Below are 72,089 nucleotides of genomic sequence, written 5' to 3'. Positions count from 1 at the left end.
TTTTGCAGCCTTTGAAAGTACTGCTTGCTTGATCATAGTCGTATGTCTTTGAAACGTTAGTCCTCTGTCCAAAATCAGCCCGAGGTATTTGTAGAAGGTCTCGTGTCGAAGTGTGGAGCCGAGCATGGAAATTCCAGAGCAGTTCAAAGGCCTTTTTGTGAATGTAACGCAAGCACATTTGCTGCAATTAATGCCGATATTCCAATCCGTATCCCACTTCTCGAAGGTCGTCACATATTCCTGTAGGCCCCTGGTTGCATCACTTATGCTTGTACTCCTGACCATTACCGCGGTGTCAGCCGCGTAGGTTGCAATAAGAATGTTTTCGTCTTCAACTTCTGTACAGCACCAGGAATCCGACATATCAGAAGTATACAGCGAATAAAGAGTCGGGCCTAAAACACTGCCTTGGGGTACGCCTGCTGAGATTGTACGCGTAGACGATTTGTCGCCATCGACAACCACACTCAACTGTCTGTTCGATAGAAAGATTTTGCTAAGAAGAAATAGCTGTGGCGTCAAAAGGGTCTTAAGCTTACTTAGAAGACCATCATGCCAAACTCTATCAAAGTCTTGTTGTATATCCATGAATACAGCTGTTGTATACATCTTGTCCTCCATTGCCTCCAAAGCAAAGTTTGTTACTCGGTGTAGCTGTTCTGGAGTGCCATGACTTTTTCGGAAACCGAACTGCCACTTTGGAATAGCTTGGTTCACGCTTGGAAGTTTGAGAATGCGTTCTAGTATTATCCTTTCCACCATTTTCCCTAGTGCGGGTAGAATACTAATGGGTCTATATGCATCTACTTCAGTGGGTTGCTTTCCAGGCTTCGGAATCATCGTTATGATTGCTGATTTTCATTTGCTTGGAAAGTGTCCCAGCCTTAGAGCGCTATTGAACAATAGGACTAAGAAAAGTACAGCTTTGATGGGAAGAAGTTTGAGCGTCCTGTTATCTAGGAGGTCCTCACAAGGCGATTTTTTAGGTTTGAGCTTTTTGATTTGGGTTACTACCTCTTCCAAAGTAACAGGGTTGTGGGAAGGGCCATTTGAAAAGGTTGGTCCATGAGTGATTGCACCCTGTTTCGGTGTTCTGCCGGAGTAAGATTCAGTGGCTTAAATCTATCCTCTGCTGCTTGCAAAGATATCGGCCTTCTCCTGACTGGAGCCGCAACAACCACCAGCCGGATTTCTGATGGGAGCCTTTGGAATAACTTGTCTTTTAAGGTTATTCGTGATTTTCCACAGCGAGTTGTTAGTCGATGCATCAGGACTTGCATTTTCCAGCATTTGGTCAAAGTGGTCTTGTTTGTTTTTCACCAGAACTTTGTTAAGACGATTTGATAACCTTTTGTAAATGTTGTGGCCGCTGCGTCTCCTGTTCTGGAAAATTCTCGTCTAGCTCTTCGTTTGAGATGTATGAGAACTGAAGCATTTTGTGGAAGTACACTGCGTCTACTCTGGGTAGGAGAATTTCTACTTCCTGGTGTAGCACGTGTCGCAACCACGTGAATTTTGTCCATGAACATCACTATAGCATCTTCGATGTCTTCTGGATAATTTATGTCCATGTTTAGGTTAATGCGTCTGTCTAGGACATTCCTAAATGTTTCGACAGAGGAGCCGGGAGCTAGTAAGGATTTCTTTCTGGATTTATATTGGGGAGTGTGGCTTAATGTTGCTACTATAGGTAGGTGTTCAGAAGATAGATCGTATTTTGTTTCAATTGAAAATTTATTTATTGGCACCCCACTTACGATAAAAAAGTCCAAAGCTGTTGGCGTCAGTCTAGTGTTAGATGAGTAAAAGGTAGGTTCACCTGTAGCTAGAACTTCGCTAGAACTAGTTATGATGGCCTCTTGTAGTCGTTTTCCTCGACTGCATGCCCTTATGTTGCCCCACCATTGGTGCTTAGCATTGTAATCCCCTCCTGCTATACACTTGGTGCCCAATGTGATCATTAGCTGATCAAAGTCGGTTTTAGTCCAACGCTTATTTGGAGGAAGATACAGAGAAGCTTTTTTGATAATACCACCACTCGTTGGTACATCGAGACTGGGGACTTGTAAATCAGTGCGCACTGATGATTTATTTTGACTATTGCGAATATTGGCTTTGATGAAGATTGCAGAACCGTCTTTTGCGGTGTTACTTGGATGATTGGCATAATATTGTTCATAGCCAGGAGTGTATACTTTTAGTCCAGGGCGCATATGAGTTTCAGTAACTAGCATGATTTCTATAGAGTGGGCAATAAGAAAAAGTCGAAGTTCTTCATTCTTCTGTACTAACCCTCTTGCGTTCCATAATCCGATTTTTAAGTTTAAAACTATCATTTTTTAGAAATCAGAACGTGGACTAGGTCACGAAAAGCTTTGTTGGACTCAATTGTTTCCATGACTAATTTAAAAAGTTGATCCAATCTGGCGTTAATGTCCACGATTGCCTTCTCGAGAGTGGCAAGGTTCCTGTTAGAGTAGAACCGGTAGGATGCTCAACCGCAAAATTCCCGCAAACTGGGCTTAAGTGACAGCGATTACGGGTGTGTCCAAAATTTTGGCAATTGTAACATTGAGCTATGCCCTTGTTGTGAGTAGCCTTCTCCACTGTAACCCTGTGCCTTCCAATACGGCTAACTTTTAGAGACTCGGCCACATTTGGAGTCGGGTTAAGATTTACAAAGAACAGATTTTGTCGAGATTGTGCGATAATGGCTTCTTCGTCGTCATTTCCATCAGCCAAGATTATATTCCTGCCAGGCTTCCTTGGGGAGTAGATGTTCAAAGCCTTTGTCTGTGAAGCAGCACTCTATTTCTTCTCTTGGGACAGTTGAGTGTATGTTATTCACCACCAGCCTATATGGTTTTTTCCTCACGCAGTTGATGATGCTAAAACTGGCAATTCAGGGCAGTCAAGTTACGAACCACACTTCTGAATGACGTTGCATCTGCTGTGTAGATTCGAGAGATTCCTGATCTGGAGGTACGTATGTCGTATTTTTCTTCAGAGATTACCTGGTTGAGGGTGCTTTCTAGCTTACTGATACTGTTAACATTAGGCACACATATTGAAGGAGGTTTTGGAGCTGCCGTTTGACGCGGCTGGTAAGTATTTGAGTTGTCAGTGCTAAATTCAATTGATTCCTGATCAGTATCCATATCTTCGGTAAGGCTTATTTCTTCAGCTAAAGGTGCGAAACGGTGCACAGACTAGTTGATGGGAAGTTTGTTTTGTTTTTCCCATAGACGCACGGGAAATGGTTTCTTTATTTTTTTTCAATATTGTAGGATCTTTTCCAGAATCGGTAGGGTTCCGCTTCCTGCGTCTAGAAGGGGGGATGGTCTGAAACTAGCACAGTATAACCTGTGGACATAACTGAAGCAGTTCTTGTCGAAGCAGTACTTGTCGGAGCTCCCACAGTGTACGTTGATGTTGTTGAACAAACTAGAGAAGTGGTAACTGTATTAGTTACTGTTGAAGCAGAGCTGGTTTTACCAAGACTTCCTTGTGAAAGGCCATAAGAATCGTATTGCCTTGAGGCAATCATGGCTCGCATCTCTGCTGGAGTATGTCCAGCGATTTTCTTCATCTTCTCGAATCGGTTCAGCTCTTCCGAGAGCGGTGGACTAGAAGGTGTGTTTTTATCCTTTTAATAAATAACTAAATTTTCAACTCGGAAAAAATAGAAATCATTTTCTTATCTCACTCCGGCCTGTGCGTTAACAAGTGAGAGACAAGTCACCAGCCTAATGGGCAGGGTCGTTTTCAGTTTCGCTCTGGTGTTTACGGTTTTTGAGAAGTCCACAGAGAGATGGGCTCAATGGGTACAAATTGCAAGTTTAACGCACCTTATCCACTGTTGTTTGTTGTTGTCATATGCCGACTCTGCAAGGCAGAGTCAAAAGTTTAAAATGCACGCTGTTTTGCACAGCAACGACTGCAGGTTTGCGACTAAAGTTAAAGAGATTTATAATCTTATTTTCGAAATTTTTATTTGATTTTGATCACCGAACTTTACTGACGTATCGATCGTATCGATTATTAATTTTCTATAGTCTTTAACTGTTTTTGGTTGTGGTTGGCTATTGCTCCTACTTTTTAGCTATATTTGTTTGTATTCCATTATCGGATATAACGAATCCCAAAAACTTAACTTTGTTTTTTAAAAATTCGCATTAATCTAGTTGAAATTTTATATTAGCTGCATTTACAGTTGTAAAGGTTATGTGTTCGTCCCACCAAATTTATGATTTGTGTGATTGCCCGACCAAGGAAAAACGGAGGTTCTGATTAAAGTCGATTTATTGTAAAGTTTCAACGGCTGACTTCTCCGGCGATCACTTTGCTCCTGGGGCGTTTCTTCTGCGACGTCTTGCCTTCGTTGTCCTGTTCTTCCATGACAACGGACGACGTTTTGGCTTGAACGGGATGAGGATGGTATGGGGCAGAATGCATCGTCCAAGGGTTGAGGCAACGCTCGGCCTGGGACAACCTTTGCTGACCACTGACTCCACTGACACTTTTGAACACGCCAGGCCCTTGTCCCTCCACTCCAAGGATCACTCTCCACTTGCACTGCTCGTCCTTTCGTGTCCTGCCCGCCTCTCTCTGTCCGACACTTTCACAGTGTGCTCTTCACTTTCTTCTCTGCTCGTTCTAACTTACTGTCTCCTTCTCCGCACGTTTTAATTCACTGATTCCTTCCACGCACGATCTAGTTCACTAACTGCCCCGGGCTGCACTTGCACCGTCCCTTTATAGGCCACACGGATCACGATATTTCAAGTAACAAATAATGTACCGTTAGTTCACGGTGCGTCATCTTTGTGCATGTCCAAAGTCTGCACCGTTACCTTTCGACCTCCGTGCCCGTGGCCGTCTCGAGTCCCAGATCCAGCGCGGTACCGTTAGTTGGTCACCAAAATAGAAAAGACAGAATACGGAGAATTAATATTAGGAGAATTTAGAGACAAAATAGATATAGGACAAAATAGGACAAAAAGACTGGACATTAATTGGAGAGAGTAAAAAACAATTGGGTTAATATTAAACAAACATTAATTGATAATTTTGGGGAGTCAAGAAGTGAAGAAAATTTTTTCTATATCTATAAAATTGCTATGCCAAGAAATATCAGGTATACGGGTACGTTACAGCTATAACAATAAAAGTAATGGACCAACTTACGATGCAAGATAGCAAATAACAACAGTTATAACACAAACACATAACAACCAACCAATACAAGTTACAATAACAACCATAACACGAACCGACAAGAGCAAGGGAACAGTAACCGGGGAGGCCAGGAACAGAAAAATAACTATTAAAATTATGTCAGTAACAGCGGCAATGTTGTGAAAGACAGAGAGTTTTACAGAAATGGACACAGCAAAACATACAAATATTGAAAACAATGACAATAGAGTTAAACTCAACATAAGAACAGAATATCTTAACAAAGAAGAAAAACCTAAAAATTTGGAAGTTTGTAAACAACATAGAACACTATTTGATAACGACGCCGATCAATTGTCAGTAACAAAAGGAACAAAGTATAATATTAGACTATTAGACGAACAACCCATATGCCCAAGACCATTTAGGTACTCTATAAGGGAAAACGCAGAGATAAAAATAATAATAATAAGTTTTCGTGATATTAGATCAAGGTAAGATCAGAAATTGTCGCTCACCATGGAGTGCATCTGTTTGGTTGGCAGGCAAGAAAATCGCACCTGGATAAAGAAAATTAAGGTTAGTCGTATTTCAATAAAATTAATGAAAAAAAAGCAATTAAGGACAAACAACCAATAGCATTAATTGACGGACTCCACGCTGGACTTAAAAAGCGGGTATCATCAAATCGAAATGAACACAAAAGACAAAGAGAAAACAGCTTTTACGGTAGTATGGGGGCATTTCGAATTCTTGAGAATTTTTGCCATTCGGGTTAACAAATGCCCCCGCAACAATCCAAAGGTTCATTAACAACTTGTTAGGAGATTTAGTAGGAAAATATTTTTTAGTGTATATGGACGACATCATAATATACTCGGCGTCGTTTTAACAACACATACAAGATCTAAAGGTTGCACTCAAAAAACTTAAAATGTCTAATTTAAAAAAGAGATAGACTTTTTGAGACATATCGATCCGCCAGAAGGCAGAAAACCGAACCCCAAAAAGATAGAAGCCGAAACGAAATTTCCCTTACCCACGACAAGAACACACATAAAATATTTTATCGGGCTCCTAAGCTACTGTAGAAAATCTATTAAGGACTTAGCTAAGATAATTAAACAACTGACGAAACAACCAAAAGTAAAGAAAACCATACAGATTTAGGAAGACTATAAAAACGCTTAGGCTGACGTCAGAATGGGGGGGAAAATGCGATAATGCATGCATTTTTAAGCAATCGCTCGAAAGATGTTACAGTGAGAGCGAAGCGAGTTGCGAGCTGAAGCAAAAAAGCGAGAGCAAAGCGAGAGAGCAGTTTGCTTTATCAACTCGCTGAGAGCATACAATTGTTTTGTTGTATTCTGTGCTTTAATATTTATTATTATTATTAAGTGGATTTCTATGTGTACTGCGACCCAGTAGGATCTATTGTACTACCCCTTCATGACTCAAAGATCTCCCTGAAGTCCAATGCACTATATAAAAGCCAGAATTTTATTGGGGTTCAGGGCTGCAATTGTTTCCCGTGGGACTACATACATGCCCAGGAGTCTGTTCCTCCTGATGGAAAGCGCCGTGCAGTCACATATAATATGTGCAGAGCTCACCTCCTCCATGCAACAGAAGCGACAGAGTTCACTGTCTGCAATGCCAATCTTATGCAAATGACTGCGAAGTCGGCAGTGCCCCGTAAGAAGGCCAGTTAAAATGCGCACGGTGTTTTTCCCGTGTGTCATTAAGGTCTTGAATCTTTTGTGGTCATATTCACGAAGGAGAATCTTAGACTGCCTAAGTCCTGGTAGGTGTTCCCAGAAGGACAGACGTTTTTCTTCCTCTATTGACTTAAGTAAGCCCAGTACTCTGTGGTGACCAACACCACAGAATGGTTCGGGCCCAATTAGAGGGTTCTCTGCCCCTTTCCTGGCTAGGTTGTCCGCTAGCTCATTTCCCGGGATGTTGTTGTGTCCCGGGACCCACCTTATTGTGAGTTTGTTGACAGCTCCCAGTTTGTCTAGGGCTGTCCTCACTTCATTTACTAGCTTAGATGTTATCTTAGCTTTGCTGAGCGCCTTTATGGCTGCTTGACCATCAGACAGTATAGCAATGTCCATGCCACGATAGTTCCTTTGCAGATTAAACTCCGCACAGCGTCCAATAGCACAGACTTCAGCTTGAAAAATGCTGGTGTATCTGCCCATTGATTCGTGGTATTTTAACCTGGGGCCTACAACCCCCAGCCCACTTCCCTCTTCGGTGAGGGATCCGTCTGTATACCACTTTATTATTTGTGGTTTCATAGGGTGCACTTTCCCCAGGGTTGTCCAACTGTTCTTATTACTGAGATGAGTGCTGAAGTTCTGAGCGAACCTGTACTCAGCTTGCATCTCATCCCTTGGTTGTATCAGCAAAGGGATATCCCTTTTTAGGCTTTCAGCATCCTTTCTTGTAAGGTTGCAGTCATTTCCTGCTCCCTCAATTCTTATTAGGGTGGCTTTCCGTTTCATTTCAATGATGATATGAAGCGGTGTTACCTCTATTAGTACTTCTAGGGCTGCAGTGGGACAGGTGCGCATTGCTCCTGTCATGCATATGCAGGCCATTCTTTGGAGCTTATGAAGTTTCACCTTAGTGGTGCTAAGGTGTGCTCTATCACCCCAGGCTATTACTCCATAGGCTAGTATGGGTCTGACTACCATGAGGTACATCCATCTTATTATGCGTGGTGAGGTTCCCCCACGATTTTCCAGCAATTTTCCTACACGTGAAAAGTGCTCTGGTGCACTTATCAATTGTGTTATCGACATGAGTTTTGAAGCTAAGTTTGGAGTCGAGGGTTATCCCAAGATACTTAACTTCTTTGCTGGCCTCTATGCGACATTCTGACTAACCCTGTCATCATTGCCTTCATTCTCTGTAGCTTGTACCTATTTGTGAAAGGAACAATAACAGTTTTGCTAGGATTTAGGCTCAAGCCTACTTCCTTGCACCATTCGCTGGTCACGTTGAGGCCTAGTTGAATGATATCGCAGAGTGTTTCCTCATATTTACCTCTGGCTATAATGACAATATCGTCAGCATAGCCTTGGCAAAGTATACCTCTGCGGGTCAGTCTGTCCAGCAACACGTCTACCAGCAAGTCTACCAGCAAGCTCCACAAGAGAGGCGAGAGGACACCCCCTTGGGGGCATCCCCTTGTGGTAGATACTGTGGACGACTGTCCTCCTATAGTGGCCATGGCTCGCCTAGATGCCAGTAGTGATTTGATCCATCTGCTGGTTGTTGCATCTAGTCCCATCCCTTGAGATACTTGGGCCATCGAAGGGAGCATTCGGTGGCTTGCTCTTCTCCACCTTCTGCCTCTTAGGCGTTTCCGTCGGAGGCGTCAGGGTGGTGTTTGCCCGCTTCGAAGCAGAGTTGAGCTTTTGCTCTAGCGGCTGCGGTGTCTTGGCCAGAGACAAAGCTTCTGCGGGTGACTTGCCCTGCTGAAGGTAACGAAGATACCACTTCGTTCTGGCCCCGCTAAGCCCCTTACGGTTAGGGTCATGCCGGGCCCCAGGCTGACCAAGTTGCGGTAATAGGTTTTTAGCTTCCTTCTGCCTGTAATAAACTTTTCAACGAATCTAGTATACCCTTTTAATTTACGGGTAACGGGTATAATTAATAAGATAGCGATTACAGTTAGCCGAGTATGAGTACGACGACATCGTGTATAAAAAAGTAACATTGTATACAAAAAAGCTCATTCATTCATATTCATATTCATGACATACAGAATCGACAAGAGCAACAAATGGAGAAACCGCACAAAGTGCAGAGAACACAGGCAACAGAGAAACCAGGGAAAAACCTATGAATGATTTCAAAATATATACGAAACGACGAAAGACATCATTACTTCCTAAGCATAAAATAGACTATATCCAGAATAATAAATGATTGCGACGTATGTCACACAATGAAATATGATCGCAACCCACAAAAATTTAAAATTCAGCTACCAGAAATCCCAGTACTTCCGTAGATATTGGTCACATCGATCTGTATTTCATCAACAATAAAACCATGCTAACGATAATACCCATACTATTCAAATTGGGGGATTAAGTAGGGATTTCATTAATATCACAAAACAGATCAAACCTTGTATTTGTAATTTCGGAGCACCGAGGAAAATCATCTGCGACCAAGCTGTGCAGTTTAACTCTATTCTCTTCAAAGCAATTTAGCATTGACTTACATTTCACATCATTCCATCAATCGAGTAGCAACTCAAAAGTAGAATGCACTAAACGCTTACAGAAACCATTAGGATTATTTACAAAGTCAGGAAAGACCAAAAGTTAGAATGCAAACATGACGAAATTATTGCGTTTATAACATACAAGATTGTGCATTCCGCAAGAATATTAACGCCTTACGGATTATTCGCAGGAAGTACTATGAAAGGCGCTATTGTGAAGGGTGCTATTTTGATGTTTAAGAAAAGAAGAGCTTAGCTTCTGCTCTGTTCGAGGTTCTTTATTTGAATAATCAAAGTGTGCTGAAGTTGGGTTCAGCCAACCCACACATACATTGTTTATATCTATGTATTCTTACTTACATTTATATACATTTTTCTTACTTACATTTATACATATACAGAAGGCAGAAGGCATTGACCACTTGAGCTGCAAAGTGCATTCCTACGCTCCGCGATCGGCTTATGTATAAGCGTTAGATCGTATTACTGGGGCGCTGGGGTGCTTACGTAGTTTTTTGGTGGTCTTTTTGTATATTTGTATATTTATATTTATTATGACAAAGTGTCACAATGTATTGACGCTAAGTTATACCCAATCATTTATTGTATTGTTAGGGTAGATTAGTCCAATATGCTACAATACACACCTTTTTAATAGAACGATTCAATATTCAGACTAACTTGATTATTTACAAAAACTTAACGAATTTAAAACAAAATTATATACCCAATTACAGACACAAATGACAGCAAAGGCCAAAGAAAGAACACAAAAACTGAATGGAAAAGGAACAGACACAATACCGTTAACAGAAGAAGACATAGCATTTAGAAAGGAGAACCGAAGACATAAAATAACACCAAAATATTCAAAACACACAGATAGAGGAGATCACGGAATAACTTTTGAATAAAAGAAATAACAAAAATTCCATAAAGAAACAATTAAAGATAGGCAAACAGATTAGTAAATCGAAACAAAAAGATAATAATAAGTACAATCAAATGAAATGGCTATAAGTCACGCAGTCATTGCACTCAATTTCCATAAATTACACCAAAACAGAACACAACACAATACATATAATTAAGAATATACATAAGCCAATAAAAATCATTCATTCATTCATCGAGAGTAACAGTGTTTTTGATTAATAGTTTCGCAGTCAAGATATGTAATATGTTGAAACATTGTTACCCCCAAAGCCACGGTTGGTAACTCGGGCGTCCAGGTTTGTCCGTGCGAATAAGTTCAGGTTTGACAGGTCCAACTCGTTTTCCATTCTGCGAGTTCTCTTCATCTTAGCTGTCACCATTTTCTCTACCTATAAACTTGATCACAACGCTGTGATCATTCTTTATGCCGAAATTGTCTTGGTCGTATAAGCCCGAATAAGCCGGCCCGAATAAGCCGGGCGAACTGGGATAGACTTTGCCATCTGAGTTAACGTCGTTGCTGCAGTTGTCTCTCTCATCCTCCAGCTGGTCGCATGAAACACCACCGCGGTGCACAGCATTGTGGTGAACGCTACGAATCCAGCAACATATGCCATGTTATCAGCTCGCTTGTCTAAAAGTAAGTCGCTATTTTCGATAGCTGTGCTCTGGTCGTTAATAGGGCCATTTCGCGCGAAGGCGACGTGAACTGGCCGTGATCGTGCGATTTGATTCTGCAGGATTTTTTTTTGTGGGGTTTTCTTAAGTCGCAGGTCTATGCCAACAAGCCACAAAACACCGATGCCCTCGAAGTTAACATACGCCACGCCATCGATCAAATACAGCCTTATTTGTGAGCCAGAGTCATCGAAAATTTGACCTTTCGTGTATGCGCCACCAACCGAAGCCGTGGCGGTCATTTTAATTATGTCATATTCCATAAATAATGGGTCGATGGACCTTTCAAATAAAAAGAATATTTCGCAAATATCTCTCCTACATGTATTTTTTATATATTTCATTTCAAAGATCTAGCGACTCCAATTAAAACCCCTTTAGTTAGAAATTGCAGGTCAATTCTCGAAAGGCCAGTAAGACAGACATCCTAAGAAAGAGTGGATCGGGGACCCCATACCCTCTCAGGTGGGAGTAATGCTAATGAGAGTTTTTCCAAGACAAAAAATAATTCCTTACCTGCATTTGCAAGTTTTCGACATTCGCCATCGAACAGCTTGTGTCCTCAAAAACTATTTAGGATCTAAAACCGGTCTATCAACATATCATGATGACATATCATGAATGTCTGTCCAAATGCCAAAGCAATCTACTGCGATGCTGAAACATCGTTGAATGTTCTGTTTATTAAAGCGGGAAATGACAAAAATTTGTTTAACTTATCGATAAAAACGGCTGGGCAAATAATAAAATAAAAATATTCAAATAAATTTTTTCAAAGGTTTTGCAGTTTTTGGAGCTATTTGGGCATTCAAGTGAGGGTGTTTAAACCGTGTTTAAAATCAAATACAAAAAAAAAAGTACAACGCAAAATCTGTTTAAGAAGACAATAAAAATCATTTTAACCCAACCCCTTGTAGCTAAACGTATATATTTTCCGGATATCCTTGAGAGTATAGCATAAAGCGAAAATGTGTCGTAGTGGAGTCCAGACATAAGAGTTCATCAAATTATAGAGGAATAGATTTTACATTTCTTAAGATCGGGTCATATTTGTTGGATATGAAAAACTGATTTTTTGAAAGCACGACACAATGAACTTACAAGAAGAATACGTATCGGACTGCGAAAGCGATGAGGATTATTATGTCGATTTGTTGACTTCAGGCAAGGGTAGTGATGAGAGTGAAAGTGATATGTCGAACAAGTCTGAAAAATACCCAGTCCTAAAATCAAAGCATACTGCAAAGGCATTGCGGAAAACAAGGCATTCTGACGGAGATAATAAGGAATGCAGGTCTAAGGAGTGTGACGACCTTCATTCCGAAGAGGAGTCTGAAAAATCGCGGTCGGATGCTTTATGGGCCGATTTTCTTGGCGACATGGTTACTAAAAGCGTAATCAACAAAAAAACAGATTATACGGGGGGAAATGCGGCAAGTGCCACCAATACTTCGCATGAGACTTGTAATAAATATGATAAAAACGCTACGGCAATAATAAAAACTACACATCAATACGGTACCAAAAACACCACGCCATCTTCAGTTTCCAGACTCGGAAAAATTAAACGACTGTCCTCTGAAAAAGGTATCGGTACCATGATAAATAAATTTGAAAAGAAAAAGAAATTGACAGTGCTTGAAAGGTCACAATTGGATTGGAAAAACTTTAAACAAGACGAAGGCATAGACGAACTTCTGTGCTCGCATAACAAAGGCAAGGACGGGTGAGTTTGGAACAAGACTGTATTTAAATAGATAAACTTGAATTTATTACCCAACGATTTAGGTATTTGGACCGTCAAGACTTTTTGGAGAGAACCGATCTTCGGCAGTTTGAAATTGAAAAGAAGTTGCGTCTGTCTCGCAGGCCATACTAACGGCTTAACCAACGTCGACTTGTGTTTATAAACTGGCAAATTAAACGCTTTCGGAGCGCTCACTTCTTTAAATAACGAAAATACATTAAATTATGTTCAATAACAAAATAAAAAAATGGTTCTTTCACCAATTCAATCAAAATACGCCAATTATGACATTAACAGAAAATTTTTTTCTTGGACTATACTAGTACATCTTAGGAATTTTTAATGCCATATCAAATAGGTAAACCAACTAATATGTGTACACCTTCTTGTCGTTGTTTAATATTTCCTTTGGTAGGTTACAGATTTAGAACTTAAGTATTGATTTTTATAAGCTAAGAAATTATGATTTTGCCGTTTACTTATCGAGGCTACGTGAAATGTGTTGTTATTGATTATGGGCAAAGTTCCTAGCTAGATGTACCTGTTCGAAAATACTACAATATTACAAAAAAATAAAATAAAATTCTATAGTCGAGTTCCCCGACAATAAAATATCCGTTGCTCAGCTAGTGGAAAGTATACGCGGCTTTAGGGCGTTAGAGTGGGCGTTCCAAATTTTTTTTTGGTAAATCGATAGAAATTTACAAGACTAATACAATTATGAAAAAATATCCAACATTTTTACAAAAATGTGCGTGGCAAACATTTTTTTTGGAAGTCGATAGAAATTTACAAGACTCAAAACATTTTTTAAAAGATTGGGGCTGGCAGTTTTGGGCGGTTTCTGTGCGTGGAAGCATGGGTCAAACAACTTGCGCTGCGTCTATGTCTCTAGAATATGTACAGCTGCGGCTAAAATATAGCACTACCGCAGGTAGAAAGTTGATTTCCTAAAAAAATTATTGAATGTTTTTTTTTTAAGTCAGATTGCATGAATAATAAGTATTGTATAAGTAAGTATAAGTAAGATTGCCACGCAACCAAATATTAAGATTCTTTAAACATAGTTCGTGAGATATAATCCTCTTGTTGAACTCTTATTTTATTTTTTTATTTAGTTTTAGCAAACTACGAGAAACAGTGCTATTTTTGTTACCGCCTAAATTTAAAGGTTTTTTTTTGTTTTTCAAATTATTTTTAAAATATCCATTAGATCTGTTACTAGTTTCATTTCGATTGGAAATCATTGTAGTATTTAAGTTTAGTGCGTAAAATGATAATAAAAGTGTCAGAAAATACAGAAACGCTGGGACAAACACGATATGTGCTTATGGTGCTATTATTGTTACCGCAACTGTACATAGGTATGTCTAGAATATGTATATCTCAACCATCTAGCTTTTATAGTTCCTGAGATCGCGACCTTCTAGCTTTTTTATTGTTCCTGAGATCTCAACGTTCCTACGGACGGCGGGAAGACAGGGTCAGATCGACTAGGCTATTGATACAGAACAAGAATATATGTATATATTTTATATGGTCGGAAACGCTTACTTCTGCCTGTTACATACTTTTCAACGATTCTAGTATACCCTCATACTCTACGAGTAACGGGTAAAATAACTAACGTTTCTTTCATATTTTAGTATTATATCGGTTTTTACCTTTTCTGACATACTTTTAGCCATTCCATAAGTTATTTCAAAACTTATCTTTACATCTTTATAGTAATTATTCATATTATATAAAAGTTCTGTTTTACACTATTTCATATGGACAATATTCGTGAACTACTGACGGTGTTGTGTTGAAGAAATAAGTAACATATCGAATCCATATATCCCAATCATTTCTACAGAAATGTACCAGCATACACATAAATGTTCTGTGACTGCGTTCAATTGTACCTAAAGTCTGGTGGTGGTGTGCAGTTAAGGTAATGTTTGAAATTTTAATATACTTGCACAAATCGTTTATTATTGGAATTTTAGACTTGGTTCCCATGTCCGTAATGATTGTTATCATTGGGCCGTACTATAGTATACATTTATCGAAAATAAATTTAGCAACTGATTTTTCACTTTTGTTTGGTATGGGTACCGTAACCAAATACTTAGTTAACTCGCAAGTAATAGTGATAGCATATTCATTTCCATATTCTGTTCTAGGAAGTGGACCAATGGTATCTATCAGAAGTATTCCAAATGCTGTTGCTGGTGTTTCTGTAATAGTCATTCGCATTTTCGTATTCTTTAATATCTTTGCTTGTTGACATTTTAGATACGTCTTACATATTTAGTAATTGTTTTGGGAAGTAATACAAGTGTTATCTTTATCAGGATTCTAGAAATTCCTGGGAGGCCTTGTTCTGACGGATCATCATGATATTAAGAAAGAATTGCATTAATTTCAACCTCGTCATTTTTATCTATCTTTGTAACCTTTTTTAATAGCGCTAATTTCATTCGGTATTTTATTGCCCTTTTCTTTAAAATTCATAAGTTACAAATTCGAAGATTTGTCACTCGGCGGCAGTTGTGTTTGATTGATTTTAGTTATTCTTGATTCTTCATTATGCATTTGGGAGAACTGATCTGAATCGATTTCTTCATTACAATAGAACTTTGTCTTATCAAATTATTAATATCCTATAGCCTATTAATATCCTTAAGCTATGGGATAGTTATTCCCATTATTATTATAGTTATTTTTCCCCTTGAGGTACTCTAGGTACTCAAGACGCATTCTTGTTAATTTGGAACTATTATATATATATATATATATGTCGGGTTAAGAATATCAGGGGCCTCGCCGTCCGTCCGTCCATCCATATCAGCGTTGCTCATAACTCTTTTCACTATATAATTTTTATGCAGCTGTGCGCAGTCACGAGTCCACTTGCGTCTGCTTTGGCTTCTCCACGATTAATGCCCTCACTCCAGTTTCGTGCAGCCTGCTTTGTCTCTTCTCAATTTTTGGCATTCCCTTTTCATTATATAGTTTTCCCTTTCTAACCAAGCAGCGCAAGTGGCCACGTTCAGCAACAGCTCTATCGCTCTCGTTTTTGCAAAATCCTGTTCATAGATAATTCATCTATTCATCCTCACACATTGACAATAAATAGGAACACGCATAATAGCAAAGGGAACATGGAGAAGAAGTAAACGGCGACTACACGCATTCATTATTTTCGCCACGTGTTCATAAATAGGAACACGCATAAATAATTGCCGAATGTATAGCTGATAATCGTTGTGGACTTATTGTATTCGCCTTTTGTCAAGGCTCTCGAAGCGTATGCCACTGGTAGCAGTTGACCGTTATGGTCTTACTAGCATACTTACCAGCATTTGTGGTTATGCAAAAGTGTTTGCTGAAATCCGGGAACTGAAGAAGTGCTGGTTTCACTGAGATCCTTTTTAAATATTCGAATGCTACATTGCAATCACTGTCCATTCAAATGGAACATTCATTTTACAAAGCTTGCTTACGCCACTTAAGTACCTTTATTAATTTTTTTATAAATCTTCTGTAATAATTGCAAAATGCTACGAATATTTAGCTTTGTCGTCCGAATTTGCTGGCTGATTTTTGATTACCTCATTTTTAGAACCATTTGGTAATAGGCATTTATCAGTACATTTATGACCTAAATAAGTAACTTCCTTTATAAGGAAAGTACACTTTTTGGATGCAGTTTTAAGTTATGTTGTCTACATCATTTAAAGACATCGGTTAAATTCTCATGCATTTGCCTTTCCGAACAATCGACTACAACTAAATCATCCATATACAGAAACGCTTGCGAAGGCTGTAAGCCTGTGAATGCAATTGTCTTCAATCTCTGGAATGAGTTGGCTATTGTAACCGAAATGGTAATAACGCTTAGCGATACGAACCTGTCCAAGTTGAGAATGATGTTATATTTCTAGACCTTTCGACTAGTTCAATTTGATGAAATCCTGGCATTAGGTCTAGGCACGAGAAATATTTTTGCTCTTCCTAACTCATCAAGAATATCTTCTATTCTTGGAAGAGGGAATTTTTTTACTAAAAGTTTCTTGTTGATTTGACGATAGTCAACTACTAATCGCAATCTCTTTTCCGCCGAGTTAGACAGTGCACTATGGTCCAGAATTCGTTTTTTTTGGCATAAAGTCTAAATTTTTATGTCAATATATCGTCCTTAAGCAATTATTTTCTAATACGAAATTAATCCTATAAATAAAAACCAAAAACAAAATTGACCGAAAGCTTCACAAAATCGTTTTATGAGCTTTTAAAGGTGAAGTGTTAAACAGCTGATTGAGAGAATGCAATTCCAGCTAAATTATTTGCTTACTTTTGCACGTAGTACAATCGTTAATACGCATCCAAAAATTATAGTAAAATATGGAAAATAAATGCCAAGGTATGATGTTTTTAACTTATGTAGGTAATATATGTATAGTTGTACTGTTTTTATGTTGTGTGACATCCAATTTATGTGTATTTTAACAGAAAATTCTAACGTGTCCCCTGTGTTTCGTGGAGTATAACTAATTTTCTGACAATTTCTGACAAAAGTTAAAAACGTCAGTTTGTACCTTTAACTATTGTCTTTCACGGTAAAGTAATATCTTTTGCCCATTTTTGCTCGTTTTCTTAAAAATTTGATTTTATATAGGCAAGTTCGAGTTCAGACATAGCGACCTTCTGAACATTTGGAGGCGTAACAATAGGCAAATAAGTTATTTTTCAGATTACGTTTATTCCGCAATCAACAACAATAATCAGGAATCGAAAAAGACAGAAGAGATTGACAAAAAAATAGTACATTTTGAATTATTTATTAAAAAAAAACTGCCCGAGTGTAACAGACAACTAGACCGATTTATTTCCAAACATACCAAGTGGATGGCGTCTAAGATAAGAATTCTTGTTAGTGATTTTGAAAACTCCAAGACACCGAAGCAAATGGCCGAAACTTATCTTAGCAAAATGCAGGAGAAAGATTAAAAAGGAAACTGAAAATGCGAGTGAAGCCCGGAATAAGCTTTACAAAAGGGACCGACTATCACATGCAAGGAAAAATAGTTGGATCAATTGGATAAGTGATATTTTCCACAGAGCGATTGATTACTCGGACCCACTATTATCAACAATTAGTTTAAAAGAAAGAGAGAGAAAAAATAGGAAAAACCACTTCCGAAGGCAGTAATAAGTCTTTTGGAAATACAGTCTAATTTTAAACCTGATCCATGAGACAAAATATTGGATTCACATTCTGATTCTCATTCGAGTTCAGATTCGGAAATTTAAAATGTAGAACTAGAAAAAGAAAAGGGGGATTATTTTTAAAACAACAATATACACGACTTTAAAAAAAAAAAAATAAAATAATAAATCGTTGACTCCTGAGTCATACCAGTAGTTAATATGGGAGGCAAAAGAGGGCGTGGTCGCACAGACTCCAAATTTTGTGCGCAAACTATTTGTGATTTAACAACAAAATGTACAAAGTTCCAAGTCCGTATCTCAATTTTTAGACTTTATGCCAAAAAAATCGAATTCTGGACCACAGTGCAGTGATTGGATTATCAAAATCCAGACCATCATCTATGTATATAGGCTGCTTCAAGCGGCCTACGTGGGTTTTCGATATCCATTGCGCTGCAGTTTTCCCGCCCTGTTTTCTATTAAGCATCTTAGCCTTAATGACATCAGGCGATTCGCTTTTAATTGTTGCCTATCCTTTTGTTAGGTCTGTGAAACGCACAGCAGTGAGGCATCGAGTTAAATTTACATTCTTGCCGTTAAACTCAAGAATTTTGGAAGAAATTTGTCACACATATTCCCTTGTGGTTGCAGCTGATTCGGTCATTATGCACTTGTACAACTTATCGAAAATAGTTTTTATTGTTCCTAAAATTCATGTACGCTAATAAGCGTACGAAATTTGTTCAAGGTCTGTACTGATCTTAACAAAAACAATGGTTCCCTTCATTATGTGCTCTCCACTAGTTCCTTCATACCTCTTAATAAGTTTTTATTTTCCTTATTCGCTTTGTTTTTACTTAATTTCTTTGTGTTCGCTTTACGTTTTTATTTGGTTCGATTTAATAATTCATATTATATATTTTGAGGTATATTTGTTTTTTAATTTGTTTTTGTAATTAAAATTATAAAAATTTTGAAATTTAATTTTTAAATCTTATCGCCTGTTGTTGTTTTGGTAGAGTTTCGTGGAAACGAAGTAAGGATAATGAAATAATTAAGTGAAGTTGAAGAATAGAAGAAAAGAATCGAGAGGGCGACGCTTGAGTGAATTAGTCTAGTTTGAACGATCGAAGGGACAACACGCAGGCGACTTGCTGTGCTGGACAATATGGACGATGAAGTGAATGAAAAATCGCGCTCGGCTTCTCTGAAATATATATAGTGAAATGTTTTTATTTTATTCAGTCGAACTAATGTCCCGTTAGTTGACAAAGGACAACTATAAAAAACCAAAAAAAAAAAGGAAAAATCAAAAGAGATCTCAGCTTAAGACTAGATGTTAGTGACAAAAATCTATCTTAGACTGCCCTTTTGTTTGCATTATTTCTGCCCACTATTTATGACAACCCGATCGGACCTCACTCAGCTGCAGAGGCTGTTCGTGCCTCTGCCGCAGCGCTCGACAGAATTTTACCGCAATATTACAATTTCATCAGAATATGAAATCACAGAAGGAATTTTTGGAATGCGAAGCGTCGCGCTCCGACACGGCCTTCCTGACCTTTCACACGTCCTCGTGTGTCTAATCCACCAATCAAATCCAAGTCACACAACTTCGTCAACTTAACTCCAATTTATTTAACAAACTCAAATATCTTTCTCTCTTAAATTTATTAACTTATATTGCCGCTTACACAAACCTTAATTGACAATTCATCTCATGATTTATTCTTCTTTTACAGACTTAGTTACAAAGACATCTCCAATTTACATGTCAAAACTTCAAACCATTTACATTTTCCATAACTTTAATATCTTATATTAACATTGGCGTGTCTTATCTCACACCCAATCTCTTGACACCCGCGATAACACTTCTCGTCCCTGCGAGTTAGCTGTTATAGTGCAGTCATCATCTCTTGACCCCCGCTATAACACTTCTCGTCCCGCTATAACACTCCGCGTCCCTGCGAGTTAGCTTGTATAGTGCGGTCATTAATCTTTTCTTTTAACGCAAGCTCGTGCCATTCGCCAAATTTTTCCTTTCTTGGGACACAGATGCACTATCGCTAGTGCCATCTTTTAACTCTTCTCCCTCTTGGGAGTCATCATTACATTCTCCTGTCAATGGTCTGTCTGGTAGCGTTCTTAGCCATTCATGGGAATATTTATATGTTCGCTTATTAGCTAACGACTTCAACTCATATCTATGACCATCTAGTACATTAATCACTTGAAATGGGCCCTTAAATTTCGGGTCAAGCTTCGTTTGATGACGCTCCTCACTTTTTAGTAACACATGATCACCTACCTAACATTGAACTACTCTTGCTTTGCTCATTTGTTCTCTATCGACTTTTTTCCACATCGACTGGTAACAACCCAAAAGGGTTAGCTTCTTTTCCTATCAGCAATTCCAAAGCACTTGCTTTAGTGACTCGATTTGTCGTGCAATTCATGGCTAGTTGGATTTCTGCTAACGCATCTTACCATGATCGCTGACTCGTTTCCACAGCAGTAAGCATAGTCTTAAGAGTGCTCATCACCCTTGCAACCTGCCCATTTGCTCTGCTGGCACCTGTAGCTATTAAGTGCAACTCAATCCTGTTTGTTGAACAAAACTCTCGGAACTTGTTGCTGGCAAAACTTCTGCCTTGATCCGCTATAATACGACTGGAAACTCCAAAGAAAGACATACTTGACTTTATAGCGGTAATACAGTTTTCCGAGTCATCGGAATGCCGAGTCATGGTATGCCAATCTTGGGAGTTGGGTGCATTTCAATTTGTATTTTGCCTGATGGAGGCTTAGACAATTTGCATGTCATGCAATTTTCCACTAATCTTACATATTTGGTCATATGCTCAAACCAATATTTCTCGTAGACCTTGTCTAAAGTTTTCTGCCAGCCCAAATGCATTACAGCTTCGTGTACACGGTTTATAACAGACCACCTAAACGCTTTAAGTATTACTGGTAGGCAACGGGTCTTGCCATTACGCTGTATTTTGCGATACAGTAATCCAGTTCGGACCTCGTATGTATGTTTGTTATTCAATTGAGCAAAGATTTTTTTTATGCCCTCATCTCGTTGCTGTTCGGCTAATAGCCAATTATCTTTTATTCTCGCCAGATCAACCCGAACTTCGTCTAGTTTGCTTATGGAACTTGAAACTGTGGGGGAAATCGGATTTCGTGACAAAAAATCTACGTGAGCCATTTGGTTATTCTTACGATATTCTACACTAAAGTCAAATGCCTGTAAGTACGCCCACCAGCAATGTACTCTTGGGGTCAACTCAGCTTGTGTACGACTAGCTTTAAACGAATTGCAATCAGTATACACAACAAATTTTCTACCGTGCAAATAATGTCTAAAATGTCTTACTGCATTATAGACAGCTAGCGTCTCTAACTCATACGAGTGATACTTGGCTACTGATGTTGACGTGCATTTGCTATAATATTTGACTACTCTATGTATCCCTTCTATTTTATGCATGCATAGCATAGCGCCGTAGCCATCTGTACTGGCACCAGTATGCATTTCGATTGGAAGCTCAGGGTCGAGTATGGTCAATACAGGGTCCCATGTAAGCACTTTGATAATATTCTGTATCCTCTCGTGTTCCTCCTTCCAAGCAAAAGTATTTAGCTTAGAGGTTAACTGATGCAGTGACTTCATCTTCTCTGAGAATCGTGGAACAAATTGAAGTACGATGCCAGACCTATATACTACCTTAACTGCGTTGCCGAGGTTGGCTGAGATAAAACAGAAAGAGCTTCTATTTTACGAGGATTTGGTTTAATTTCTCCATCCTTGATGTAGCATAGGTACTCTATTCCTGTACAAAGAAAATTACATTTTTTTATATTGAACGAGAACCCTGCCTCTGATAACGCTTTTAGCACTGCATTCAACCTCTAATATGCTTTTTTTTGTATTCGCAATTACCAGCACATCGTCTATGTAAACAACTGCGTAGGAATAGGCTAAGTCCCCCAGGGCTCGAACAATAGCCCGTTGAAAAATAGACGATGCATTCTTTAGACCAAATGGCCAGAAATTCGTACTGACCCTCTGTAGTCACAAATGATGTTCTTTATATAGAATCTGGATGAACCGGTATTTGATAAAATCCGCTGGCCATGTCTAAAATAAAAAAATATTTGCCACCCCGTAAGCGTTCTATTTGATCCGAAATCAGCGGCAATGGAAACTTATCAGAGATCGTATCGATACACAACTTGTCACTACCGTCCTTCTTTTTGATTAATAACATTGGACTCGCAAATGGAGAACTACAGGGACGAAACTAACTGTTTTTTTTCTGCGCTGAGTCGATATGAGCGCCTTTTAACAGTTTTATTCTTATCAATGAAACGAATTTCCAATGCACCTGTAGTTACACGCTTATTTGATATCCCAATTACAAAATTATCGGCATACTTTTCCGATATATTTCTTAATTTACATTTATCATTATCACTTAATTCTGTATTGGTGTCGAAAAGTATTTCCAAACTGTTCTAAGGTGCATTATTTTTAGCGACATTAATAACTTTGGATTTGTAAATACTAAATTTATCAGATTCAATCAATACACCGAAACCAAGCTTTAATATACCTTGGCCAATCATTATGTCGTGCTTCAAATAGTTATCCACTACAACATGAAACAAAATTTCTAAATTAAATTGAGACATTTGGACTTTTGATAGTATTTGCAAGTGGCTCTTAACTACATTGTCACAAATTCCTCTTAAAATAACTAGATTATTAATTCTCTTGCCAGCCAATTTGTTACTTAATTTATCTTTTATCAAAGAACATTCGGCTCCCGAATCGAAAAATAATGGAAAGGGCTCACCCAATTGAAAGAACAATCCACTTGGCTCACTCAATTTGCACACGTCAACTCGCTTTTCGATGTATTTGTTGTTGCCTTTGGGACATACAGACGCCACATGTCCCATTTCGTTGCATTTAAAACACTTTATGTTTAAACGATCTTTTAACATGTCCTTTTGTGTTTGATGTACCTACCTTTCGAGCATGGCATTTGGCGAATTTGTGGCCAACTTTCTCACAAAAGTGGCTCTTGATCTGCGACTGCATTCTTGACTTCTTTTTTTCTGGGCCAGAATCATCTTGAAGGCGTAAGCTTGCAGCTCTTGCTTCAGCTCATTGCGCGTAGCCACACTAGTCGTAAGCACCCAAAGCAACAAATTATTATCGATTTGTGCCATGTGAGCCAATGCTACCGAAACCGCAATCTCTTCCAAATCCTTGGCCTTTCACTTAAACAGCAACAAGGTGACGATGCGACTTCCATACTGGGCAAAGCTCTCCAGGTTTTGGACGTCCGTTCAAAACGTTCATGAGGATGGCAGCCGACGTCTCAATCCCTACGAATCGCTGTATGATCAGTTCTTTAAACTGCGGCCACGTGATGCCAGCGAAGCATATCTGCGACAGCCATTGCGATGCACTGCCTTCTAATGCTTCGCTCAACGCTATTACGAGCGCACTGCCTACAAGCGCATTTTCTGCAAGGATTAAATCCACGGTGGTGGATGCAGATGGATCTGCTCCAGCGCTGTCAGCGCAGAATTTTGGCAGTGTGACGTGCAGGCACTTTTCATAAGACGCCGATGTTCTCGGTGCGTGCATGGTCCTTATTATTTCCATGAGGTTACGGTTTTGGGCCTCCAACGCTCATATCATATTCTCTAATGTCTTTACACTATGGCGTGCACTACATTGTCATCGCTCTCTAACACACTATTTATGACAACCCGATCGGACCTCACTCAGCTGCAGAGGCTGTTCGTGCTTCTGCCACAGCGCTCGACAGAATTTTAGCGCAATATTACAATTTCATCAGAATATGAAATCACAGAAGGAATTTCTGGAATGCGAAGCGTCGCGCTCCGTCATATATTGGGATATTGATTGTATACAATGAGTGGATGTGGACTGTGTGGTTTTTGCCACTCAGCATATTCTTATTTCTTTGGACAGTGCTCATTATGTGAATACGTCACTTCCCTTTCCTTCAAAAGGTTTCTTATGCTTGAGGTGGCTTTATAGGGTATAATGTAGGCAACTGGAAGAAAATTTTTGCTTAAGAAATCACTTCTGAGTTCCCTTAAGATGGTTTTGAGATGCTTTGCTGCTCGGTTCTACAAGATTCTGTCCCATGGATCCTGAGTTCAAATTGCTCTTCATAGAAGACAATTCTTAGTTCTGATTAGTTCTCTGGCCTCTCTTGTTAGTACAATGTTATAACTTCTGGGGCATGTCTCAGGCTCAGACGGTGTAGAAGCAGAAGCAGTCCTTTGTATATTTTGTGTTAGAATGTCTACTGCGTTCTCGATGTCTTCCTTAGAGCTCAGAACCGTATTTGTTTGTCTGAAAACAAAAAATTCAGAGCACCTCTGGCTGAAATGGCTTCTCCTTGTTCTCGATCCCTCGGTGTATTGTACGTATCATCCCATAGCCAATGTCGGGCGTTCCAGTCCCCACCAACTAGATACCCAAGTATGTATCTCCACAAGAGACAAGTATGTCACTGAAGTGCCTTTCTTCAATTATATTTGTTGGTGGACAGTATATTGCGCTAAATATCATGTCTCCTAGCCCAATGGAAACCTTAACTGAAGACATCTGAATAGAATAGTTCTCTTTTCAATACCTCTTAGTGGGAAATGACGAAGAGAGCTCCTCAGCAGTGTTGCTGCTCCTCCCTTCCGTGAAAATGGTTTGACGTTTTGTATGCGGGATAAGCTATACCCATGTATCTTAACTGTGTCCTCTCTGTTGAGCCTGATCTCGTTTAGGAGAAGAATTTCAACGCAGCTGTTGTGTGCGAAGAGCTCAACTTCTCTGGCTTTAACTGATTTGCCACATTCCAGATAAGAATCTTCAGAGGGTTTATTGCGATGGTAAAGCGTTAATATGGAGTTGGAGAGCCAATGTATCCCCAGCCCGTTGCTTCAGCATATTGGCCACTTCAAAAACCATATTTTCAAGCCATTCGAGTCGTTGACTATAGAGCTTCTTTTGTTGTTGTTGTTGTTGCTTCTGTTGCTGCTGTAGTAGCCACGATAGGAATTGCTGCCGTTGATGTCAATTCATAAATTGTTTCTGCTGCTGTGCCAATATTGACTGAACGTCAAGCGGGTGTTGCTTTTTAAGATTAATTCCCTTTAATTGTACATTATGTATACGAGGCTGGGCTGTTGTATTTCCATTTCTTGCAATAGCTGCGTATGACAAGCTCCCAGTATGGGCTTTGGGAGTGCTAGCTATTGCATGCTGCTTAGTTGCATGCCGCTGTTTTGCTGGTTGTTGCTGCTTTGTTGTACTTTTATCCAACCTGTCTTGCTGAGGTTGTTGCTTCTTTATAGTGCCCATTGATCGTCGAAGATACTCCTGGTACCACTGGCAGCCTATGAACTTTCCGTCTGATTTCCTCCACAGGGCACTATGGTCCAGAATTCATTTTTTTTTGCATAAAGTTTAATTTTTTTTGTCAATATATCGTCCTTTAGCAAATATTTTCTAAAAGAAAATTGATCATATAAATAAATCAAAAACAAAATTGACCGAAGGCTTCACTAAAGCTTTTTATGAGCTTTTAGGGGTACAATGTTAAACATCTGACTTAAAAGCCAAGGTATGTTGTTTTTAACGTATGTAGTTAATATATGTGTAGTTGTACTGTTTTTGTGTTGTGTAACATCCAATTTATGTGTATTTTAACAGAAAATTCTAAAGTGTCCCAAAGACACTAGAATATCAAGATGCGTAACGGCCATACATTGGTTTGTCAATATGCAGCCATTTTTTTGGCCAAAATTGCTCTCTGTCCGCTCGCTTACGCTGGGAGCGTAAGAAATCTAAAAATAGAATTTGCTTGCTTGTGTGAGCAAAAACAAAAGACGAGAACGTGTATATGTGTGCGTACTTGTGCTAGAAGACGATTTTCGGGCCGAAATCAATTCTGATCGAAGAAACGAATTTACATATTTGGTTTGTTGCTCATCAGCCCCCACCTCAGAACACACAACACACTCCTATCGCACCAATTTGGGTTTCGGGCACAGCTCTATTCTTAGACGTTTCACAAGTATTCGATAGAGTATGGCTGGATGGACTTATGTTTAAATCAATCAAACTGCTGCCTCAAAACATACATAAGCTTCTAAAGTCTTACCTATATAATGGATTGTTCGCGGTCAGATGCAGTTCATGCACTTCAAGCGGTTGTACTATGGAAGCCGGAGTGCCTCAAGGAAGAGTTCTGGGCCCAATTCTATACACCCTTTACACGGCGGACACCCCAACAAACTACCAGCTAACGATATCCACATTCGCTGATGACACTGCAATACTAAGTCGATCCAGATGCCCAGTGAAAGCTACAATGCAACTAGCACGTCATCCAACTTGTGTTGCAAGTTAGCGCATACGAGTAAACGAAGGAAAGTGCAAAAAGGTAACATTTACCCTAAACAAACAAAACTGCCCACCCTTGTTAATGAACCACACGCGCATCCCACAAGCCGATAACGTAACATGCTTAGGTATTCATCTGGACAAACGGCTCACCTGGCGGAAACACATAGAGGCCAAGACGACGCACCTCAGACTAAAAGCAAGGGATCTAGACTGGCTTATAAACGTTCGCTCTCCCCTAAGCTTGGGGTACAATGTCCTCTTATATAACTCAGTTTTAAAACCCATATGGACCTATGGCTCCGAGCTATGGGGCAACGCATCGAGAAGCAACATCGACATAGTACAGCGAACACAGTCTAGGATTCTGAGAATCATTACTGGAGCTCCATGGTATCTTCGGAACGAGAATATACACAGAGACTTACAAATAAAACTTGTCATTGAGACAATAGCAGAGAAGAAAGTAAAATACAATGAAAAACTAGCCTCACATCCAAATCCTCTTGCAAGAAAACTTATTCGAATATGCAGCCAAAGCCGACTGCACCGGAACGACCAACTAGCCCAGCGTTAAATTTGTTAGGCCACACAGCACGAATCATTTCATAAAATAATATTTAGTTAGTTTAGAATAAGATTTGAAAACTTATTGTTGGTCTCTTAAGTAAAAGGGAAGATTCAATAAACAAGCAAAACATATAAAAAAAAATATTTCTTCGTTTTATTGTTTGTCTTGCCAATTTTTATATATATACTAAAAACACTGTGGCTACGCCCCTCCTTTCACCCACAACCGCTCAAAACGGTCTTAAACACTTTTAACCAATTTTTAATTTTTTTCCCATTTTATTTCCCAATATCTATCGATATACCAGAATAATTATGAAACTTCGCGTTTGCATTCACACTACCTGAGTAACGGATATCCGATAGTCGAAAAGCTCGACAATAGTATTCTATCTTGTTTATATTTTATTTAATTACAAGCTTAGCAATTTTAATGTGGCCCAAGGTTCCGTTTAATGTGGGTGATTTTAAACTTTAATGACTTTAATAAAATGTGTAGTTCAATATGTTACGCTTGAGATCTTGGCACCTAATGCTGATAGATCTCTTTTCCCTTTATTCTCTCACGCTTTCTTGTGGCGTTATTAGAACCATCGACCACTCGGCGTCTCTCGGGCTATTAGCTCTTTTGGGTTGTTTCCGATTCCTACATTCGGCCCTCTTGACTGGGTTCATACCAAGCTCCTTCATGAACTGAGCTACAGTGGATGTTTTTTAAGGACCTTCACCATCTCCCACTTTTTCAACATTATACCTGCCATGCTTGTGAACCTTTACTATCATGTAAGCAACGAAAAAATTTTTTTTTTTTCTTTTAACTTCAGACCAACTCCATACTGAGTACGTCCCATTGCAACTAGATTGTTGACCTTGTACTGCTTTTCGCCCTTTCTTCTCTGAAAAGTTCGCCTGTTTTCTAAGCAATTAAGAACCTCCTCCATCCCAGTACTTCGTGTCAGATACAACCAAACGTACTTCAAAAATGCATATACGATGACTAGATTGTGATTATAATTCTTTTTGATGACCTCCATTGGCCCTACGTGATCTATAAGAGATATCCCTCCTGTCTACCTGCTTTTGAGTTACTAGAATACACTCAACAAAACTTCCAACAACATTCAGCACCATATCTTTCAGCTTTGAATTGAAATAAGATTTCTCATGTGTCTTCTTCGCCGAAAAATGGCCTTGCCCATAAGCAATCTGAAATCATAGTTTCCATTTTATATGGAATGACGATTAAATCTCTGCCTGGATCCTTAAACACTATCTAATTTATTATGTAGTAATCCTCATGTCCCTTTGTTTCAAATAGACTTCTGACTACCTTTCTCCAATCATCTGCCAACTGAGCCTCTTTTACCTTATGAATGCCGCAAAAAAAACATTCCCCTTGACTGATAGCGTCTACATGCCTCATCTTTGTTTGTGGTCGATGCTCGATTTCAAACTCTCAGTCTTGTAAAAACATCGACCACCTAGCTTCTCGCAACGGACCTCCAAGCTTGAACTTCGGTTCTGCTCTCCATCTTGGACTTGCTTTTTGAGCATTGTTACTACCTGCCTGTTATTCTATGTGGTCCTTTAAACTTAGGGTTTAATTATTTAGATACGCCTTTATCAAATTCAAATTCAAAATTCTTGATCTTCTTTTTTTATTTATAGGGGATCTTTTCTTTTAGTCTGTTCGTAACTTGTTGTATTCTTGTAAATTATTGATGTTTAATTTCGTTTTTTTTTTAGTTGTTCTCTTATTTTCTTCACTCTTTTTATTTATCTCTTCAAATCTTTTTTTTAATCTATCTATCCAAACAGAACATGACTTGGATGTTGGTTAATTGATCTTTGCAGTGTATTATTAAGCGTAAGTCGACCCTTTCTAAAACAGTGGTCAAATGCTGCTATAATAAGGCCCATACAGCTCACAAATAGTTTTTTTTTTTTTTTAAATGCTTTTTTTTTATTTATTGAATCTTCTTGTATAAGAACTAACAATAAGTTTAAAAATCTTAACTATAACAAGTATTTTTTGAACAGTTGTATTATTTTTCCAACTGTTCTATGATTAAACGGCCCTAATAATTTATTCGCTGGGTTGGTAGGTCCTTTCGCCGGAGACGGGAACGGCTGCTGAGCTGGATTAGACCTCGCGCTAGGTGGTTGGGGTGCGTGTAAAGCTTGCTATGGTATTTTTCCTTAAGTTCCGTGATTGCGTTGGTAACTGATGGGATATTTAAGTCTCTTTGGATGTTTTCACTCCGAACGTACCACGGTGCCCCAGTGATGGTTCTCAGAATCTTTGATTGTGCTCGCTGTATGATGTCAATATTGCTGTTGCTGGCATTGCCCCATAACTGTGAGCCATAGGTCCAGATAGGTTTCAATATAGAATTGTAGAGCAAGACCTTGTGATCTAAGCTGAGCGGAGAACCAGAGTTGATGAGCCAGTGTAACTTGTTGGCTTTGAGTTTAAGTTGGGTTTTTTTGGCTTCAATGTGCCTGCGCCATGTGAGTCTTCTGTCAAGGTGTATTCCTAGGTACGCTACCTCATCTGCTTTCGGGAGTGGTATGTTGTTCAACAAAAGCGGAGGACAGTCTTGTCTGTTTAGCGTAAACGTCACGTGCTTGCATTTTTGCTCGTTTACTTTTATTCGCCAGTCAGAGAGCCACTTCTCAATGTCGATGAGGTACAGTGCCAACTGTGCTGTAGCTTGGATAGGGGACCTTGAACGGCTAAGGATAGCTGTGTCGTCGGCAAATGTGGATACCGTTAAGCGACTATTTGTAGGTGTTTGGGAACGAGACACCCTGTATACGCGAACAAGTCACCCTTTATATTTATTTACATTCTCATTTGTCTGCAGCTTCAGCGGAGCTTATCAGCGGAATCAATGTAAGCATCGCACCGCTGTAATTGTCCGCGAGCTTGCCCAGTACTTTTCCAAACTTCTAACTCCCTTCTAACTGTAACTTGTTTACGTCTTATGCTAGACTAATCGTATGGCGTGATTACAGCCAAAGCTGAAGTTAGTCACAATTTTGATCTGCGAGAAAACGTACGCATCGGTGTCGAAATAATTAATATTAAGTGTCTGAACTTAACCAATAAATTAAAATTAACAGTAACACTGGCGGTTTTATTTATAAACATAAAAATTGGTCCTTCGAGAGCCGGATAACCGGAAGTGCGTTTCTTTCGGGCATTTGATTTTGATTATTGGCCGTTTGGCAAACGATGATCTATAGATTCCTACATCGTGTAGAATCGTTCCCTTCTTTCGACCACCATGCGGAGTGTGATTCAACAACGGGGCTTCTGCAAAAGCCAAATTACTCGTGCCCATAATAATGCCTTAAAATTTGTTGATGACATTCAATCAGTGCAAACAATAGTTGTCCGCCTGGCGCAACTACAGGAAAATTATTTGCGGTTCGTACGGCTCTCGGAAGAGCTGTATGCATTTAAATCGGAAGCCGATTGGGAGAACCCTGACGAGGATTTTGACGCATATGAGGACAAACATTATGCTACACACGCTATTCTCAGCAATACTTTGGAGGAGTTGAGACGGGATGTCACCTCAAACAGTATTGATGCCACAGTTCAAGCCGCAGGCACATCCCAGAGAAGTCATGTCGATTTTCAGTTCGAGAGAATTAAACTTCCGACTTTTTCTGGAAATTACGAGGACTGGAAACATTTTTCGGACATGTTTATTGGATCGATTGCCTCCAATTCGAGCCTGACGGATTGCCAACGATTTCATTATTTAAAATCGTACCTTGCCGGAGACGCGCTTGCATTAGTTAAACATATTCCAGTTACTAATGACAACTATCGGGAAGCATGGGAGCGGCTGGAACAGCGATATAACAAACAATCGCTAATTATTCGATCGTTCTTAAACAGTTTCATGAGCCTTCCGAGTGCTATAAATTCAAATATCGGCACAGTGCGGAAAATTGCCGATGGTGCAGACGAAGTTATTCGTGGTCTACGAGCTCTTAATTGCGAAGAGAGGGATCCCTGGCTAATTTTCATTCTACTTTCAAAATTAGATAGCGATACCCGCCAAGCCTGGGCTCAGTGCGCAGAATCCGAGGAAAAAGGTGTGACCATCAACCGATTCTTGAAATTTCTCACATCACGCTGCGATACGTTGGAGGCTTTTGAATTAACTCGATCAACCCAAGCTCGACGCGCAGCTACCACGCACCACGCAGACACGCATCCAAGACGGGAAGAGCCGAAGTGCACATCGTGCCAGCAGAATCACCAACTGTTTAAGTGTCCTCAATTCATCGCACTCGACATTGCATCTCGCCGAGACTTCCTCAAATCAAGAAAGCTCTGTTTCAATTGCCTCAGCCCGGCTCATATGGTGGGCAACTGTACATCGAGGCATACTTGTCGGATCTGCCGCCGCAAGCATCATACTTTGGTTCATGGCTCATCGCAGCCAATTCAAAATGGCAACAACATTGACACAGCAAGTGTTGACAGCCGCGATCGACGAGCAGTCTCACATGCGGGATCTACAATTGGCCACAATCAACCGCTAGCTCGAGAAGATCATCGCTTGGGAAGCGAGACTCCCGCGGAAAGCAACTTCACACATCATACTCTGGAGAATATTCCGGCGGCTGGTTCTCAGACTCTGTTGCCAACCATCCTTGCTGACGTCATCGACGCCTGGGGAAACACTACAACCTGCAGGTTGCTCCTGGACACTGGATCTACAATAACCTTGGCATCGGAATCATTTGTTCAGCGAATAGGCGTGCGTCGAACGCACGCACGGATTTCTATTCTCGGTCTCGCCGCCAACAGCGCGGGCGTTACCCGAGGACTCGCACATATCAAGCTGCGCTCTCGTCATTCGGGCCAAACTGTCGAATTGGTCTCGTTCATTCTCACCTCGCTAACGTCATCACTTCCTGCCCAAGTTATTGACACCTCATCCTCTACGTGGAGGCAAATCTGCGAGCTTCCTTTGGCAGACCCAACGTTCTGCACACCTGGAGCAATCGATGTCATTGTTGGATCGGATCAACTTTGGTCTCTATACACAGGAGATCGGAAACACTTTGGTAACGACTTTCCTATCGCTCTCAATACTGTATTTGGTTGGATTCTTGCAGGCTCTTACTCTGCATTCGATGATCACCCTACTTCTGCGGTTACTCATCACGCGGACCTAGACACGATGGTTCGTTCATTCATGGAGATGGACAGCATTCAGCCTAACCAGGCTCTCCTGGACGCCAGCGATCCCACAGAGCGTCATTTTGCTGCCACACACAAGCGCTCGACGGACGGGGTGTACGTCGTCGAGTATCCCTTCAAGGAGAAGGCACCGCCTATTGATTCGACCTTGCCACAGGCCATCAATCGCTTCTTCTCGCTGGAACGCAAATTTCGTCGGTATCCAGAATTGAAGCAGCAGTACGAAGCTTTCCTGGACGACTACTTGCAACGTGGACATATGGAACAACTGACCTCGGCTCAAGTTGAGGAGTCCCCAGACAACTGCTTCTATTTGCCGCACCACGCCGTCATCAAACTGGACAGTCTGACTACCAAATGTCGTGTAGTTTTTGATGGATCAGGAAAGGACAGCTCTGGAGTATCGCTCAATGACAGACTACATATTGGTCCACCGATTCAACGCGATCTTTTTGGCGTTTGTCTACGCTTCCGGCAGCACCAATATGTTTTATGCGCAGATGTCGAAAAGATGTTTCGAGGCATTAAAGTCTTTAAGCCACACACCAATTTTCAGCGCATTGTTTGGCGCACGACTGAGAATGAACCTCTGCTTCATTTTCGCCTGCTGACGGTTACCTACGGATTGGCACCGTCACCATTTCTGGCTGTTCGAGTTCTAAAGCAACTTGCCGACGATCATGGCCATGAATACCCTGCAGCAGCTCACGCTCTTCTGCACGATGCCTATGTGGACGATATCCCTACAGGCGCCAACACATTCGAGGAGCTTATGATTCTCAAGGACGAGCTTATAGCCCTCTTGGATAAGGGAAAATTCAAGCTACGCAAATGGAGCTCTAATAGTTGGCGTCTTCTGAAATCATTACCAGAGGAAGATAGATGTTTTGAACCTATCCATCTCCTCAACAAATCAGCTGCGGATTCACCTGTCAAAGTTCTTGGTATCCAATGGAACCCTGGGAAGGACGTCCTGTATCTCAACCTAAAGGGATGCGATGCGACCATTTCTCCGACGAAAAGGGAACTCTTGTCTCAGCTATCAAGAATTTATGATCCGCTTGGACTGGTAGCGCCGGTCACAGTTCTACTCAAGCTAATCTTCCAAGAAAGCTGGACAAGTGTCCTGCAGTGGGACGACCCCATACCTGAAAGTCTACGTACGCGCTGGAGAGCCTTAGTAGAGGATTTGCCAGCACTTACGCAATGCCAAGTACCACGGTATATTGCGTCACCATTTCGAGATGTTCAACTACACGGATTCGCCGACGCATCCTCGCACGCCTACGGTGCGGTAGTTTACGCTCGAGTTGCAGTTGGATGCAGCTTTCAAGTAACTCTGGTTGCCGCCAAAACACGGGTGGCCCCGATCAAGCCCGTATCAATTCCACGTTTGGAGCTAAACGCTGCGTTACTTCTATCTCGATTGCTTTCTATTGTCAAAACATCACTAACAATTCCTCTTTTCAGCACGAGCTGCTGGACAGATTCAGAAATTGTGCTACACTGGCTTTCAGCTCCCCCTCGACGGTGGAACACCTACGTCTGCAACCGAACTTCTGAGATATTGAGCGACTTTCCCCGTAGCTGCTGGAACCATGTTCGCACGGAAGACAATCCTGCAGATTGTGCTTCCCGAGGACTTCATCCGTCAAAGCTTCTGGAGCATCGACTGTGGCGGAAAGGTCCGTCCTGGCTGGCCACACCCACCTCTGAGTGGCCACCTTCTACAAGCAAGTTCAGCGTATCTTCAAGTTTCGATGTCAACACCGAAGAACGAGCCATAAAGCCCACGACTCTACATAACTTTCCTGATGAAAGTATACACGAGTTACTCATCCACAAATTCTCAACCTGGACGCGTCTTATAAGGGTATCTAGCTACTGTCATCGCTTTATTCACACTCTTCGATCCCATCATAGGAATTCGGCACCATTCCTTACGTCTGAAGAGTTGCTGGACGCACAGCGCCGACTTATTCGACATGTGCAACAAAAATCCTTTGCCAGAGAATATGCGCAGCTAGAGAATCGACGCCAGCTTAACGCTAAATCGCATCTTATCCGGTTTTCTCCGTTTCTGGATGATTATGGAGTAATGTGAGTCGGTGGGAGAATCGAGCAATCTACACTCAACTATAACGCCAAGCACCCGATTCTGATACCTAAAGATACACCACTAGCTGGACTCCTGGTTCGACATTTTCATGTCTCCTATCTGCACACTGGAGTTGATGCAACGTTCACCAATCTTCGTCAGCAGTACTGGATTCTGGGAGCCCGCAATCTCGTCAGAAAGGCAGTCTTCCAATGCAAATCCTGTTTTCTTCAACGAAAGGGCACAAGCAACCAGATCATGGGAGAGCTACCAATTCCTCGAGTTCAAGCTAGCCGCTGCTTTCAACACACAGGGCTGGACTACGCTGGACCGATCGCAATCAAGGAATCAAAGGGAAGAACTCCACGCATCGGAAAGGCATGGTTTTCTATTTTCGTGTGCCTCACTACAAAGGCACTTCACATCGAGGTTGTTAGTGAGCTAACTACACAGGCTTTCATCGCAGCCTTTCAACGATTCATTGCCCGCCGAGCGAAGCCTACTGACCTGTATTCGGACAATGGAACTACATTTCATGGAGGCAAGCAAACTTTGGATGACATGAGACGTCTGGCCATTCAACAAGCCAAAGATGAGGAACTAGCAGGATTCTTTGCCAATGAAGGGATTTCTTGGCACTTTATACCCCCGTCTGCTCCACATTTTGGAGGGATATGGGAAGCTGGAGTTCGCTCAATTAAACTCCATATGAAACGGATACTTGGATCAAAGGCTTTAACGTTTGAGGAGCTCTCTACTGTCCTGACCCAAATTGAAGCTATCCTGAATTCACGCCCGCTGTGCCCAACTGGGGATAATTCTTTGGATCCACTGACGCCTGCTCATTTTTTGACTGGATCTCCGTATACTGCATTGCCTGAACCCTGTCGTCTGGATATGCAAGTCAATCGATTGGAGAGGTGGAATCAGCTGCAAGCCATGGTTCAAGGTTTTTGGAAAAGGTGGCATATGGAATACCTGACATCTCTTCATGAGCGGACAAAGTGGCATCTGGAAACCGAGAATCTGAAGATCGACACACTGGTAGTACTCAAGGAGCCCAATCTACCGCCCTCTAAATGCATTCTTGGCCGCATCACCGCAGTGCACGCAGGAATCGACAACAAGGTCCGAGTCGTTACAGTGAAGACTGCTCACGGATTATACAAACGCCCAATTGCCAAAATCGCTGTACTGCCTCTCTGCTGAACAACCGTTCAGGGGGGCCGGTATGTTTGGGAACGAGACACCCTGTATACGCGAACAAGTCACCCTTTATATTTATTTACATTCTCATTTGTCTGCAGCTTCAGCGGAGCTTATCAGCGGAATCAATGTAAGCATCGCACCGCTGTAATTGTCCGCGAGCTTGCCCAGTACTTTTCCAAACTTCTAACTCCCTTCTAACTGTAACTTGTTTACGTCTTATGCTAGACTAATCGTATGGCGTGATTACAGCCAAAGCTGAAGTTAGTCACAATTTTGATCTGCGAGAAAACGTACGCATCGGTGTCGAAATAATTAATATTAAGTGTCTGAACTTAACAAATAAATTAAAATTAACAGTAACACTGGCGGTTTTATTTATAAACAGTAGGGATGTCGGCTGTATAGATGAGGTATAAGGTTGGCCCAAGAACGCTGCCTTGGGGGACTCCAGCCTCAATTGTATGATCAGTGGAAGTGGCAGTGTTGCACCGCACTGCAAACTTTCTGTCATAGAGGTAAGACTTTAGAAGTTTGTGAGTGCTTTCGGGTAGGGATGTTTTAATTTTAAACATTAGGCCGTCGAGCCAGACTCTGTCGAATGCTTGGGATACGTCTAAAAATACTGCTGTACAGTATTCGCGATATTCAAATGCAGTTCTTATTTCCGTTGTAATACGATTCACCTGTTCAATGGTTCCATGGCTTTCGCGAAATCCAAATTGGTGGGCTGGGATTATATTGTGGTATATCAGATGTTGATTAAGTCGGATCAGCAGGCATTTTTCGAATAGTTTCGAAATACATGAGAGTAGACTTATTGGTCTGTAAGATGAAGCGACTGTGTGGTTCTTACCAGGCTTTGGAATCATTATGATAATCGACCTCTTTCATCGTTGTGGAAAGTAACCAAGTTTGGTGATGGCATTAAAGAGCTTGGTTATGTAGCGAACTGCAGAATGTGGCAGCTGGATGATCATTTCCGGTGTTATAAGGTCGCAGCCGGGGGATTTTTTCGGGCTGAGATTGTCTTTAATTATTTTAGTTACTTCTTTAGGACGAAACACAATTGGGGTGTGTTGCTGGTGGCGGTTTACGGGATAGGACGGTAGCGCGAATGTGCTAGTAGCCTGGTTTGGCGTGAACACATTTTGTAGGTGAGCGGCAAATGTGGTGGCTCTGTCTGCATCACTACGGGCCCAGCCACCTGAGGAATTCCTTATCGGCAAAACGGTTTCAGTCGGTGGGCGAAGAGTTGAGTGGGCTCGCCACAGTGACTTTTGTTTTGTGCCTGTTGGTGGGAGTTGCTCTATGTATCGGCGCTGATCGTCGTCCTCTTCTTGTTTCAGAGCGTTGGCCAGTTTCCGTGTGGCTACTTTTAGCTTTTGTTTTGCAGTTGGGGATCTGGAAGATTGCCATTCTCTGCGTAAGCGTCGTTTTGCGTGGACGAGTTGCTCGATTTGTACGTTGGTCTTTTTTGACTTAATTGTATTATTTGTTATTTTGGGTGTTGCAGTAAGAGCTGCTGCAGTAAGGATGGATGGGGGGGGGGGGGGTGGGGGGTGGGGAGGGGCAGTATACGGCCGCTAGTGTAAGGAGAGTGTTGTCATCCAGCTGAATGTTGATGGATGTGGCCTGAAGATGATTTTCCGCAAATTCTTTGTAAAAGTGGTGCTTCATACGGTTCCTTATGAGTATGGCGGTGCCACCGTGTGCTTTTCCGTCGGGATGATTTGTACCGTAGAAATGGTAGTCTCTTATTTGAAAATTGTATTTGCTTGTGAGATGAGTTTCCGAAAGAAGCATTACGTCGATATGCTTCTCATTCAGGAATTGAGCTAGCTGAAGTTTGCGCTGTGAGACGCCATTGGCGTTCCATTTGATTGTTGGGCTACAAGCATTTGTATCAAAAGGTTTTGATTACGCATCATGTCTGGAATGGTGGTCTTCATAAATGTCATAAATTACATCATGCTCTGTTGTAAGGCTTGCATCAAAGCTTCAGTTTTTGTTTTCTGCTGCGCAGCTGGGTTATAGTTTTGTTGTGTGTCAAATTTTGTGTGCACTTCATGTGGAGTTCGGGAATTTTGGGTTGGAGGCGTCATACCTGATTTTAAAACGTTTGCAAATGTTGTCTTGTTAGTGTTGGATATAGGCCAGGAAGCGAAACTTGCTGCTTTCGAGAAAATTACTTCAGGATTTGTCTCTGATGGTATCAGCGTAGCTGTTCCTTGGTGTGCCCGCGCCGTGTTCATTCTTTTGTGAAGACGGATTTTCAGCTCTTTGTAGATTGGACAGCCTCTGTAGTTTGCTGTGTGATTGCCCCCACAGTTATTGCATTTTTTCTCGCATGCATTTTTTTTGTTAGTTTGACACTGTTTGGAGTCGTGGAGATCTCCACAGACTACGCACACCGGGCGAAGTGTACAATACGACCTCGTGTGGCCATACTCTTGGCAGTTTGTACATTGTACAGGGGCGTTACGTTTGTGCGGCTCTTCTACCGTGATCCTACGGTGCAGAAGGAGCTGGAGTTTGTAAATTGGGTGAACCTCGTTTTTTCTAGGAGGCTTGTTTTCTGGTTCAAGCTCAATCTTGAAGAGTGGTTGGGGCTGCCTGTTTCTGTTTTTGATATTGAACACGCTTTTGGCGTAAAATCCTTTTTCCTTTAGCGCCTCAGTTATCTCTTCGGGCGTAACATCTGACTCAATGCCCTTCAGGACTACTTACAGGCCCTTGCTGCTTTTAAGCTGGTAGGTGTAGAAGCCTATTTTTTGTGCGGTAAAATAGTTTGTGACTTTTCTGTAGTTGTCCTCCGTTTTCGTCTGAAGTTTGATTTCATTGATAGTACCTCTTACGAGGGGAATTATATGAAAGCTATATTTTCCAATAAGGCCAATCAAAGTATTTACAAAACCGCTTGTGCTCTTCTCGCGGATGTATATTGGCGGAGGTTTTGTTTTCTTCGGTTCGATATCAGCGGATCCCAGCGGTACGTCCTCAGCGGTATCTACCAGCAAGGCAAATCTGTTGGTATTTGCAGGGGCTACATTTTTGATCAAGGTAGAGTTGTCGCGTGTATTTTTCGGCTTGTTTTCCAGATCTGATTTTGCCGGGCTGAGCTTTCGCTTTATTGTAATGTAGCGGTCCATTCCAGTCTGCCAGGTCGACCCAGCTTTTTTGTTTACGTTTTCGTTTTGTCTTGCTGGTAGTGCAGCAGTACCGTTTATTGCTTGCGGTTTTGCTTTCGCTGACTCAGTCTGAGCGTGAGCGGGTGCAGCCGATGACGAGGTAGAGCCGGCTGTCGGTCTATCTCCAGCTGTTGTTGTTGGAGGTAGCGGGGCTTCTGTCGGAGCTAAGAGAGCGGGGAAGCAGGAGCGCGCCCTTTCTTGATTTGTTGGTAGAAGAAGGTTTTTGGGCTATGGGTTATTGACCGCTCGATGTCTGCGTTTGGGATTGTCGGTGAGACGTAGGAAAAGTACGCGTTGTTGCGTTGAATTGAGAGCCGACGTTCGTCTTGCTCGCGCTGTCGCTGAGCGCGAGTGTCGTTCTGACTCATAGATTTATAATTTAAGATAACAAATCACTATATATTTAAGCGATCTTGCATCGCATAGAGCGTCTCTTTCGCTTTCGGATTTTTAATTTAGTTTACTTTATTTGGCGTTCACTTCACTCAAAACAACCGATTTTGTGCGGAGCTCGATAAAAAAAAAACGTCTTCACACTTCGGCGGTCGGTATTGATCGCTCACAAATAGTGATGGTGAAAAATATCAATGGACAATGGAGGTTGTGTGTGGATTTCCGGCAGATAAGCGAAAGGTCCTTGAAGGACGCTTTCCCGATGCCGATGATAAACTACATCCTGGACCACTTAAGGGAGGCAAAGTACATAAAGTACATAAGACTTGAAGGACGGATACTGGAAGATTCCGTTGGAAGCAGGGAGCCGGCAGTATACGGCATTTACGGTGCCAGTAAAGGGCCTGTTTCAATGGAAAGTGATGCCATTTGGACTGCACTCGGAGTCGGCAACGTTTTAACGAGCATTGCACCAAGTTATAGGGCCCGAAGTGATGCCGCACGCCTTCGCATATTAGGACGATCGGACGGACGCTGCAGGAGCACATGCGCAACTTAAAAGAAGGAGGCTACGGGCGGCGAACCTGAAAGTTATTGCAGATAAGTGCAAGTTCTATGGGAAGGAGCTACAATACTTGGCTAACCGCGTGACAGATCAAGGTATTGAGACGGATCCGGAGAAGGTAGCGGCAATAGCGCAGCTGAAGCCTCCAAGATGCATTCGAGGTCGTCAAATCCAGGCTGGTCGCCGACCCAATCCTGGCATGCCCCGACTTCACAACGCTGAAGGCAGCATAGAGAAACTACTCTGCAACGGAAAAATAATGCTTAGCAATAGTATGGGCCGTCAGGACATTGAGACCGTACCTGAAGGGCTACCACTTCAAGGTGATAACGGACCACATGGCTCTGAAATGGATGAATAGCATCGAGAGCCCGTCCGGCAGAATCGCAAGGTGGGCGATGGAGCTGAAACAGTACGATTTCAAAATTTCGTATAGGAAGGCCCAGCTTTCGAGACAACAACTGCAGGACGAACCGCAGAGTGAGTTTGTAGAGGCGACTGAAGCAGTAGGTCATAAAAATCCCGATGAATAATCGATAGGGGGTTGGCGGTCAGCTGTGACACACCAATGTAAGGTCATACTAGATGCAGTAAGAAGTAGCTAGAATATACCAGACTGGATGCAACCCTTATAAGCCGCACCCGATAAGTTTGGGATAATTCGGTTATCGGGAAAAAAGTGTGGTTCAGCTGATCGTGATTTCCGCCGATGGCCTACGCCTCGGCTAATGTTTCCGGCTTGCTTTCTTTTCAATTAGAACAGTCGACGAGTCAAGTTGTGAAAGTGCGTGTTGAAAAGTTGTAACTTGCGGGCAACGTGTTTTCTTGTCGCGGGAAATATTGGAGTACTGCGTTTCTTCGACAAAAGTGGTGCGCGAGATAAGTCCGACGTGTGTTTCCCGGCAATATTAAACCGAAAAGATCGTCGTTTGGCGCAGCCATCTCACTGCCGCTTTGTCGCCAGACCCTAGTTTCGACTGGGTCAATCACAGGTTAGTAAACTTCAGAAAACGGTGAACTGTGGTTTGATGCGGGAAATACAATCACAGCAGAAATTGAAGGCAGGAGGGTCTTCGCTTGGCATCTTTTATGGATCCGCATCACTGCCCTGGTCCCACAGTTCTACGGGGCCGCCATCGGCGGGCAGAAGGAGAGACGATAACTACGCCAGGCCGTGAAGTGGAGCGCCTTCCCAGCGAGGAGGAGCGAAGGACCAGCTGCAGTAGCAGGACCGCAACCGCCCTAAACCGGGACCCTAGGAGTATTGTTTAAATAAATGGCCAAAAGGCAACAACTTCGAAAGTGAGGTTAAAATAGACGAAAAATTTAGCGGGATTTAGCCCAGAATATACAGTGATCAAATGGAAGTTACATTTATAGCGCGATTGGTAGTCCAAAATGGACATAAAGAAAATTAAAAACTATAGTGAGTTTATGTTGATCTAAATTCTGAATTTATGCGGGAAAACGCTTAATATCTGAGCTAACCTGTACTTGGATGTATCAATTCCCGAACCGCCACCTTGAACGTAGAGAGAGAAAGAAGTTAAATTTTATATTTTTGTAATTAAAGTTTAACAATAAGCTATAAGAATATGTACTCGAGTAGGAGACTCAGTCATGCCGTTTGGTAATTTTTCTTGCATTTGAATTGAATTCCCGTTCGTACTTAAAATTTTTATATAGTAGGTAAGCTAACCTAAGCTAGTCATTTCTTTAGAAGAGTTCATTTTCTGAGAGTGCTCCTTTGAATTTTCGAGTAAGAATTCAGGAGAGTTTGTTCGCAGTCGTGTGCTCCAAAATTATACCTTCTCGTAGTGGTTGCGGAAAATGCCACCCTTTCGTATCTGCTCATCTGCGCCGGGAGATCGATCTTTCGCCGAGGTGTGAAAAGTTGAGTGAGTTTCATTTATAAAACTTTACTTTCTTATTGGAAATATTCGGAAGTACACCGATAAAATTTTACTGGAGGTCATCATTTTTTTATGGCATGCCAAGTATCATATATTTTATACACACTGCTAATAAACAATTAATACTAATGGAGTGGCGAGAGCAGCCGTTTGAAATATAAAGAAAAAAAAAGAAAGGAGAAAATCTAACCGAATTTACTCGCGGCTCACTTTCAAACAAAATTAATTTTTTTTCGCGTTAAGGATTCTTTGTAACGATAAAACCCAAAAAAAATAATAATTCATGGAACAAGATTATAGAGAGAACTCTAAAAATTATGGAAGATTTAAATGAATGCTTGGTTCCTTCCCTTAAATATATTTAGCCGGTAGTAACTCTAACTCTTTAATTGTAACGGTCTCGAATATTGACTTAAACCTTCTTTTTCTGATCTCGCACCTAAGAAAAACATTGCTTTAGATTCTTTTGAGTTTGTAGTTTGTATTTTCATATGTACTTGTTTCCTTTAGTATGTACTTATCTTTTATATATAAATATTGTTATTAATTATTAAGAACGATTAATATTGAAAATATGAATTTCTAAAAACCTAAATACTGACTCGGTTGATGTTTCTCCGGACGTAGGGCTCTAATGGGGCCACTAGAGCTATGCTCTTAAGGAAAGTGGTCTTAGGTAGGGTAGGGCAATACGCGAACACGATTCCACCTGTGCTTCGCAGGCGACAAAATTCTCAAACTTTCCTCCCATTCAAGAACTGTCCGCTTCCAAAAGTATTAATTTGCTTCCTTCGATTTTGTATACTAGCTCCTTCATTTTGTTGTTGTCGTAAGCACGCTCATTTCTTTGTCTTATTCATTATTGCCTGTAACAAAAAGATATCTGCACAAGCAAGACCACCACACCCAACGCCATGAGCTAGAGCTAGCCTCTAAAGCGTGCACCCGCAAGTACAGGTACTCTAGTCTTCCATAATTTTAATTTGTTACACGTTACAAGTTCTAAGGAAGATGATCAAACAAGCGAGCATACGGGTTGCATTTGAAAGGAGAAGATCAAAAGAAAGGTGAAGCTGAAGCTCACCGGGCATTCCTTTACCGACCGGGCATGGCCGAGAACCACGACCTGCCAACGGCAGGACACTTGGGAAGTCGCAAGACGATTGCTAGGGTCGCAGCTCATTACCATTGGACGGGAATGCACCGAGGGGTAAGGAATTCCGTGCGGAACTGCGAGAGCTGTTTGAAACCCAACCAACTTCGAGCTGGTGCGGAGAAACGTGGAGAGTTCGTCGCAGGATCAGGCGCGCCACTATAATCTCCGAAGACGGCCGTGGAACCTAACATGGCGAACATAGTATGCCACCACCTTTGGTAGGCAGTCGAAAGCTTCGTGGCGAATTTGGCGCGCCGTTGATGATAAAGAAATTCACGTCACCAGTTATTTGCAAACAAGGAGATAACATCAGCGACTTGCAGTCCGGAAGCTCGGGCGGCGTGGGCCAGGGGACTTCGAGTTCTAACCAGTAACAAAAACCCTTTGGTGAAAAAGGGGAGATGACGATAGGAAGCATCAAATCAGCATAGAAATCACCCACACAGCATGCGGTGATAATCGGGAAGGGGCTACTGCTATCTATCGGAAAAAAAACTAGATACACAAGGATTTTTAACATACGGTAACACTATATAAATGGAAGCTGGAGAAAAGCGCAAGGATCGAAATGCCGAGTCGAGATGCTTGATGACAGGGTCGACGAGATAACGAACAAGTAAGTTCTCTCGAGCCCCCAATGTGCTGCCCCGCAGTCTCGTGTTTCTCCGGAGACAGAAAGGAAAAAATCCAAATCAAGTATCGGCAAACAAGGGGAAAACCCTTCGTCTACAGAACCTAGATATGGCGGCAACTCAAACCGATTTGGTTTACTTGCGCATCTCACAGCCGACAAACAAGTAGGCAATGACATCGGCGATCAGTACGACCACCCCAGTACCAGTCATGAAGCTGCTATTGCTGCCGCTAAGCGGGATGCAGCCTCCGTTGGTACCACTAGCTCACTCAACAAGGCGCAGTTCAAACTACTTCCTGTAGTAATGGAGGGAGTGGACGACGTATGCCTCATGATGCAGAGCATCGAAAATATAGTGGACCTAGAAAAGGTTGAGGCTAAGGCGTCAGTGAGCGGTGTCCTAAGGCTTTACGCGGCTGACGCTAATACATTTCGCACCATAGTGAACTGGCTCGAGAGCGAAGAGTATGAGTTCCACTGCTACCAGTTAAAAGAGGACAGGCCTTACAGGGTATGCGTGAAAGGCCTGCACCACAGTACGCTACATAACCAAATCAAGGAAGAGCTGGAAATGATCGGGCACAAGGTGCTTGATATACATACACCGCTTAGGCGAAACGAACCAGGTACCTCAAAAGCGTCGCCAGTCAACATGTTCTTTCTGAACATTGCTGCTATGCTATGCCATATGAAAGTACTCATTGAGCCTCTTCGCAAGCGTAACGCTATTGTCCAATGCCATCGTTGTCAGCAGTTTGGCCACACAGCCAAATACTGCCGTAAGGCCCACATTTGTGTGAAATGTGCCGGCGAACACCCAGCCAAGGACTGTACTAGGCCACGCATCGAGCTGTGCACTTGCTACAACTGTGGCGGTCAGCATCCTGCAAACTATAAAGGTTGCAGCAAGCTACAAGCGTTCCTGCAGCGATCCAGACCCAGAAGTGGAGTGGCTGGAAGAACGCTTACTTCTAAGCGAGCGACCAACTTCAGCTGGAGGTATATCTTATGCAGATGTGGCTAGAGGGTCCATTCACCACAAGCAACCACTGAGCCTGACGCACCAACAACAGAAGCAACAGCAACAGCCCAATGATGCAAGTCCCACTCGTCAAAGGAGCCGCAGCCGGACAAGGACGTCTAGGGGTACACTTCAGCGCTCAACGGATGCTAGCAGCAGCATTGAAGCCATCCTGCAGACGCTTAATAAAAAACATTAATTCTTTGCGCTCTATTCAAGAGAAGCAGATGGAATTAATGATGCTGATGATGAAGCAACAGCAACAACAGTCACAGCAGCAGGGGCAGATTATCAATCTGCTCACTGCTCTCCAAGCGCGTCAAGCGCCATAATGATGCCGCTGCGCATCCTAGTGTGGAACGCCGACGGCGTATCACCGAAGTTGCCTGAAGTAGAGTGCTTCGTGCGACGTCACGAAATCGATGTGTTACTGCTCAGCGAGACACACTGCAAGGGAACAGAGATGCCTAAGCTATTCGGCTTTGTAGCTTACACTGCCAATGATCCGAGTGGTGGCAACGCCAAAGGCGTGGCAGCTATCTTGATCAAATCTAGCCTTGCCCACTTCCCGCTAACACCAATAGCCACTGACAAGGTGCAACTTGCGCCGACACGAGTTAATGTCGTCTACGGCGGGCTCCAGTTCTAGAGTGGTACGGAGTTTCCCGGTTACCCTAGTAGCTGGATCTCGCAGTAAGGAGGCATTGAACCCTTCCCAGTTCGTATCCCTGGGATTGCCCTATGTTAAAACGAATAATTCTGTGATCTGACATTGACTCCTCGGACAAGATGTATACAACAGCTGTATTCATGGATATACAACAAGCCTTTGATAGTGTTAAAGTTACGGGGTTTGGACTGTCACCCGCTCTCCGCTCCCTCTTACGCTCTCCGCCCCCTCTTACGCTCTCCGCACCCTCTTACGCTCTCCGCCCCCTCTTACGCTCTCCCGCTCTTCACCACAGAGTCTCCAAGAAGTCTCCGCTGCGCTTGGGAGAGCATAACTAATTAGAATAAGCACCAGTGTCAAAACTAACCACGCTGAATAAACATACGCCCGGTCGCGCCCGCGCAATTACGAAAAGTCTAGTGTTCGCTTTTCTTCGAGTGTTTTCTTTTCAGCATACTTGGAACATTCCAGGACAGCAACCCCCAACAACCCATTATTTTTTGGTTCTTCGAGCCGGATCCCCTGGATTTTCAAGTTTGTCCACCACCTACCAAATTATAAGATAAGTACGAAATTTACTTTCCTTTTAATTGCCGGTCTGCAGCAAAAGGTTCGAAAATCCAATTTCGTTCAATTTGCTGTAAGATTTATTGTCAAATCTAACGGATTTCTCCGAAAAAAGGCAATTAAAGAAAAGTACTTATTTATTCTCATGGGCGCCGCCATATTACCCACCATTCGTGAAAATTTCTAAGTCCAAATTTCCGAATATATTTAAATATTCATCCAGTCCGAAAAGTGCAAAATTCCAAATGTGAAAAAGTGAAAATAATGTGTGCCAAGTTCAGTGAAAATTTCTAAGTCCAAAGCTCTGCCAAAAGTGGCAAAAATTCTGTTCTCGTTTCACTGTGTCCAACGCAAGCCAAATTCTTTTCGCAACACATTTTTTGCTTTAACTCCGCAGTCCACTTAATACAATTTGCTTTGCTATCGAAGAATACAACAACGAAACAAACAACACATACGCTCTGGTCATTTCAAATAAAATATTAATTAAACATTTACCCGCCAGTTCCATATATTACATCAACAAATACTACATCTATATATATTACATATATTACATCTACATATACTACATACATACATTACATATATTACGTCAACATATATTATATCCACATATATTACCGACATACATTGCGCATATTATCTGCATTCCTTTTAAACATATACCAAAGTTTAAATTGTTTCCCGTCGGCAAATCCAAACCACAAATAAAATTTATTCCAAGTGCCGACGCGGAAAAGGCGTTTTGTTTTCCATCAATTTTTTCGGTAAATTTACAAATTAATTTCCGAGCAATAAATTTAAAGCGTTTTTTTCTCTTTTTTTGTTTAACAAATAACTTTTTCAATATTTATTAAATTATTTTTTAAATTTTTTTTTGAAAAATCATCCATAAATAAATAATACGACCGCCAAATACAAGTCGTTCACCCGACAAATATTTTTTCCTGTATTGCTTGGATATAATTTTTGTGTTTGTTTTAGAAGTACTTACAACGCGGAGAAAAGACTCCAATTCCACCATTCCATTTTCTCCGTTCCCAGTTGTAAACAAAAAAATAAAATTTCCTTCGTTCTAATAAACATTTTATTTCACCGTGTTCCACATTCCAAGTGTTCCAACCGTAAATAAGGTGGACCTTTTTTTTTTTTTTTTTTAAACTTATTGCGTTATTTATTGGATCTTCTCTTTTTGTGAGACTAACAATAATTATTCAAATCTTATTATATAAATTATATTAATTACAATGTGAAGTAATTGTATTAGTTAGAGACGGCCCTAGGATTTCTTTGCTGGGCTGGAGAATCTTTGCGCTTCAGTCGGCGCTGACTGTAGACTCGCGTAAGCGACTTCGCGAGAGGATTTTCGTGTGCGGCGAGCTTTGCTTGATGTTTACTTTTTTTCATCTGAATTTTCTCATTGACAAGGTTTATGTGGAGGTCTCTATGGATGCTTTCGCTGCGTAGGTACCATGGTGCCCCAGTGATAGTTCGCAGAATCGTGGACTGAGCTCGCTGTATGATTTCAATGTTGGTTTTTGAAGCGTTTCCCCATAGTTCACAGCCGTATGTCCAGATGGGTTTCAGCACGGTATTGTAGAGGAGTACTTTGTATTCCAGACTAAGGGGAGAGTTGTAATTAATAAGCCAGTGAAGATTGGCTGCTTTAATATGAAGATTAGAAGATTAGCTTTAGATTAGAAGATTAGATTGAGTCCTCTTAGATTCTATATGTCGCCGCCAGGTGAGGCGTCTATCTAGGTGAACGCCGAGATATGTTACAACGTCTGCTTGTGGGATAAATGTATTGTTCAGGGTACAGGGTGGACAGGTTTGTCTGTTCAGTGTAAAGGTTACAACAAAAGGTTACATGTCTGCTTTTGGTCTCGTTTATCTTAATGCGCCAGTCCGCAAACCATCTTTCCACTATTTTAAGATGGCAGGCAAGTTGCTCTGTTGCCTTTGCTGGGCATCTAGATCGGCTAAGTATTGCGGTATCGTCAGCAAACGTAGAGGTTGTGAGCTGATAGTTTGTAGGCATGTCTGCTGTGAATAGGGTGTAAAAAACGGGGCCCAGTACACTACCTTGGGGGACTCCAGCATTGATAACGCGGTCGTGTGAAGTCGAACTGTTACACCTGGTTGAGAACACTCTTTTGAAGAGATAAGATTCGAACACTTTGTGCGTGTTCTGGGGAAGCAGTTTTGTTATCTTGTACATTAGTCCTTCCAGCCAGACTCGGTCAAATGCTTGTGCAACATCTAAGAATATAGCTGAACAGTATTCCCGGTGCTCAAAAGCGGTACGAATTTCGTTTGTGATGCGATTGACCTGTTCGATCGTTCCGTGATTTTTGCGAAAGCCAAACTGATGCGATGGTATTGTATTTCGCCTTCTTAAGTAGGGAGTTAGTTGTTTTAAAAATGCCTTTTCAAGCAGTTTCGAGAGACACGTTAGGAGACTGATTGGTCTGTAGGATGAGGGTTGCGTTTTGTCTTTGCCTGGCTTGGGAATCATTACTATAACCGCCTTTTTCCACCTTTGGGGATAGTATCCAAGTTTCGTAATAGCGTTGAAGAGATGGCATAAAGTCAGAACCGCACACGGTGGGAGTTCTATGATCATTTTTGGTGCCACCAAGTCATGTCCAGGTGATTTTTTGGGATTAAGATCTTTTATGATAGATGCTATCTCACTTTGGCTGAATGTTACTGGATTTATAGGGGGCAAGCTTTTAGTTACTACAGGGAGGACAAATGAGTTGCTAGCAGGATTTGGTTGGAATACTTTCTGAAGGTGATCGGCGAACGCATTAGCTCTATCTTCGTCGCTGCGTATCCAGCTTCCAGAGGGACCTCGACGTGGAACGACTGTTTCTGCCGGTGGCTGTATGCTTGGCATTGTAGTCACCGGCCGCTATGAATCGCTCACCGAGTGAGTTGAAAAATTCCGAGAATTGGTCCTCAGAAACTACAAAACGAGGTGGGCAGTGGATTGCAGGTAGTCCATTTTAGTTCTGTTATAAAGGTGGTGTTTGATGCGACTTCTGATAAGTATACCAGTGCCCCCATGGGTTTTGCCGTCCGGATGGTTTGTGGCGTAGAATAAGTATCCTGGGATATGTAAGTTGTGCTTGTCTGTTAGATGTGTCTCGGTGAGGAGCATGACGTCAATATTTTTTTCGAGTAAGAACTGGGCAAGTTCATTTTTATGCCGTGAAACGCCATTCGCGTTCCACATAGATATTTGAAGTGGAGACATTATATTGATTTGGATGACAGAAGAAGCTGTATCAGCATATTTTGGTTTCGCATAAGCTCTTGCATTGTGGTTTGCATGAATGTCATAAACTCTTTTAGGGTTTGCTGGAGTGAGATCATCATCGTTTCAATGCCAGTTGATATATGCTGCGTTTGTTCGTTCAAGGTGGACCTAATTACCATAAATCACAGGTCATTTATACAATTCCCTGTTCACTCCGAGTCATCTGTCCAATTAGTCTAAACTACGGCGTTTCCGCTTCGTAAATTTTACACCACTTTTTCACCCATTACATCCTATACGGTCTTTTTCCGCTGCTTTATACCTTTATACCGTTCACGGCGGCATGCTTAAATTTATTAAGTGCAGTCCGAGGAATCTGTCTACTTTTTCAAAAGTGTGACCGGGCTCCAAAACCGCTTCCCTTCCATTTCGTATTTCTTCGATTATGCCCATCGGGGACGATAAGAAGAAATTGTCCGCTGACAAACCCAGGTCCAAGAATCCCAAGCATTTCGGTGAAAACGCCTGCGCAGATTTCCGACGACTGTGCTACTCCATCCAAAGCCACAGTACAGCGCACAGCTAAAAATATGGCTGCTTCCGATCTAGCGCTAGCCAAATTCATTTCGGTTTCTCACCGCTTAAACGAGTTTGAGGCTCAGATCAACTCTCCGGAATCCGCAGCTCCAACCGTCACGATGCTTGTCGTCCGTCGCGACCAAGTCCGAACCCTATGGGACAAAGTTGAAAAGGAATTCGACCTCTGCTCAGAGTGCTTTGTGTCAGCAGGCGAAGCGGCAGCAAGCAACATGCCTATTCTCATGGCTAAATACAGTTATTGCTATTCAGTCTATGAAAGGTGTGTTGCCCAGCTCGTTGATAAAATCGAGCAGGGCACGCCTCAGTCCATCCCAGCCGCGAACGCTGCGCCCCAGGCCTACATTTCCTCTGGCTGTCGGTTGCCTCCATGCGATACAGAAGTTTTCGCAGGCGACTTTCTTCGCTGGCCGACTTTCCGGGATCTTTTCACAGCCAATTATATCAATAATCCACGGCTGACTCCGGTTGAAAAGTTATTCCATTTAAATGCCAAAACAAGTGGCGACGCTCATGCCATAGATTCGATTTCGCCTCTCACCAACGAGGGTTTCCGCTCTGCGTGGGAAAACCTAATAGAGCGTTTCGAAAATAAATGATTGTTGGTAAACAGTCAATTGAAAATACTGTTTAATGTGCAGTCGATACCACAGGAATCTGGGGCGGCCTTGAAGGTACTGCAAAGTACTGTTCAAGGATGCTTGACTGCCTTAGAACTGTCAGGCATCAACACTGAGAACTGGGACTGCCTGCTGGTATATCTGTGTTCATCCATGCTCCCGAAGATAACTCTCTCCTTATGGGAGCAGTCGCTACATAAGAAAGCCGACATCCCGACATGGGGAGAGCTGAACACCTTCCTCACAGAACGTCATCTAACCCTAGAGGCCATCGATGATGTGAGACCGTCCGTACCAAGTCAGTCGCACTCCAAACCGATGAAAACCATCCTGTCCGTGGATGTCCGCGTTTTCTCCAAATGTCGGTTGACGACCGGTCAGACTACATTAAACGGAAGCAGTTATGCTTAAACTGCTTTGCAATGGGACATCAGCTTCGTGAGTGCAAAAGCACGCACAATTGTTTTACTTGCCGTGGCCGGCATCACAAGTTGTTGCACCGAAACAACCTTTTTTCCAGCAATTCAAGCCCTTTAAATCCTGCAAGGCCAATTTCGTTCCAAATGAGCAAGCCGGTGTTCAAAATTATTTCGCCACGGGCTCAAGAGCTATCCTTCTTGGCACTGCCATAATCAATATTTCCCATCTTGGCACTAACTTTAAGGCACGCGCCCTGCTCGACTCCGGATCAGAGGCGACATTCATAACCGAGCGACTGTTCAATCTAATTAGATTGCCATTCCAGGTGGTTCAAGCCCAAGTCTCGGGCTTAAACCAAACAGTAGCTGCTCAGTCCAAGAAGCTCTGCAGTTTCACCATCCGATCTCCGACTAGGCCCGCGTTGCAGTTGGAGACGACGGCCTATGTCCTCCCTCAACTAGCCGGAAATCTGCCTTCCTACCCAATTCCGCAAATTTTCCTTCGGGATCTTCCCGATTTTCCACTGGCGGATCCAAAATTCTATGAGAGCGCACAAAAAGATGTCCTTATCGGAGCCGACATTCTGCCTTCGGTGCTTCTGAGTGGAGCAAAAACCAACATCTGTGGCTCTCTCTTGGGGCAAGAGACCATTTTCGGCTGGGTACTAACTGGGCCAGTGTCAGCCTCAGCCCAAAGCAGAATTTCCTCTTTTTCGACACAGATCTCCCATGCGTACGATAATTCACTGGACAAACTACTCACAAAATTTTGGGAGGTGGAGAATATACCAACAAAGTTGGTAAAAGAATCCGATTCCATGTGCGAGAAGAATTTCCTTCAAACAACCACGAGAAACGAGTGCGGCAAATATGTCGTTCCTCTGCCTTTTCGCGACCCAGAACATATCGGTTCCGGGCTAGGGCATTCTAGGTCTTTCGCGTTGGCTCAGTTCTTAAGAAATGAGCAGCGTCTAAAAAGAGATGAGGCCTTGAAAGCGAGATACGATTCGGTGATCCAGAAATATCTCGACTTAAAGCACATGCACAGTTTATCCTACCCATGATTGCAACGCCTATTATATGCCACATCACGCCGTCTTAAAACCGGAAAGCGTAACTACTAAGCTGCGTGCCTCCAGCCCTTCATCGAATGGTACCAGTTTAAATGATATCCTTCAGGCTGGCCCTGTCTTACAGTCCGACTTGACCATTCAAATTCTGAAGTGGCGCTATTTCTGATACGTGTTCAGCGCCGATATCGAAAAAATGTATCGGCAGATCTGGGTAGATCCGAAACACACTCCATTCCAGCGCATACTTTTCCGTAACAATAGAGGGGAAATCAGAGATTTCGAATTGAAAACAGTAACCTTTGGTGTCAATTGCGCGCCATTCCTGGCCATCCGAGTACTGCAGCAGCTAGCAGCTGACTTAGAACTCAGCAATCCAAAAGCTAGCAATGTCATTCGAAATTTCATGTATGTGGATGATGTTCTAGCCGGAGCGGACTCCACGGAAGAAGCTCAGCTCATGTTGCAAGAGCTCCGAGACGCTCTGAATTCCGCCGGATTTCCATTGAGGAAATGGACCTCCACCCAAAAGGAAATTTTAGCGGCCATTCAGAGCAACCATCTTTTAAATACTGATTTTCTCGAGATCGATGCAGAAAGTACTGCCAAAAGTTGGCTATCGAAACGTCCTTTACAAAACGCCAAGTCCTGACCCAAATTGCCAAATTGTTCGACCCTGCAGGCTGGTTAGCGCCGTTTATCGTTCGAGCTAAAATTTTCATGCAGGAGATTTGGCTGCAGGAGCTTGGGTGGGACGAAAACATTCCAAATGAGCTTTTTCAGCGATGGCTTAATTTTCTCCAAAGTTATTCGTTATTAGAGCAGATACGCATTCCACGCTGGCTATCGTTTCGTCCAGATTTCAAGGTCGAGCATCATGGCTTTTGCGATGCATCGCAAAAGGCTTATGGGGCGGCAATATATGTCCGCGTAGAAGTGGGCAGCATCATTATGGTGCAACCCCTAACCGCGAAAACCCGGGTAGCACCAGTCAAAACGGTTTCGCTCCCAAGACTGGAGCTGTGCGGAGCGTTATTGCTTTCCGAAATGGCTGCAGCCATCATTCCGCAGATGCCTACGATTAACTCCGAACTTTACTGTTGGACGGACTCCACGATAGTGCTTGCATGGTTAAGCAAGCCAGCGTGCCAGTGGACCACATTTGTAGCCAATAGGGTGACGAAGATCGCCCAGGCCACAAAACCAGAGAATTGGTCTCATGTTCAATCTGAGCATAATCCAGCAGACCTGGCAAGTAGAGGAGTTTCCCTCCAAGATCTAGCCGATAGCCAGTTATGGTGGCACGGACCGACTTGGTTGCAAAATCCACGCAACCAATGGCCAACTCAGGTCGACAACGATCCGGTGACCGACCTGGAGAAGCGTGCTCTAAAAGTCCATCTCGCAAAAGCTCTTTCTGAAGAGTTGTTGGCACGTTTCTCCAAGCTAGAAAAAGCTCTACGGGTCCTTGCTTATGTTCATCGCTTCATTCAGCGGTGCAGGAAGCAGACATCTCCATCTGATGTGCATTTGCTGGCCACTGAAATCGCCGCCGCCGAGCGGTTCCTAATTTCGAACACTCAGCGCAGAGAATTCCCTGTTTACAAAGGGGTATGTGTTAGTTTTTGTTTGTTTCTCCACCAAGGCCATCCATTTAGAGCCTACATCTGACTTAACGACCGAAAAGTTTCTTGTCGCTTTCTCTCGTTTTGTATCCAGAAGAGGGTGTCCACGTCAAGTCCAGTCAGACAATGGCAAAACCTTTGTTGGCGCTGCCACCCTGCTTGCCCGCGATTTCCTTCAAGTCGTAAAAGAGTCGATGACGAATGCCTATATTCATCAAGAGATGCAATGGCAATTTATTCCTCCGGGGGCATCCCATATGGGAGGCCTTTGTGAAGCAGGCGTAAAAAGTTTTAAGACGCTATTTTACAAATGCACTGCCACACGAAAATACACGTTCGAAGAGCTCTCCACGCTCTTGGCAAAAATAGAAGCGTGCCTTAACTCCAGGCCGCTCTCTCCTATGTCCGAGGATCCGACAGATTTGCTGGCTCTGACGCCAGGTCATTTCCTTGTCGGGGGACCCCTTATGTCCACGGTGGAACCCGAAGTAAAGGGGGAAACGAAATCCATTCTTAATCGGTGGCAGCATTTGAAAGCTCTCCATCAGCAGTTCCGTGTGCGATGGAAAGAAGAGTACCTCAAAGAACTCCACAAGCGCTCTAAATGGCAGGCCCCGTCCAAAAATCTCCGCATCGATGACATGGTCGTCATCAAGGACGACAACTTACCCTCTAATGAGTGGCGGCTCGGCAGAATTGAGTCTGTTTTCCCAGGAGCCGACGGCTACGTCCGTTTAGTAAATATCCGTACTAATAGGCGCTCCTCTCGTCCTTAGTTGTAGTTCACTAGCACTAATCATCCATTATTTTAATTTCGTTTCGATCTCCTTTCGACATTCAACTACGCGCAGCATGGCCCCTCGTCAACAAAACGCACGCAGTGCTCGTGCCTTGGAGAGCAGACGTACCCGAGGTATTCAATCCTACCGATGCCGAGTCTGCCGCGGTATCCATCCTCTTCGGATGTGCGCGAGGTTCCTAAAGCTCAGCGCTGAAAAGCGTTTGCGAGCAGTCCTCATTAACAAATACTGCGCCAATTGCCTCGCTCACGAGCATTCCACGGGAGACTGCCGAAGCGGTGATCGTTGCAAGAAGTGCGACCGATCCCACCACACGCTGCTCCACATGCACAAGCAGGTTAGCTCGTTGTCGCGGTCGCGAGCGCGCTCGCGTCTCCAACCGGTGCCAACCCGGCAAGCAGCTTCGGCCTCGTCCCAACGTTCCCGCCGGCAAAATCCGCCAACTCAGCGTAGGAGTTCACCGCCACGACGCCCGGAATCGACCATTGCAGGCCCATGAGCTGCATCGACGCTTCGTTGGCGTCAGCCTTTACGCTTCCAATGACCAATGTTGGCGACGAGAAGGTCTGCACGACGACGATTCGCTCCAGGATCGACGCGAACACAAAGCTGGAGGTCGTGCTCAAGATCGAGCCCAGTGTGCGGATCCGCACACCTGTCCGGGCATTGAGCGACACCGTGGTGTCCAAGTACCGGGACATCATGCTGGCTGATGACCAGTTCCATCGGCCTGCTACCGTCACCATGGTCTTAGGAGCAGATGTTTATCGAAAGGTTATCCAATCCGGATTCCTGACCTTCGACGAGGGAATGCCGGTCGCTCAGAAAACTGTTTTTGGCCAGTGATTGCAAGGGGGGCGGAATGTTCAAGTTACGGGGTTTGGTCTGTCACCCGCTCTCCGCTCCCTCTTACGCTCTCCGCTCCCTCTTACGCTCTCCCGCTCGTCACCCACTGAGTCTCCGCTGCGCTTGGGAGAGCATAACTAATTAGAATAAGCACCAGAGTCAAAACTAACCACACTGAATAAACATACCCGGTGCCGCCCGCGCAATTACGAAAAGTCTAGTGTTCGCTTTTCTTCGAGTGTTTTCTTTTCAGCAAATTTGGAAAATTCCAGGCCAGCAACCCCCAACAACCCATCAGATAGAGTTTTGCATGATGGTCTTCTAAGTAAGCTTAAGACCATTTTGACGGCACAGCTATTTCTCCGTATCAAAAGCTTTCTATCGAACAGACAGTTGAGTGTGGTTGTCGATGGCGACAAATCGTCTACGCGTACAATCTCAGCAGGCGTACCCCAAGGCAGTGTTTTAGGCCCGACTCTTTATTCGCTGTATACTTCTGATATGTCGGATTCCTGGTGCTGTACAGAAGTTGAAGACGAAAACATTCTTATTGCAACCTACGCGGATGACACCGCGGTAATGGTCAGGAGTACAAGCATAAGTGATGCAACCAGGGGCCTACAGGAATATGTGACGACCTTCGAGAAGTGGGATACGGATTGGAATATCGGCATTAATTGCAGCAAATGTGCTTGCGTTACATTCACAAAAAGGCCTTTGAACTGCTCTGGAATTTCCATGCTCGGCTCCACACTTCGACACGAGACCTTCTACAAATACCTCGGGTTGATTTTGGACAGAGGACTAACGTTTCAAAGACATACGACTATGATCAAGCAAGCAGTACTTTCAAAGGCTGCAAAAATGTCGTGGTTCTAATCGCCGAGAAACAAACTCTCATTGGCAAATAAAGTTCATACATGAGAACCAGAGATATAGAAAGAGATCTTAATATTCCAAAGATAGGCGATGTATTGAGGACCCATGCGGAAAGTTAAATGCGGCGACTAGGTTCCCACCCCAACACCCTGGCGAGAAGGCTTATCCATCCCCCGAAAAAAAGAAGGCTAAAAAGGTTCCACCCACATGATCTCCCATCGAGATTATTATAATTATTTGTTCATGGATAAGAAATCAAATAAATATTGTTAGAATAACTTAATTTATAACGTAATGTATAAGTAATGTATATATTGGTATGCCTATGCTGTAAAATTTTACGTAAAACCTGGTCAATCTGCCACATAGGTAGCAGTAAACTTGTTTAATTCCAATTAATAAAATTTACAAAAAAAAAAAATAATAATAATAATAATTAATAATGGGTTACGCATCATTAGCTAGACCACTCACAACATTGCTCAGAGGAGAAGATGGTTGTATTTCAAAATCAGCTTTAGCCAGAAAACAAAACCAACTCAACGATGAAGCCATAAATTCCTTCGCAAAAATCAAAAGTACCCTAATATCCAATGATGTCATTTTACAATATCCCGACTTCAATAAAGAATTTTTCCTAACTATGCCTCAGACTAGGCAAAAGGAACACTACTTTCCCCAAATGACAGATCAATATCAATAATATCTAGAACCCTATCCGAAACAGAAGAAAATTATGAAACAGCTAAAAAATAAATGTTAGCCATATATTAGACAGTAAAACCATTCATTAAAAACATGCTATTTGTACGGAGGGACAAAAGTGGAAATTTATACAGACCATGAAACGCTTAAACACGACTGTAATTGGAAAGGAGGAATACAACAAACAACTCCTCTATAAGCCAGGAATGAAAAATATAGTGGCAGATGCTCTTCCTAGGTCCCTTAAAACAAAACAAATCAAATGAATGCGATTACCTCAACACAACATAGTTCTCAATGCTTAACCCACAATCTTATCGTTGTATCGAGGTACCGATTAAAGCATTTTAAAACCAGACATTTATTTATAAAGAACACCCTCCCGAATACAAATTTATACTTCTGTTTCCCACATTCCACAGATATATAATTTCACAACAAATATTTTCTGACGATGACTTGTTAAAATTACTGCAAAAATACTTAAACAGTTATACATGGAATTTACACGACAGAAGACATAATGGGACACATTCAGAGACTATATCCAGTACACTTTCAATCCTCTAAATTCAAATTCACACAAACCAAAGTAATTGACCTAAATTCAGAAGAAATTTAGAAAAAATATTACAAACCCATAATAGAGCTCACAGAAACGATGAAGAAAATAAAATTCAAATAGTCCAAAATTTTGGACTAAAAATGAAATAAAAATAGCTAATCTCGCAAAACAAGAAGTAAAATATGATTGGCACCTACCTAATCCAGAAACAACCGAAACGCCAATTCCGGAATATCCGGGTCACACAATAATTATTGACATATTCTCGACGGAAAGAAAATTAGTTCTGACTGCAATGGAATGACAGATTTACAAAAACCGCAATAAAGAACGAAAAGAAATAATAATTGCCAACCAGGCTGTTGGGTCATGCAGCCGCCAAAACTGTGCAGTAGACTAATCATATTCTTTAATATTATAAGTCAAATTAATCAGTGGTAGCAGTTGCGATGCCCATAGTGCAAACCGCTGCTCTCGCACGCATTTATCTGTACGGCGCTCATTTCTTGTTTGTTGTTGTAAGCCACCTACGTTAAGCTTGGGCGCTGCATTTCGGCTGCCTGCCCGCCAGTTGCCAATTCTTCGTGTTTCGGAAAAGACTAAACTTACGCATTCGTAAGCGTAATAGCTATAAGCTCAATAGCTAAACATTTGGTGACCCCGACGTGATAGTGTTAATTTGCATACATTAATTAATGCACTTATCCCGTTAATAAATAAATATAAATACATTAAATCGCAATCGGTTGGACAAGTGAGTGGAGATTTCGGTGATAGTGGCTGTTTAAGCGAGCTAGCATTGCATATATACATACATTGCTACATATATCGTTGCGTGCATTGACCCCGCTTGCATTTTCGGCATCTATTTTGTGCTCATCTTCCCGCTGAACCGAATCAAAGGCGATTTGTTGCTATGCCCGCTGAAAGTGAAAAAAACAGGGTGACCTTTTTAAAGCGCAAAGCCAATGCGCTGTTCAGCAGGTTGCAGAGGTTACAAACGTCGCTGTCTAATGAGACGCTAAGCGGATACGACGAACCCACTCTTACGGTGAGGCTGGAGCAGATTGATGAGCTGCAAAGTGCCTTCAATGTTCTGCATACAGAACTGGAGGAATTGGACTTCGACGAAATTGGTAGTGAAATGAGCGAGTCTTTCGATGAATTCATCGTTGAATTCAAAGCTAGTGTGCGCGCGGAAATAGCCAAACGCAATGTGCATTTCGCGCCGCACTCAACGCTTGCGGAAGGTGTTGTGCCCCACCAGTGTAGTGGTCCTCAAACGCAGCCGTGGCCGAGGCCGATGCCGTTGCCGCCTGTGCAGCTGCCAACGTTTGGCGGAGGCTACGCAAATTGGGCGGATTTTTACTCCGTGTTCACGAGCATAATCGACAGCCATCCGGACCTCTCCAACATTGAGAAGTTTCAACATCTGCGGTCATGTTTGAGGGATTCAGCGCTGGAAACTATCCGATCATTGGAGATTTCAAACAGCAATTACGAAGCGGCTTTAGAGTTGCTTCAAAAAAGGTTTGATTATCGGCGTCTCGTTTTTCAGACGCACATCACCGAGATTCTGGGTTTAAGGGTAGTACGGAATGGTTCAGTGGCATCGCTTCGGGAATTGTCGGACAAATTTAACGCTCACATTCGTGCGTTGAAGGGTTTGGGCACCACTGAGCAAATCGCTGGCTGCATCATAGTGCAAGTGCTGCTGCAAAAGCTGGATGCGGCGAGCCAAGCTAAGTGGGAGGAGCGCTTGGAGGATCCGGTCGTTGCCAACCTTATTCCGTCGTGGGAATCGATGGCTGCATTCCTGGAACAGCGATGTAGGACTTTGGAGGCCGTGGATTGCGCCATGGCAACCTATGCGCCAGGCGTTCAGGTGGGCAGAAATCGTTCGACGCTAGTTGCTACCATCCAAAATTCTCTTGGTTGCATGCTTTGCCATAGTGCAGAGCATGCCATATATCATTGCCAGCAATTTAGGGACTTAGCGCCAGTAGATCGTCTGCGCGAGGCAAAGAGACTAGCACTATGCCTAAATTGCCTAAAGGCAGGTCATCAGCTACGGCAATGCAGCTCGAGCCGCTGTCGCACCTGTGGAATCAGGCATCATACGCTGCTCCATCTGGATGGTCGGCCTTCCTCGCAGCCACGTGTTCCGGTGTCTTCAAGCTCACACATTGAGCCTTCTGCCCCGCTTGCGAATTCATCTACTCTAATTGCCCAGGATCTCGGTAGTGACCCTGTGCTGCTAGCCACTGCAACCGTTCTAGTGCGGAATCGATCGGGTCTGTTCGTTCCCTGCAGGGCCTTGTTAGATTCTGGCTCTCAACTGAACTTGGTCACCTCTCGGTTTGCAAATCAAGTGCAACTTAAGAGGTCGAGGTCGTCCGGCTCCGTCACTGGAATCGGGGATTCCAATTTCGCGACTGATGGATTCTCGGTAGGAATTGCGATTCGGTCTGTCACTTCGGACTTCTCAACGAGCATAACAGCAGTTATCGCTCCCAATATCACGGATCGCCAGCCAAGTGCTAATGTGGACATTGGGGACTGGAAGATTCCAGAAAACCTGCAGCTCGCCGACCCGGAATTTCATAAAGCTCAGCGTGTTGACATGTTAATAGGAGCTAGCCTGTTTTATGAGCTGCTGTGCGTAGGTCAGATAAAGTTGTTGCCAGGACTGCCCCTGCTTCAAAAAACTCGTCTGGGCTGGGTTGTGTCTGGAGGCTGCGCGCGCCCTTGCGGTAGCGCCTTAATAGCTTCACGCGTTCATTCTTCAGCCAGCAAGGAAATCATATTTGTGGCAAATAGGGTTGCTGCCATTCAGGAGCTGACAGATGTCACGGCTTGGCGTTATGTTCCAACAGCTTCAAATCCGGCTGACATCTTATCCAGAGGATCCCTGCCGTCTGAGCTTAGCGAATCGTCACTCTGGGCGCATGGACCCGCCTATCTTACGGAGCCTGAAAGAGATTGGCCAACAGCTGCTTGTCCTGACAAAACAATTATTTCGCACTACCATGAAAGCGATCTTCATGCCGAACCTCGAGCTCTTCTGGATGCAGGTCGATCCCAATATTGGCCTATTGGGGGGAGGAAGACGGTTAACAAGGCAGTGAACAAGCTGTGTCGGCTTCCCCTTAAGGACTCTGTTGGAAGCCAAGCTTCCAATGGGGGGAGGATGTTGGGTCATGCAGCCGCCAAAACTGTGCAGTAGACTAATCATATTCTTTAATATTATAAGTCAAATTAATCAGTGGTAGCAGTTGCGAATCCCATAGTGCAAACCGCTGCTCTCGCACGCATTTATCTGTACGGCGCTCATTTCTTGTTTGTTGTTGTAAGCCACCTACGTTAAGCTTGGGCGCTGCATTTCGGCTGCCTGCCCGCCAGTTGCCAATTCTTCGTGTTTCGGAAAAGACTAAACTTACGCATTCGATTATCGCTATCGTAAAATAATAACAATTCGTAAAATAAAAACTGTCGTAATAAAAACAAACTTCTTCGCTTTTTTATTATTCGCAACAGCTATTGAAAAAGCTCAATAGCTAAACATTTGGTGACCCCGACGTGATAGTGTTAATTTGCATACATTAATTAATGCACTTATCCCGTTAATAAATAAATATAAATACATTAAATCGCAATCGGTTGGAAAAGTGAGTGGAGATTTCGGTGATAGTGGCTGTTTAAGCGAGCTAGCATTGCATATATACATACATTGCTACATATATCGTTGCGTGCATTGACCCCGCTTGCATTTTCGGCATCTATTTTGTGCTCATCTTCCCGCTGAACCGAATCAAAGGCGATTTGTTGCTATGCCCGCTGAAAGTGAAAAAAAACAGAGTGACCTTTTTAAAGCGCAAAGCCAATGCGCTGTTCAGCAGGTTGCAGAGGTTACAAACGTCGCTGTCTAATGAGACGCTAAGCGGATACGACGAACCCACTCTTACGGTGAGGCTGGAGCAGATTGATGAGCTGCAAAGTGCCTTCAATGTTCTGCATACAGAACTGGAGGAATTGGACTTCGACGAAATTGGTAGTGAAATGAGCGAGTCTTTCGATGAATTCATCGTTGAATTCAAAGCTAGTGTGCGCGCGGAAATAGCCAAACGCAATGTGCGCCGCACTCAACGCTTGCGGAAGGTGTTGTGCCCCACCAGTGTAGTGGTCCTCAAACGCAGCCGTGGCCGAGGCCGATGCCGTTGCCGCCTGTGCAGCTGCCAACGTTTGGCGGAGGCTACGCAAATTGGGCGGATTTTTACTCCGTGTTCACGAGCATAATCGACAGCCATCCGGACCTCTCCAACATTGAGAAATTTCAACATCTGCGGTCATGTTTGAGGGATTCAGCGCTGGAAACTATCCGATCATTGGAGATTTCAAACAGCAATTACGAAGCGGCTTTAGAGTTGCTTCAAAAAAGGTTTGATAATCGGCGTCTCGTTTTTCAGACGCACATCACCGAGATTCTGGGTTTAAGGGTAGTACGGAATGGTTCAGTGGCATCGCTTCGGGAATTGTCGGACAAATTTAACGCTCACATTCGTGCGTTGAAGGGTTTGGGCACCACTGAGCAAATCGCTGGCTGCATCATAGTGCAAGTGCTGCTGCAAAAGCTGGATGCGGCGAGCCAAGCTAAGTGGGAGGAGCGCTTGGAGGATCCGGTCGTTGCCAACCTTATTCCGTCGTGGGAATCGATGGCTGCATTCCTGGAACAGCGATGTAGGACTTGGCGCCGTGGATTGCGCCATGGCAACCTATGCGCCAGGCGTTCAGGTGGGCAGAAATCGTTCGACGCTAGTTGCTACCATCCAAAATTCTCTTGGTTGCATGCTTTGCCATAGTGCAGAGCATGCCATATATCATTGCCAGCAATTTAGGGACTTAGCGCCAGTAGATCGTCTGCGCGAGGCAAAGAGACTAGCACTATGCCTAAATTGCCTAAAGGCAGGTCATCAGCTACGGCAATGCAGCTCGAGCCGCTGCCGCACCTGTGGAATCAGGCATCATACGCTGCTCCATCTGGATGGTCGGCCTTCCTCGCAGCCACGTGTTCCGGTGTCTTCAAGCTCACACATTGAGCCTTCTGCCCCGCTTGCGAATTCATCTACTCTAATTGCCCAGGATCTCGGTAGTGACCCTGTGCTGCTAGCCACTGCAACCGTTCTAGTGCGGAATCGATCGGGTCTGTTCGTTCCCTGCAGGGCCTTGTTAGATTCTGGCTCTCAACTGAACTTGGTCACCTCTCGGTTTGCAAATCAAGTGCAACTTAAGAGGTCGAGGTCGTCCGGCTCCGTCACTGGAATCGGGGATTCCAATTTCGCGACTGATGGATTCTCGGTAGGAATTGCGATTCGGTCTGTCACTTCGGACTTCTCAACGAGCATAACAGCAGTTATCGCTCCCAATATCACGGATCGCCAGCCAAGTGCTAATGTGGACATTGGGGACTGGAAGATTCCAGAAAACCTGCAGCTCGCCGACCCGGAATTTCATAAAGCTCAGCGTGTTGACATGTTAATAGGAGCTAGCCTGTTTTATGAGCTGCTGTGCGTAGGTCAGATAAAGTTGTTGCCAGGACTGCCCCTGCTTCAAAAAACTCGTCTGGGCTGGGTTGTGTCTGGAGGCTGCGCGCGCCCTTGCGGTAGCGCCTTAATAGCTTCACGCGTTCATTCTTCAGCCAGCAAGGAAATCATATTTGTGGCAAATAGGGTTGCTGCCATTCAGGAGCTGACAGATGTCACGGCTTGGCGTTATGTTCCAACAGCTTCAAATCCGGCTGACATCTTATCCAGAGGATCCCTGCCGTCTGAGCCTAGCGAATCGTCACTCTGGGCGCATGGACCCGCCTATCTTACGGAGCCTGAAAGAGATTGGCCAACAGCTGCTTGTCCTGACAAAACAATTATTTCGCACTACCATGAAAGCGATCTTCATGCCGAACCTCGAGCTCTTCTGGATGCAGGTCGATCCCAATATTGGCCTATTGGGGGGAGGAAGACGGTTAACAAGGCAGTGAACAAGCTGTGTCGGCTTCCCCTTAAGGACTCTGTTGGAAGCCAAGCTTCCAATGGGGGGAGGATGTTGGGTCATGCAGCCGCCAAAACTGTGCAGTAGACTAATCATATTCTTTAATATTATAAGTCAAATTAATCAGTGGTAGCAGTTGCGAATCCCATAGTGCAAACCGCTGCTCTCGCACGCATTTATCTGTACGGCGCTCATTCCTTGTTTGTTGTTGTTAGCCACCTACGTTAAGCTTGGGCGCTGCATTTCGGCTGCCTGCCCGCCAGTTGCCAATTCTTCGTGTTTCGGAAAAGACTAAACTTACGCATTCGATTATCGCTATCGTAAAATAATAACAATTCGTAAAATAAAAACTGTCGTAATAAAACCAAACTTCTTCGCTTTTTTATTATTCGCAACAGGTATTGAAAAAGCTCAATAGCTAAACACAGGCCAAAAAATATTTGTCAAACAGAATACCAGATTAGGCTGGAAGGTGGAAAAGAGCAAGCCACCGAATGCTCCCTTCGATGGCCCAAGTACCTCAAGGGCTGCAAAGGCAACTGAGGTACGCAAGCCATCATATGCGACCGTAACTGGGGCCATTAAGGTTGCGGTCGTACCAGAGGGGTACCCCAAAGTCATCCTCAGCAGTGAGAACCTCTCACAGCTCGAGGACGCACTACTGGAGGAAATAGTCCTCTCCGGTTGGGATTCTCCAATCAAGTTTGGAGGAATCCACTTCAGGGTGGGTCACCTGATAGTGGACTGCCGCAACGCAACCACTGCTGAGTGGCTGCAATTAGCAGTCCCCAGCCTCAGTAAGTGGAGCGGTGTCTCCCTGGAGGTAAGGATGGGCGACGACCTTCCATCGTCACACAACATCACCATCTTCTGCCCCAGGACAGGGGACAAAACAACAAAGTGGATCATGGAATTGATCAAGAAACAGAATGACTTGGACATTGAGAACTGGCGTCTCATATCAAGGAAGAATGAGGGTGGTGGCTCGCTCCTCCGCCTTGGCATTGATAACAACTCATGCGCCAAAATTATCTCTAGTGACCACAAGATGAGCTTCAGGTTTGTAGACATCTCAGTTTGTGGTCTAAAGAAGGCCAAAGCGATCAAATCCGGCACAAGACAGGTCGAGACTCCTCGAAATCCACCAGTCTCCGCGGAGAAGGAGAAGCCCAATAAGCTCTCTGAATCCAGCGAGGATCTGGCGGATGATGAGGATCTTGATGCGACCATCATCGAGATGGGGGATCAGACCCCGTTATCCTCTCAGGAACTAGGCATGGAACTAGACCTGCTGAGTAAGGCAGAAGCGATACCGGTGGATGGTGATCTGGGTATCTCCCAAGCTCTATGGAGCAGATTGTCTAATGGTCGGAAGTACAGGGATAGCTCAGGTGAACATCCATCGCGCCAAGTCGGCCTCGGCTGTGCTGGCAAGAATGTTTACCCAAGGTAATTTGGGATCAACGGGCCTCTAGCCCTTGAGCCTGTATCCTGGCATGTAGAAGTATTATTATTATATACTTACAGAATTTCTCACGCGGGACTGTGTACCGATTGTGGTAGAAAATGTGGGAGCAGCTAAGAAGACTGTGGTGGCATCGGTATACTTTGCCGGTGACGAGGCGTGCCCACCGCCCGAAATCACTGCACTGGCAGAATACTGCAAGAGGACACACTCACCCATCATCAATCTAGAAATCCTAAATGTCGGCAATGTTCCGACATTTGTTAACAGGGTAAGATTTGAGGTTCTGGACATTACACTTTCCAGCAGATCAGTGGCTTCGCATATAAGCGACTGGCACGTATCTCCTGAGGAGTCAATTTCAGATCACAGAATTATTCGTTTTAACATAGCGTAGGCGCAATCCCAGGAATACGAACTGGGAAGGGTTCAATGCCTCCTTACTGCGGAATCCAGCTTGTGGGGTAACCGGGAAACTCCGTACCACTCTAGAACTGGAGGCCGCCGTAGAAGATATTAACTCGTGTCTTACTTACGCGTTTAGAGAAAATTGCTCCTGTGGTCGAGCCAAGAGGGAAAAAGATGCTCCATGGTGGAACGACCAATTGGAAAACTTACGGAGAGCGACCAGGCGTCTCTTTAACAATAAAAAAAGAGAAGGGAACTGGGATGCCTACCGGAATAAACTGACAATGTATAACCATGAGATCAGGAAAGCCTGAAACGGCTCAAAGTAGACCGTGTGCTACTGATTGGGCCAAAGCGAAATCAAAAGTAACAACGGAGAGATTAAGATGGGCAATTGGTACATTCCAGTCCTACAAATCTTCTGGTCCAGATGGCATTCAGCCAATCCTGCTACAACGAGCGCTAAGTCAGCTCGCAGTGCCGATCAGGAAAATACTGATCAGCAGCCTAGCTTTAGGACACATACCTACTGCCTGGAGTATACCGAAAGTGGTCTTCATTCCAAAAGCTGGAAAGACATCGTTTTTGCTAAAAACGTTGGAAAAGCTAGTGGATGTCAACATTAGGAGCACTCTGCTTGTAGAGCATCCGCTCCAACGGACGCAGCATGCCTACAGGACGGGCAGATCAGTTGATACTGCCCTATATCACATGAAAAGCCTTATTGAGGATTCACTTACTCATAAGGAAGTGGCGCTATGTGCCTTCTTAGACATACAGGGTGCATTCGACAAGGTAACACCGCTTCATATCATCATTGAAATGAAACGGAAAGCCACCCTAATAAGAATTGAGGGAGCAGGAAATGACTGCAACCTTACAAGAAAGGATGCTGAAAGCCTAAAAAGGGATATCCCTTTGCTGATACAACCAAGGGATGAGATGCCAGCTGAGTACAGGTTCGCTCAAAACTTCAGCACTCATCTCAGTAATAAGAACAGTTGGACAACCCTGGGGAAAGTGCACCCTATGAAACCACAAACAATAAAGTGGTATACAGACGGATCCCTCACCGAAGAGGGAAGTGGGCTGGGGGTTGTAGGCCCCAGATTAAAATACCACGAATCAATGGGCAGATACACCAGCATTTTTCAAGCTGAAGTCTGTGCTATTGGACGCTGTGCGGAGTTTAATCTGCAAAGGAACTATCGTGGCATGGACATTGCTATACTGTCTGATGGTCAAGCAGCCATAAAGGCGCTCAGCAAAGCTAAGATAACATCTAAGCTAGTAAATGAAGTGAGGACAGCCCTAGACAAACTGGGAGCTGTCAACAAACTCACAATAAGGTGGGTCCCGGGACACAACAACATCCCGGGAAATGAGCTAGCGGACAACCTAGCCAGGAAAGGGGCAGAGAACCCTCTAATTGGGCCCGAACCATTCTGTGGTGTTGGTCACCACAGAGTACTGGGCTTACTTAAGTCAATAGAGGAAGAAAAACGTCTGTCCTTCTGGGAACACTTACCAGGACTTAGGCAGTCTAAGATTCTCCTTCGTGAATATAACCACAAAAGATTCAAGACCTTAATGACACACGGGAAAAACACAATGCGTTTTTTAACTGGCCTTCTTACGGGGCACTGCCGACTTCGCAGTCATTTGCATAAGATTGGCATTGTAGACAGTGAACTCTGTCGCTTCTGTTGCATGGAGGAGAAGAGGAACAGGAGGAACAGACTCCTGGGCATGTATGTAGTCCCACGGGAAACAATTGCAGCCCTGAACCCCAATAAAATTCTGGCTTTTATACAGTGCATTGGACTTCAGGGAGATCTTTGAGTCATGAAGGGGTAGTACAATAGATCCTACTGGGTCGAAGTACACATAGAAACCCACTTAATAATAATAAATAATTTTATTTTATTATTATTTAATATTTATTCGGTGATAGACTTTATCACTTATACAATTACAAGAAACATTATTAATAGCTTTTCTTTTTTTGAAGCTGTTCACGATCTTGTCCCGATTCAGACGGATTTTCTAATTCTTAATCCTGATCAAATCTACCTCGGCCAGAAGCTTTTTATTGGAAACTTTTTGAACTTTCAATAATTTTAAGGATAACAGCTTTATGCTGAAATTATTTCACTGCATTGTAAATTAGAGTTTTGCTAACTGATGCCGTTTGATTGAGGCGCAATAAGTTGATCATGGCTTGGTCTCCAAGTGGAAGTTGTACTTTCTTTAATATTGGTTATTAATCGGGTGGTTAAGTGTTGGCGACAAAAACAAGGTCAAAGGAAATGCTGCTGAGATTGGATTTTTAAAATTTGTGTAACAACTGGGGCAGAGTGCTATATTTACGGGTTGGATAATTGAGATGCTGCTGAGATTGGAGTTAGAAATTTGTTCATCAAATGGGGCAGAGTGCTATGGGTTAAATAACTCTCCCCCTTCTAAAATGACGCGACCGCTTCATTATGAATTTCGCTTAAACGTTCTCTTAATTCATTAAAAAATCTTTCTCACTATTTGGTTTTTTTTTAGTTCTGCGCGTTTTTGTTTGGTTACAATTATAATATATCTGAATTTTATTATTAATGTATTAATCAAATACAAAATGATTAAAATAAATAATATAAATGAAATTGATATTTTCCAATTGTAAATTTCAATAAATGGGTTTAAAATATTAATGTTTTCAAGAGTAAGTTCTGAGTTGTTTGATTTTATGTAATCTGATATTTCCAGATTCTTAAAGTGGATAGTGGTTATGTACTCAAGTATTTTGTTTTCTAAATTAGTGTATGAAATATTATTTATTGTGGTTGTGCCGTTGAATATTATTAAATATGACCCGTCTAAATGAGAATTGTTTACATTTTTATTTCCATATATTAGAATGGCACCTTCTTGAATGATATCTATATTCTTATTTTTTTTCTTGTATTTCAGTGCAAGTTTTATCGTTACCTATAATACCATACTTATTTAGTAGTTTAGTTTTTACTTAGTTTTTTTTTTTGCATTTTGCGACCTGATTGCTTATTAGTTATTTTCTATCAGTATGTGAAATGGATCTGGATAATAAATTTCGTATCTATTTGTTATTACAGGGTATTTGATATAAATAATAAAGAGTTCGTTATGTAGTACAATTTTGAATACGGAGATATTCATTTGAACAGCAATAATTATAGGCTTTTGTTGGCTTTTTAATATTTCTTTAATGTCTTCATTATTTAACATTTTTGTGTTAAATACATCAATTTTCGCCAGTGTAATAGTATCAATTATGTTGTGCAAGTCGAATATTAACAATCGTAAACAATGTTTTTTTAACGGCAATCTTTATCAATAAGAAGGGTTAAAAGGGTGATTGGAAAGTGATTTTATCTCATTAAACAATTTGGAATTGATAATACATTGTTGATTATTGTTTTCAATTAAGTTTTTTATTTTATTCTGTAATGTAATGAAATCACCGTGATCCGGAGTTCCAGCTAACCATTTCCAAACAGTGCTCAACTCATTTATTCCCCTTTTTGGTCTAGTTGATATCAGCTGTGACAAAATTAATTTGATTAATTGTAGTTCGTAAGTTATTTCCCACCTTTTATTTATATACTTTTTTATATAAATTAGGTTCGTGGAATCAGTCGGCATATGATTCATAAGTAAGAACATCCATTTTGTTATTGATACCAGATCGATTACTTCTTTATAAAAACTTAAATTAGTTAAGTCGGAATGTGATGTGATTCATAAGTAGGAACATCCTTCTTGTCCTGGAACGGGAAAAATTCGTGATTGGAGTAATTATTTATTTTGGCAGCATTTGCTGTAATTTTAAAAGAAATATAATATTTGTTAACCTTATATTGACATTGTGAATAATTCTGTTTCTACTATTACTATTTTTACTTATTTAAACTTATTTATTACTTATTTATTATTTTGTTAGGTAAGTTTTCCCTAATAACCTGTTTCTTATATCTTGTTTTTAGTTTATTGCTTTCTCCATGTTTGTTTTCATACACTACTTGCCAAACTTGATATTCTTTTTCCCTAAGAGTGTTTTTTTTTTCGAGTGTTCTTTAGAATTTTCGAATTGTTTTCGTGTTCAATTTTATTATAGAGAATATCGAAAGGTTTTTGATTTGTTGTAGAATGAATGCTCTGATTGGATTCTTTTGCGGCTGTAATAAATATTTCTGAATAGTCAATGAGATTTAATTCTTCTTTTATGCAACGAGCTTGTTTAGCTATTGAGCTTTTTCAATAGCTGTTGCGAATAATAAAACCGAAGAAAGTTTGCTTTTATAACGACAGTTTTTATTTTGCGAATTGTTATTATTTTACGATAGCGATAATCGAATGCGTAAGTTTAGTGTTTTCCGAAACACGAAGAATTGGCAACTGGCGGGCAGGCAGCCGAAATGCAGCGCCCAAGCTTAACGTAGGTGGCTAACAACAACAAACAAGGAATGAGCGCCGTACAGATAAATGCGTGCGAGAGCAGCGGTTTGCACTGTGGGCATCGCAACTGCTACCACTGATTAATTTGACTTATAATATTAAAGAATATGATTAGTCTACTGTACAGTTTTGGCGGCTGCATGACCCAACATCCTCCCCCCATTGGAAGCTTGGCTTCCAACAGAGTCCTCAAGGGGGAGCAGACACAGCTTGTTCACTGCCCGTCTTATTACTCCAGACGCGGTCCTCAATTCTGCAACTCGAGCGACGCCGTCTCTGCCAGGAATCAACTGCATGACTCTCGCCAAAGGCCATCTCATTGGGGGTAGATTCTCGTCCTTAACAAGAACGACGTTGTCCACGGCTACGCCAGGCTTTGGGGTGCGCCACTTGGAACGCTGCTGGAGCAACGTCAAGTACTCTTCCTTCCATCGCGACCAAAATATTTCCTGAAGAAAGGAGATGCGCTGCCAAGAGTCAAGCCGATTATAGTTTAGGCCCGTTATATCTGGCTCGTCAAACGACGAAGGCGGACCACCATTGAGAAAATGCGCCGGAGTGAGGACATCCAAATCGTCAGGGTTCTCTGAAATGGGAACCACAGCGCGGTAGAAATGATGCTTGGCCGTTTTTACCGCTGCTTCCCAAAGTCCACCGAAATGGGGCGACCGTGGAGGGATGAACCGCCAGTCAATATGCTTCGGCTTCCGCCGGGTGCATATGAACCTCTTGAGTCCGCACAGAAACGCAACTGTCGAGAGATCCTTGATCAGCTCCAGATGCACTGCCTTGGTTGCAAAGCATATAAACACGCAGACGTAGCATTTAATCGCGGGCTTGTTGCGACTATCCGACTTGTGAAAGAAGGGTCCACAGAAGTCTATACCAGTCACCTCAAAAGCGTGAGATCCTTCCAAGCGCTCCTTGGGAAGGTCCGCCATTATGTGCTCTATCAGCCGCGGCTTACTCCGAAAACATCTGATGCACCTGTTCACGGCCTTGGTAACCGTCTTCCTCCCCCAATAGGCCAATATTGGGATCGAATTGCACCCAGAAGAGCCCGAGGTCCGGCATGAAGATTGCTTTCATGATAATGCGAGATAATTGCTAGAGTCACCGGATGGGACCTTGGAAGGATTTTCGGGTGGCGGCCATCAAAGTCCAATGACGAATTCCGGAGGCGACCGCCTACTCTAAGAAGTCCAAATTGATCCAGGAACGGCGAGAGCGATGATATGGGACTAGACGACGAAACTCTTCCCAGCGTTTTTAGGGACTGCAGGTCCTCCCATAAATGCGCGCGCTGCGCCAACCGCAGCATCATATGAGTACCCTCTTGAATGTGTGCGACGGTGAGCCCAGGATGACGAATTCCATTACAAAATTTGTAAATGTATGCAAATACTCGTTGCAGTGAGGGGTAAGAATTTGCGAATTTGGATAAAATTGGATATTTATTTATAAACGGGATAAGTGCATTAATTAATGCATGCAAATTAACACGAATCACGTCGGGGTCACCAAATGTTTAGCTATTGAGCTTTTTCAATAGCTGTTGCGAATAATAAAACCGAAGAAAGTTTGCTTTTATAACGACAGCTTTTATTTTGCGAATTGTTATTATTTTACGATAGCGATAATCGAATGCGTAAGTTTAGTCTTTTCCGAAACACGAGGAATTGGCAACTGGCGGGCAGGCAGCCGAAATGCAGCGCCCAAGCTTAACGTAGGTGGCTAACAACAACAAACAAGGAATGAGCGCCGTACAGATAAATGCGTGCGAGAGCAGCGGTTTGCACTGTGGGCATCGCAACTGCTACCACTGATTAATTTGACTTATAATATTAAAGAATATGATTAGTCTACTGTACAGTTTTGGCGGCTGCATGACCCAACAGAGCTAATTTTGTTAATGTTGAGTGTGCCCTTTCAACTTGTCCGTTCGAGGTACTGAGTCTGGGGTCTGCGAAATGTAGAGTTAAAGCACATCTTTGTGCAAAGGATTTAAATTTAGCAGAGGTGAAGCTTGGTTCATTATCAGTCATAATTACTTTGGCGTGCGAAAATTGTTGAAGTAATTCCATTACTTTATTCTCGATGTTTAGTTTATTTTGAATTTCTTTTAATACTAGGAATTTTGAATACGCGCCAATGCAAGTGAAGAAAATAAGATTTTGCGCGTAATAAATATAGATGTGTAAATTTTTTTCTTCTTTAGTTGGAATATGAGCTTCCCAAATATGAATTTTAATTGGATGAGTGTTATATTTATTTTCGTTGCAAATTGTACAATTTTTTATGTAATTATGTAATTTGATAATTAAACTTGGCCAATAATATAATCTATTGATTTGTTTCTAATTTTCGTTTAGTCCTCTATGAGCTCGACTATGTGTTTCTTCTATTAAAATATCCCTATCTTCATTATGCTCTGCGTCTTGCATATGATAAAAAACTTCTAAAGTGCAATGAATTCCTACCGTTATGTTTGGTGGTAGATATTCCCTTAATATTCCTATTAAATTTTTTGGTGTATCATATTCGATTATATGTCGTGTCTTATCAAAAACTCTCTATGTCTCATTTATTGTAGACCTAACCGTTGTTAAAAAAGAGTTGTTGCTGAAACT

General features: G+C 42.6%; 2 protein-coding genes and 1 pseudogene across 2 annotated transcripts; all 3 read left to right on the top strand.

The window, feature by feature from the left end:
- The first annotated feature begins 12,032 nt into the window (after positions 1–12,032).
- LOC6730394 (craniofacial development protein 1) lies at positions 12,033–13,059 on the top strand. The gene is made up of 2 exons (XM_002102016.4): positions 12,033–12,764; positions 12,827–13,059. Exons 1-2 carry the CDS (start codon positions 12,130–12,132, stop codon positions 12,915–12,917), a joined length of 726 nt encoding a protein of 241 aa, XP_002102052.1. The 5' UTR covers positions 12,033–12,129; the 3' UTR covers positions 12,918–13,059.
- A 35,348-nt stretch (positions 13,060–48,407) lies between these two features.
- LOC123327096 lies at positions 48,408–50,675 on the top strand. The gene has a single exon (XM_044922504.1). The coding sequence runs from the start codon at positions 49,521–49,523 to the stop codon at positions 50,124–50,126; it is 606 nt and encodes a 201-aa protein (XP_044778439.1). The 5' UTR covers positions 48,408–49,520; the 3' UTR covers positions 50,127–50,675.
- A 760-nt stretch (positions 50,676–51,435) lies between these two features.
- Positions 51,436–53,327, top strand: LOC123327095 (annotated as a pseudogene).
- The last annotated feature ends 18,762 nt before the right edge of the window (positions 53,328–72,089 follow it).

This window comes from Drosophila simulans, chromosome 2R, assembly GCF_016746395.2.
Source record: "Drosophila simulans strain w501 chromosome 2R, Prin_Dsim_3.1, whole genome shotgun sequence".
NCBI classification, from domain to species: Eukaryota; Metazoa; Arthropoda; class Insecta; order Diptera; family Drosophilidae; genus Drosophila; species Drosophila simulans.
The sequence above is the reverse complement of the archived record's forward strand: the minus strand, read 5'-3'. Positions and strand labels throughout refer to the sequence as shown.

What these genes read in the sequence shown, in the direction of transcription:
- LOC6730394 (XM_002102016.4), top strand. Translation starts at nt 12,130, where the DNA reads ATGAACTTACAAGAAGAATACGTATCGGACTGCGAAAGCGATGAGGAT. An exon ending in CATAACAAAGGCAAGGACGG is followed by an intron (nt 12,765 to 12,826) that starts GTGAGTTTGGAA and finishes CCAACGATTTAG; the next exon opens with GTATTTGGACCGTCAAGACT.
- LOC123327096 (XM_044922504.1), top strand. Translation starts at nt 49,521, where the DNA reads ATGGCTGCTTCCGATCTAGCGCTAGCCAAATTCATTTCGGTTTCTCAC.